The following is a 60,948-nucleotide window of genomic DNA, read 5'->3' on the forward strand; positions in this document are numbered from 1 at the left end:
GCAGTCAGGTCGGCAGTCTTGCTCATTAATGTAATGAACCAGGCTGGGAGTCTTTAAAATCCTCAGGAATCTTTCGCAGGGGTTTTGAGTTAATTCGTTGATTCAGATGATTAGGTGAGTAGCTTCTTTAGAGTACCTTTGAATGATATGCTATTTTTTTGGGATAGGGATTTTTCATTTTTCTTTACTTTTTTGCCAAAATCATCAATATTAAAACAATAAAAGGCTTGACCTACTTCAGTTGTAATGGATCTAAAATATATGAAAATCTAATGGTTATCAGTACATTACCAAAAATAATTAACTTTATGACAATATGCAATTTTTTTTTGGAAGGACCAGTATACAGCACAAATTACATGTGTGGAGATCCACGTGAGGAGTGACATCCTCAAACGGAATCAACATTCACTATTTAGACTTATTTTCGATTCAAAGCAAGTGATGTTTAAGTTCTTAGGATGACCAGGCAGTGAATGACAATTACTATAATATATTTAGTCAGCCTGCCTGTGGCAAATGTTACATTCATGGCTGTTTAATTTTTCTTATACGCGTTTTCTTAAACAGTTTGTTCAAGAAATGGACAACATTTCACTATAAATGCATTCCGTTCATCCTTCCAGTTCAAAAGAACTGGACATCTAGCAGTGTCAATGGCACTAAAACGTACATTCACACCCTGACCTCCCAGTTTAAATCTTTCAGTGCCATTGACGATAATAGACGTCCAATCGTGTGGATTTTTTTTTGGTCAACATTCTCCTGTGAATTGAAATGACTTTGTCACTAGTAGTTGTCCAATCTAGAGTTGTCCCATAATGACTTTTTGACCGATATCCCGACATTGTCCAACTCCAAAAATCCGATACCGATATCAAACCGATACCGATATATGCTTTCGGTGACATTATGGCAAATTGTATTGTGATGCTATACTGGATGATTTTTATAAAGATAACGCTCACATAACAAATCCCAAGCATCTTAGTATGGAGACATTTAATGGTCGATAAACATAACTGCCGTGCTAAGCTGTGACCAGCCCTTGAACAAAGGCAGAAGGCTTCTACATTCACTTTGAAGACAACATGCATATTAGCCCAAAACCGACAATGAAAAACCGACGTTGATATTATCTGATATCATTCTAAAATGCTTTTATCGGCTGACTTTATCGGAAGACTCTAGATCAGTGGTTCTTAACCTTGCTAAAGTTATCGAACCCATGAGTTTCACACGTGCATTAACCGAACCCTCTGGAATTAGAACTTTTTTTTTATTTTAAATTTCTCAAATTCAAAATTGATATATCTAAGCTAGCAAGCTAAAACCTAAGTGAATTTTCATTCAAATTTCTTCTCATTTAGACAGCATTTTTTAAATAGGCCAAAATGTGTGTTTTTATCTTTATACCTGCAGCATCATCAGACCACTGAACCAAGACTGGCCCAATGTACATATTTTAGAACTTTTCATTCAAATTTGGAAGGAATATGTCTTTTATTGTTCAACATTAAAGTTGCTGATTGCATTAATTTTGACCGTGCAATTTCTGTCATGTTTACATGTCAAATGATATCAAATTTAATGAAAAACCCTGCACAAAATGACCATCGCATTCGTACACAAAGTGAATATATTAAAAAAAAGTAAACATGAATCTTCTCACAAATCCAATAAACAGTGTGAATTTACAACAAATAATTTTGCCTTTTGATTTGCTTTTCACATTATAAAATGAAATTAAACTCGATTCATTTCACACTGTTTTTACTGTATTTTTGTTTTCATGCCGACATTCTTATTCTATCATATCGTTGCTTCACTTAGTATTTTCATTACGTAAAATCTGACGCAAATGTTTGTTTTTTTGTATGTAAACGCAGTGCGCGTTACCCATAGGTCTGTTGTACTTCCTCGTACCAAGTGAGAGTCAAGCTTCCACTGAGCAAACAAGTTTTTCCTCCCATCAGAAAGTGGACTAGCAGTTAAAAGAATTGGAATAAAGCCTGTAAATTGGGAGTTGCACAGGATGTAAGTGAACGTAGCTTACAAACACAAAACTTCACAAACAACTAACAAAGACTGAGCTCAGCTCCTGCACTCATCTATGCGTAAAGTGAGAAACACAGCTGATGCTCCAGAAGAAAGTCACCCCAAAGATAGCGGTAAAAAGAGTGCACACTTTACTCTACTAGAACCTTCACAATGCATTTCGGACTCATTAGCTAGCATCAGCTAAGTAGCAGCATTAGTTTAGAGTTGGGATGTAACTTTTGACCGCAAAACAGCAAAGGTAAGACGTGCGCAAATATTGTCTGTAGTGTGCAAGCCGGGTTTTTATTTGTCAGACACACAAGATTTGGTTTATTAATTACATGAGACTTTCTGCTGTTAGCTGGGGGCTGGAGCTAACTAACTGTAACAACCAGCAATGATAAATACTCACTTTCTTGAAGAACCTTGTTATATCCATCCTTCATCCATCTATTCACGCTCTGCTCTGTGTGCATCAAAGATACACACCCGTACTGACTGCGACAAGGTCACAGGGAAAACACAGACTGGATTTTCAGAGACGTGGGCGTTCTCTATATGAACAAGTGGAATGGACTGGATAATGATAAGAGGTGTGCGAAATTTCCGACTCTTAGGTTATCCGCGTTTCAGCCGTGGAAGATTCGAGAACGATTCACAAACATCCAAATTCCGATTATTGAAATATGTTAAGTAAACCGGAACTAAAACACAGTCAGCACGGTCTTCGGGACACAATGAGGAACGGACCGAGAGTAAACATCATGCTTGTCATCCCCGGGTAATGACAATGCTCAACTCACGCCGCTAGATAAAAAAAACAATATTACCCGACTGCTGCCGACAGCTGTTACAAACTACTCCCACATAATGCTACAGTAGATATCACATGTGTAAAGAACTAGATGCGAAATGACAGATTCGGCGGCGCTAGCAGCACATGTATAGAAAACTAGATGCGAAATGACAGACTTGTCGGCGTTAGTAAACAGCAGCCATCTTAAAGCAGTAGACTTCCCAGGAAGACTGTTGTCGCGAACCTTCCAAGCGAACCTAATCAACTTTTTATCTATGACACTCCAAATCGGCAAAATCTTGACTTGAATCTATTTTTAAATGATGAAACAGTTTTAAAACTTTCAAATGTCGAATGTCGACAGAAGGGAAATTATGGAATAATGGGAGCAATTTTAAAGTAATCCTCTAACTTAAATACATGTAGGCTCTAATAAACCACAATTGTTCTCTTGTACTAAAATATGTTGTTAGAAACACATAAAATGTTAAATCAATGGCAATATTTTATAATATTTAGTCCATATTTTGACCGTTAGTTGGCGCCATGGTTTGCGGGCTCGGAGTGATGACGTCATTGGTATCTTGCGTGTTCAACAATTGCTTATTGTTGCCTAAACTCGCGAAGTAAAATGCCACGATGTGCTGCTTTTAGGTGCAATTTCCAGCCAAATGGAAACAAGGGGAGTGAAGTGAGTGGTCAAGGTGGAATTATTATTTTTACTGAATAAATGTGCACAAGTGGAAGCTTCTCCCCCTTTTTGGTCTGTATGCAAGCATCCTACCCACCACGCGTTACAACTACCGCCCGAACATTTTTCCTGGATCCTCAGTCAAGTAAGGGATCCGTCTATTTTCTGGATCCGACGGTCCCACAGCGTCTGCAATATTGGTTTCTGATATGTCCATTTTTTTGATTCGTCGGTCCCACAGCGGCTTTTCGGATCAGTCTATTTTGTGGAATCGACGGCCTAATCGCGGCTGCGACATTGCCATGGTATCGGTCTAATTCCTGGATCATAGACTTCACTTAAACGAGTGAGTAAAAAAACGCAGATTTGGATTACTATTGCTATCTTTTTTGTTGACTATTCTCCGTGGGAGTTTTCCCCAAATCATACTAAATAATTAAAGCACTATGGCACGCTACAGTGACGACAGTGACTCTGACGTGGACCTTACAACAATGTTGGGAGTTCGTCAGGGAACGCGTGTTTGCGTACTGCTGAGCTCCCGAGTGAAAAGTGGTCAAGGTGGAAATATTATTTTTTTGTGAATAAATGTGCATAAGTGGAAGCTTCTCCCCTTTTTGGTACTTTTATACACGCATCCTAGCTACCACGCGTTACAATGTACAAGACATGGATTACACAAGGTGTGCTCTTTGGCCTGTACTGTAAGCACACGACAGCTCTGGATGCTAACAATTTACATAATTATATTGGGATAAGTTTGAAAATGCAATATGCTTACCTTGAATATCTGCTAATAAAACCGGACAGCATACACTCTCGCTCCCAACCGGACTTCCCAACAGGACTCTCTCGCATCACCAGTTTTGCCCAACTTTTGTCTTATCAGGTATTTGCTGCACGCATTTTTCCCCGAAGCTCGTCTTGTGAACGACTGACAGTGCTGTCCTGCTCTTCACTTTTCAGATGTGATTCAAATAGGAAGGGTAGAACTGACGATATGTTGGGAAAGCTAACGAGTAACGCGCTGGGATTTCCGCAACGGGACCAGTGACGTCACACACTGCGACGTAACAAGAATGGCAACCTATCACTTAAAATAATTTTACAAACTTTATTAAAACAAAAACTTTAAGAGGGGTTTTAATATCAAATTATTATAACTCATACTAACATGTATCTTTTAAGAATTACTTGTCTTAAAAACAGAGGATCCCTTTAACAACTTTAACGGGCGATTCACAACATGAAATTAATTGAATAGTTTAAAGCTGCTGATACAGAATGGGGACTTCAGTATTTTATTTACTGTTTTGAACTATTAACTTGATACTGAAATAGTTGTTTATTGAAGCCTGAGAGGATTTTGTACAATTTTATAAACTACTGTACGAAACATTAAAAGCAGTTAACAGTTTGGGGGGTGAATCAATAATCGATTTATAATCGAATCGTAGCCTCTGAATCGTAAGCGAATCGTTAGGTGCCCAAAGATTCCCACCGCTAATAACTGAAGGGGCTCTCTACCCTCCTCTATGAAGTGAGATGACCCTGACAGATTTATGATCATATTTAAGTTAATCATGAAAGGTTATATGATTCTTGATTTAAACCAAACGTGAAACAGGCAAGAATTTCTTGCAGGAACTCCCCGACGTGAAGGTTGCCACGGAGTCAGAAATTTTGTTGATTTATTTTTTTATTTTCTTTTTTTTTTGGGGGGGGGCAAACCTCCTAAAACTACTGAAATACAAAGAAAACTGTTTTCGCACACTTATTTCTATAACACATACAAAAACTGATTTTCATTCAAAATTGTATTTTTTCAATGATTTGCAAAATAAAAGTTAACAAAAACAGCAATACCCCAACTACCATCACCTAATTTTTATTTTCCCTTATTTCATCAGATACTAAATGCCAAATCTAATTTTTAACTACTTAAGAACACATGATATATATTAAAATTGAAGTTAATGTCAACATTTACTATTGCTTTTTAAAAAAATAATAAATATATAAGTAACATACATTCAGAAAAATACAGTTGACTTATATCATGCAGAGTGAGATGGAATATATTTTGAAGATCGCGCAAACACTGAGTGTCCTTAGTGTACATTGACAGCTAAGATATTCTGAACCTCCCCATCAGAGCAAATAAAACTAAATATGATAAATAAGCCTCCTCAACTCTTTCCTTGCTCTTAAAGATTTGATCCATTTTTTGTTGCATCGCCCTTGTTTTGTCGCATCAATTCAAAAAACTTTTTGTTGTTGTTGTTTCTGTTCCAGGAAACATGCACTAGCTAGCTAACTATCTCTGCTGATCACATGTCAGTATGTCAGCCAATTGAACGGATAAATGAGTCCAGGCGTTTTGCTTTGCTGTGTGCATTCGCACAGTGACGTGACTCATCATCGTCAGACTCGGATAACTGCAGCAGCTAGGGAAACCTCCATGCCGTCCGTGGAATAAAATAAATAATAAATATCGGTGGAAACGGATTACGCTACACAAGCACTTTATTATGCTTGTTTTTAACACTCGTGCATGTAAATCTGATGTTGGTAGATTGTTTTTTTCTTGGAGATGAAATGCATATGTGGCAGCTCAGCATTTAAAAAAATTTTTTTTACATAACGTTTTGACAGTTGCTGTCATATTTTTGGAATCGAAGCACCGTGTATCGGAACAGCATTCGGGCCCTGAATCTTATACCGGAACTGCGTTCCTGCCCTGAACCTTATACCGGAACTGCGTTCCTGACCGTTCTGGCCCACTTTCACCCCTGATTTAAACTAATATTCCGACAACTTCATAGTGAATATGTAAGCATTATTATTATTATTTTTTTTTTAAATAAAACAACAAATTTTTAGGGGGGGCTTAAGAATATTTTTGGGGGCTGAAGTTAAAATAGGCCTAATGAGGCTGCCAGTCCTCCCAGTTCCAATAGATTGGACATCTATCGCTATTAATGGCAAGAAGTAGGTTAAGATAAATTACAGTAAACATGTTTTCTCTAACATACTGCATAATTATGATTATAAATATTATTACTGATTAATAATAATGGACACTAGATGTAGATATTTTTTATATGCATTAATGGCTGTACGTAGTTTCCTTTCTTTATTTATTTTTGCAGGGGATAGTGTGACCTCCAGTCCAGGCCAGTGCCTGCTTATATTTCATTACATCCTGATTCTCTGACATGTTGTGTGTGGGATGGGGGGAAGGGTAGGAAGAGGAAGTGTGTGTGCGTATGTGCGCGCGCGTGTGTATGTGTGTGTGTGTGGTTGGGGGAGGAGGGGGTGAAGAATGCTTGGTATGTACGGACGACACCAACACGATAGGCGACGAGTTTTCTACGCGCCAACAAATAAACCTCTCAAATTTCCGCCCTCTCGGTTGGCGAATTCATTTAGACGACTTTACTCGTCGGCCCGCGTCACGTCACGCGGGGAAACGTCAAATTGGGGTGTTTTACGGCGAGGCAGCGCAGACGGGGTTACGTCAAACACCCCCCGGATACGAGAGATGGTTTGGTCCGTAGTAGGTGGGACTGGCGAGCGGTCTGCACCAGGACGTCGTAGATCAATGAACCGAACCGGAGGCTCGCTCGATAAACTGGCGTACAACAAACTGAGCAAACTGGATAAATGTGTCACTACTTAAGCGAAAGAGAGGGCACACGCGCTTTGTCGAACTTAACCAAGCCACTCAGTATGCCGATATTTTAACCAGACGGGTTATTTTCGAGCCTCACACGCCGCTTCCGACCGTTTTCATTGGATCTGCGATTTTTTTTTAAAGGGGGGAGATCTTGTCAAGAAATCGAATATCTCTAACCTCCAGGATGATCTTTGCTAACACGGGCAACCCTCTGAAAGCTGCCACTCGCAAGCAGGTAGGCCATTGTGTTTTGCTTTCTACTTTTGCTGTCACTTTTCAAATAATCCCTATCTTGAAATGACATTGGGAAGCCCTTCCCCTGTATGCTGGATTTGAATGAGTCCCAGCTAAAAAGCCTTCAATATCAAGTGATTAACTATAAGAAGCGAGTTGTTAAAACGAGGATGAAAACATCTGCTGGAGGCTTTAATTGTTGTGTCCGTATAACCTTGTTTGGACAGCCACTCTGCTCAACGTGCACCATGGTTATTGTAGTCCTCTTTTTACGGCTTCATGTATTCTGCTTGAATTCAGTAAAGGGAGGGAGGGCTCATGTCACTGTGCACCCTTCATTCTGACCTCTCAGGTGAACAAAAATGAGGGAATCGGAAGGCCTCCTGGCTTCCAGTCACGCCTTCTGATTGAGATGAAAGATTGATGCAGGGTGCAGGAGTTTTTATGGCCTCTCTTGATTGAAATATGAGCGGAGCCGAGCCAGTGAATTATTCCAGCCCGTTGATATCCCACCTTTTAGGTTCCATCCATATCAATCCATGAAATGATTGCCATTTGCTTCAGTCAAGGTGAGTCAGTGTGGGAGTTTTTTTTTTTTTTTTGCTCCCCCTCTTTGATGCTGCCAAAAATCAGTGTGGTAGTACAGTAATTGCATATCAAGATAAAATAGGGCCTTTACTTGAAGGCTGAACAGATGTTCCTGCCACAGCTAAGCGTTCTGTAAAAGTAACCTCCATGAACATCCAGGCGTCACATGACCTGGTAAGAATATCTCTGTGTTTGGTCTTGGCATGATTGTGGTGGTATCCATGGCTGTGGGTCTTGAAGTGGATTGTCCTTTGGTTACGGACAGATGGCACAATGCTGCCATGCTTTTGTGTTTCAACTGAGGCTTTGGGCTGGCTGGGAGCTATTTTAAAGGATGAGTAAGGGGAAGGAAATGCTTTGCCGATTTGTCGCACAAGAATGAAAAAAAAAAAAAAAGTGCTCGGTTTGTTACTGTACAGCAGGGGTGTGACTGTGTTAAACTCATTTTTGCAAGGGGCTACACTTTAGTCATGGTTTTATTCAGGGGGCTGCTGGGAAGGTAAAAGTATAGAAATGTATAATCTCATTATAAATGGAAAATCGGAAGTCAATGGCAGGTAAGGCATTTGCACAGCAGTCGCCAAATTGCCTACTCAAGAATTACCATATCAAATGTACGATTATGTCTTTTGTGGCATCCTAGTATCAGCAGCTTGTTGGACTTGGCCTCATTAAGCTAAGGGGTTTACAATAGAACAGTGGTTCTTAACCTTGCTAAAGGTACCGTACCCCACAAGTTTCACGTGTGCATCGGGATTTTCCCCGTTTAAATGTATCCAAATTTCAAATTTACTACAAATAAATGTGATGTTTTGCAGTTCATGTTCACGTCGGAAAATGAAATGTCATGTCTACTTCCTTTTATTGTTTATTTATTTTACTTTTAATCTGTCCTGTTCAGCTACTTGGACACGGAGAATAAGAGAATCTGGGTGTCCTTATGGTCTGAACAGCATTAATGTATCACATAGAGTTTGACATACTCCCATTGTGGTTGTTCATCATGTGTACATTCTCATTTTATGGTCGCATCCTTGCATCATATACAATTTTCATGGTGTAGAATGTGATGCAAAGGTTTTTTTTAATTATCAGCGCAGTGCACGCTGTCCGTAGGTCTGTTATACTTCTTCGTCATTAGTCAACCTTCCACTGAGCAAACCAGTTTCTCTTCTCGTTAAATAGAGGGCTAGGACTTGAAAGAAATGGAATAAAGCCTGTAAACTGGAGGCAACCCAGTCCAAAACCTATTCAAAAACAATACTTGGCATTTAGACAGATTATGAAAATAGGACCCTGTATGTCTTAACCTTCACCGAACCCCTTAGACTTCCCCTGGGGTTCAATCAAACCCAGGTTAAGAACTACTGCAATAGAACAATATGAATAGATAAATTGATTGGTCAAGCAACAATCGAATCAAATTGACTGAAACGCAAATTATCGTTTGACATCTTCTAGATATGCTGTTCTGTTTAAAAAAAAAAATGCTGTTTTTCATTCAAATATCTGAAATATTCCAGTAAAATTAGAGTTGTCCTGGTCACATTTGCACTGGGGTTTGAGTCAGAGTCACCTGATTTTATAGATCTGCCGATACAGAGTGCCAATCCGATACCTAGGCAATTTATTCATTTATAATTTTATTACAAAACATTTTTTCTAATTTCTTTTGACAATATGCTTGTCCATCATTTGTTGTTTTGTAGCCATCAAATGTTAAAACAATCTTTTACCACCCAGTTTCGATCTTCTAATATTGATGTGCTCGTGCCCGATTTCCGATCACATGACCGGATCGGCGAAATCTTTACGCGAAATTGCAAAGTTGCTTTTCATTTTGGATTTATTTAGGTAAAACGTAAGTGATTTGTTAAAGTGATCGTATTAAATAAATGAAAAGCCAGTAAATCGAATCGAATGTTGTATCGTTTTCCAAAGAATCAGTATTGCGTCGTCATAGAAAAAGTTTTTTTATTCCCTTAGCGTGTCGAATTAAACAAAAAGTACTTTTGTGCCATCTTGTGGCATCTATAAGCAATTACAAAACTTGTCGGTTCATCTGCAGATTTGTACTACTCTGTGAGGTTACTGTTAATGCATGTACAGTTACTTGTATTTTTGAATTGGAAGTCAACTAAAAGAATTTGTTTAATTTTTTTGTTTTATGACATCGTTATAAAAATGTTTGCACAGCTCAATGCTATTCAAACTTGAGACAATTTTTCAGTTTTAATGCAGATTTTATAGAGAAAAATCAAATACCGTATTGGCCCGAATATAAGACGTTGTTTTTTGCATTGAAATAAGACTGAAAAAGTGGGTGTCGTCCAGAGGTTGCGCTAGACTTTTTCGTTGTCTGTCATTTTGACTGACAGGGTCATAAAAATCCGGTCATAATCCGTTTTTACCCGTCACTTAAATTTTTTAAATGATGATGACATTGTGGTGACCCTTTGTTTGGCATAATTCACCTTCAGAACTTGTGTGTCCATTTGGCCGAGCGCGTTAGCGGCTACGACACAGTCACGTGACAGAGACACTTAAGAGCCGCGCGCGTTCCGGCTTGAATAGAGAGTTCACAGAGAGCAGCAGAGCTAAAGCGGCTGGACACAGCAATTCAAGCTAACAAGACTCGTAACATTGCATACCGCTTCAACATATTCAATAGTATTTAGTTTTCATTCATTTTAAATTAATATTCTGTCTGAACAAGCTTAACAGAGAATCCACACCGTGCCATCACACATCAAGCAGATGAATATGTAACTTTTTCTCCGCAGTGACAAAAACAGCTGACTGTGGCCCCAGTAGGTAGGTAGCCTACCATATGTAGCATATGGAACAATGAAATTAACAGTTCACCTGCTGTGGCCTGAACGTAGTTTCACACCTTCCTCCTGGTGCGCATGGACTTGAATTGCGTGCCCGCTTGTGCAGTCCCAGTTTTTTCACCTGTTTTATCAACACCATCGTTGTTTTGGGGCTTTTTGAAGAAACTTCGGACACTCAGTTGCCTTGACATTTTTCAGAGTGAGGCCAACGACGTCATGCATCAAGAGAGACAATAGCTAATAAATATCCTCACTCGCCACCCTGTGGTCTGGGGTGTGAATTGCAACCTGTCAAAATGACGGGTGGACTTCAGTTTTTTCCGTCACCGTTTTAAAAAATCGGTCAACGACGGAAAATATTCGGTTAACACGACCCCTGGTGTCGTCTTTTATTCGCGGTCTAGACATTATACCCATTTATGACACTAGATGGCGCCAGATATCATTGAAGTGATGTTCTGTCATGACAGATCTCAGCTACTCTCAAGTTTAACCGGTTTGCATTATTTTATTGCAATGTTTTTCCTTATTCAGATTTGTTTCAAGACTACAGTTACAGTTAGACTTCACTTTGATGGTTAATGCGGTTATCACAATTTTGTTGTTTTATCACAATAGTTTGGTTTATTTACATTTCAAAAACCAGAAGCCATTCATTTACAAATGTTATTGCACTTTAGTTTACATATTTAAATGTTCAGATATTAAGATTTAAATGAGGCAAAATAACATGCTTTTTCTCTCAAATATATTGTTATAATCATTTGTTTCAGATGTACTGTAATTATTTTCTGTATAAAAATTAATTTGGTGTTCAAATTTTTTTTCAAACTAGAGTCTTGAAAAAGAGGGGGTCGTCTTATAATCAGGGCCGTCTTATATTCGGGCCAATACGGTAAATACTCATAATTCAATAAATACTCATAACTTACTAATTTTTGACCATCGATCACGTGATTGTAACAAAAATGACATACCAATAGTGTACCATTTATACAATACTGTACATTATACTGTACATTGCACTAAACTGACACAGTGCAAGTAAATTTTCATCTACTCGACTGACCAGTAAATTTGCAGTTTTAAGGGCCACTGTGGTCTGAGTAAAAAAGTCAGCTGCTGAAACATCTGTAATAAATATTAGACAAAAGAAATAACTTAAAAAACAATGTTTTTTTGTTCCGTGCTTTTTAAAAGACTTAAAAAGAAGTACGGTACCAAGTCTATTCTTGCTGTGGTGCGTTGCTCTGTTTAAGAAATGTTCATACCACAACTCATAAATTTGTCTCCTGCTGAAAACCAACAAACAAAAACATGAAACTCACAATTTTTTTCTGTATCAATGTGCGTGCATCGTTGTTTGACGATTGATGCTTCACTACACATTCGATTGGTAATGTGTCAAACCCAGCATTTTTATTGTGACTTAAATGTCAAACCTCATTGGTATTTAAGACCGCAACATTCTCCCCAGCCCATAAGAAAATAATGCCAAAAAGTTATTGAGAGGCAGTTAAGACTGATGAAAAACATGAGGCATTCATGTGGAATGCATGCACAATTTGATCCTTCTTTCTGTACTCTTGGATGTTTTTAATCCCTCACAGAAGAGAGTTCCTTGTGATAACAGTTGACCAGGGTTTAAATGTGATTATGTGACTCTGGTAAAACCTCTGGATAACAGTGGTCCTCCTGTGCGCAGTCGTACCCCATGACTCCGTCCAGTCCCAGCAGCAGCAGCAACAGCAGCAGCACGGGTCTGGAGCAGCTCAGCAAGACCAACCTGTACATTCGAGGCCTGCCTCCCGCGACCACTGACTTGGACTTGGTCAAACTCTGTCACCAGTAAGTACAAAGTGCAAAGCGAGGCTACTGTATGTTTCCCCATGTGAAGTTTTTTAAAATTGTTATCTCGCCTAATTTTTCCTGACAAAAAAGTACCAAACCTGGCAGAATCCCACAACTAATGCGTCTTAGTTCAATGTAAATATACCGTAATTTTCGGACTATAAGTCGCTACTTTTCCCCCTCATTTTGAATCTTGCGGCTTATTTTTTGATTTATTTGGGTTAATAGCAGAGGTTGCGCTAGACTTTTTCGTTGTCTGTCATTTTGACTGACAGTGTCATAAAAATCCGGTCATAATCTATTTTTACCCGTCGCTTACATTTTTAAAATGATAATAATGACATATTCAATAGTATTTAGTTTTCATTCATTTTTAATTAATATTCTCTCCGAACAAGCTTAACAAGAGGCAAACAGACAGCGGAGTGCACCAATCAGCGACGGGCAGACGTGCCGTTAGCAAAGCGACGAAGGCAGGACGAGGGACTTGCGCGCGGAAGTAAACATACGAGGAGAACGGAGTTTATTCAACATGGCTAGCGCGAGACAGACTGTTGTCAATGTCTCGTGTCGATGTGTTTTAGCTCATTTAAAACTGAATTTACCGCGGATTGGAACATATTCTCGGCTCTCCCTCCATCCGTGTTGTTGTAGAGACGACTTTCGGCGCGCAAGAGTGACGTTGCTCGTGAAGAACACGTCACGCAAATAAACAAATCTGATTTGTCGACTGATTTTGTACCTACTCGAGAGGCTGTGTCCCAGACTTTTCTCTCAGTGTTTGAAAAATACAGGGAGAACAGTCTGGCAGTGCCAGGGAAACACACAGTTGCCTTGACATTTTTCCGAGTAAGGCCAACGACGTCATGCATCAAGAGAGACAATAGCTAATTAATATGCTCACTCGCTACCCTGTGGTCTGGGGTGTGAATTGCAACCTGTCAAAATGACGGATGGACTTCAGTTTTTTCCGTCACCGTTTTTAAAAACCGGTCAACGACGGAAAATATTCGGTTAACACGACCCCTGGTTAATAGATAACTTCATTTGACAGGAGGATCATAAGACCGTCATAATTATGACATGACACTAGAGCTGAAACGAATACTCGAGCAACTTGAATAACTCGAGTTTAAAAACTGATCCGAGTAATTTTATTCACCTCAAGGAATCGTTTAATTTTGCCAGCTCTAAGCATCACGTTTTGCCCGGACTACTTTTCATGCGGGACAACGCGCTGACGTCATGTGCGTAGAGGAAGAAGCAATAAAAAAAAAAAAAAACCTTACTGCAGCCGACAGCCGTTACAAACTGCGCCGACGTTGCTAAAAACTACGCCCGCATATTGCTACGATGGTAGCATGTACCGTCGGATGCGTGTACGAAGAATTAGATGCGAAATGACTTACTCGGCAGCGTTAATAAAAAAGCCGCCATCTTAAAGCAGTACACTTCTCAGTGCTCATAAATAACATTAACGTTACTGTCATTTGCTCACGTAACGTTATCCCTGCGGAGGGCTGGGTTTCTATTCATTATGACCAGGGGTGAAAGTGGGCGGGAACGGTCAGGAACCCTATAAGATTCAGTGCTGGAACGCAGTTCCGGTATATGGTGCTTTGATTCCGAAAGTATGACGGCAACTGTCATAGCGCTATGTAAAAAAAAAAAAAAAAAAAAAAACACAAAGTTGCCACACATGCATTTCATCTCCATGGAGAAAACGATCTACCAACATCAGATTTACATACACAAGTGTTAACAACAAGCATAATAAAGTGCTTGTGTAGCGTAATCCGTTTCCACCGATATTTATTATTTATTTTATTCCACGGATAGCATGGAGGTTTCACCAGCTGCTGCAGTTATCAGAGTCTGATGATGACGAGTCACGTCAATGTGCGAATGCACCCAGCAAAGCAAAATGCCTGGACTCATTTATCCGTTCAATTGGCTGACATACTGACATGTGATCACCAGGGATAGCTCTGAATGGTTCAAATGTGCATGTTTTCTGAAACGGTTAAAAAAAAAAAAAAAAAAAAAGGCAATGCAACAGAAAATGGATCAAAGCTTTAAGAGCAAGGAAAGACTACAGGCGGCTTATTTATCATATTTAGTTTTATTTGCTCTGATGGAAAGGTTCAGAACATCTTAGCTGTCAATGTGCACTTTGGACTTATATTAGTTCATTTATGTTTGGCTACTTATTCATTTTCTTATGATTTTAAAAAAGTCAATGTTTGCGCGATCTTCAAAATATATTCCATTTCACTCTGCATAATATGAGTCATTTGTACTTATTTTTCTGAATGTATGTTACTTTTTTCTTTATTATTAAAAAACACAAAAAAAGTAAATGTTTACGTTATCTTCAATTTTAATATACATCCTATGATATTAAGTAGTTAAAATTGAGATTTGGCATTTAGTATGTGAGGAAATGAGGGAAAATAAAAATTAAAAGATGGAGGTTGGGGCTATAGCCGTTTTTGTTAACTTTTATTTAGCAAATCATCGAATTAATACAATTTTGAATGAAAATCAGTTTTGTATGTGTTATAGAAATAACTGACCAAAAACAGTTTTCTTTGCACCCCCCACCCCAAAAAACAAACAACAACAACAACAAAAAAAACAGTTTTGGCTCCGTGGCGACCTTCACGTCGGGGAGTTCCGGCAAGAAATTCTAACCACTTTCACCCCTGATTATGACCACTGTCGATGCGTGGCCAACTCTTACATACAGGCTTTATTTAATCTGTGAAAACAGCGATGTAGAGTGATTAGGGTGTAAAATAAAAACTTAATAATGCTAACTGTCAATTTTAGCTCAGTAGTCATTGCTGGAAAAAATACCAAGTAGCACTGGTGCCTAATGTGCTCCAATACAGCACAGCATTTACGTATTTTGAACACTGCAAAAACTCAAAATCCTATCAGGACTTACAGTTTAGACTTAAGTTTTAAGTTTAACTAGAACTTACAGCTTGACACAAGGGGAAATTCAATTGAAACACGTGGGAAAAACACCTAACTTTTAAGTGAAGTGTGTTATCAAGCGTAATGACATTTTAGGAATTTTTTTATAAGATCTAAAAGTTTTTGAGTGAAAGAAGCGAATTATTTTTGTTTTATTATTATTTTTTTAGTCACATTTGAGATGCAATTGTTGGCTGTTTTCAATAATGTACATCGAAAATAAAGACATTGATTGACTGAAAATGGTTCAATATTAGATGAAAAGTCTTGTTTTCTCATCTATATTTGTAATTGCTCTTTACCTAAAAAAATGTTTTATCCGATTACTCGATTAATCGATAGAATTTTCAGTCGATTACTCGATTACTAAAATATTCGATAGCTGCAGCCCTACATGACACTATAATGGGCATTAATGAATGCTTATGACAGATGTCATTAAGTGTCATCTGGCAAATTATGTCACTCACTCCATTTATGTCCAGCTCGGCTATATTACATCCATTCAAAAATGACATAATTTGCCGAATGACACAAAATGACATCCGTCATAAGCATTCATTAAAGAGCATATGACAGGAGAAAAAAAGTCTTAAATAGCATTATTATGTGAATTAGAATCATATTTTGAGACGATTCGACTATATACAAAAATTTAGCAAAGCGCAGATGACGAGAAATTAGTCTTTTAATCTGCCGGTTAGCCACGCCTACCATTATAGGGCTCTAACGTCCCCAACAGGTGGATGACGTCAGCGGGTGACTGGGCTCATCTGTTTTACTATTCAGCCCATTGAGGGGGAATTATTCACAATGAGGAAAACGCGACAAAGAGAGCCGCAAAATATCATTGTTTCAGTCTCTCTACTCCAATATTTTTACAGGAGATTCTTTTTATCCAAGTATTTTTCCCCAATAGCTAAATAAATGGCTTGAGAAGGACCAGTCAGCCCGTCGAGGGGGAACTATTCACAACAAGGAAAACGCGACGAAGAGAGCTGCAAAATGTCATTGTTTCTGTCTCTGTACTTCAATATTGTTACAGGATATCCTTTTTATCAAAGTATTTTCCCCAATTGCTAAATAAATGGCACGGTCATGACAAATAACAGTCTTGTGCTAAATGGAATATGAAATAATAAAAATGCACTTATTCAGGACGACATGGCAAAATTACTCCATAATGGTCAAAACTGTCGACTTCACCTTTACTGTCGCACCTCCCGAACGATATTTTATGACACTTAAATCGGACGTAGGTTATTTTCCTTCCCCGGCTTCGGAGAATGTAAACAAACCAAGAGGCGTGACAGCTAGCCGACATGCTAACCCGAACCGAGTGATGTTTCAAAGTCTTCGAAGTGGAAAGTCACACATAACTAGCCCGGATTATTTGACATGACGACTGGGTTGTCGATTGTCTTCGCGGATCGGCAAACCACCCGGCGGAGAGCAATTTACAGTTCGTTCCCCGGAGGAGGGCGGCTGCAGTTGTTGTGCAGCTAACGTGCAGCTAATGTGCACGAGGAGAGCTTTTTACATGCCTATCAATGATCAAACGTACGTAGTCCTTTATTTTAAAAAAGTTTGTAGTGTTTACTTTGTAATCGCTGTATTAATATTTGACATAATACCAAACAAGATGTTTACTCACTTCCTCGTAAGTCCAATGGTCCCACAGTAGTAGGGCTTGGCCAATATCCACAGTGAATGGGAACCTTTTGAAACTCCAAAAAGGCGCACACGCCTCTCCCTCATAAAGCAAGATTTTTCTGCAGCTGTTTGGCTGGCGTGGTGCGAAAAATAAACGCATTAATCCGCAAAATCAGCTGAATCCTTAGTCCTCATACACAACAGTACGGCTGTTTAGTGAAGAGGACGCCTTCACCCGTACATGTCACAGCACCCTCCTCCTCAATGCAAGACCGAAGCCGGAAGTCACTCATTTTCATGGCGCGGGATTCAAAAAACTAAATAAATATAGCGATCGCTTCGACACACATCCAAGCGGTCCATATCATTCAGGAGCATAAAATACCGCGTGTATTATGAAATAAACATGCTTTTTCGTGTCACATGCACTTTGATGCTCATGGCAGTGTCATCATAACTATGATTATCTTTTGACCATATCTTCTGGAGCCACTGTGAAATGTGTTACCAAAATACCATAAGTAGCAATTAATGAAACAATTGGGACAGTAACTGAAGAAATAATTAGTACATAAACTGAATTTTGATTGTTATTTACATCTTTAGCACTGCAATGCATGCTAGGAGGCATGCTCGACAACAAGAGCTGACAGCAGAGGTTGACTGTCTCCCCTAAGAGAGCAGTGATGGCCAAATGAAGCTTCTTGAAGCAATGAAGCTTTGCAGCCAATTTATTCAAAGCTTCATGGTGTTCATTTGGTCCTATGATGCCGCTGTCAAATAAAGTGTTATCGGTTATTATCTTTTGGTTTAAATATACCATAATACAGTGAGGACAGCTGCGGCTTATAGTCCAGTGGTGGTTTATTTGTTGATTTATTTGGGTTAATAGATAACTTTATTAGGCATAAGAGCCATATTATTATGCCATAAGACAGTCATAATTATGACATAACACTATCATGGGCATTAATGAATGCTTATAATAGATGTCATTAAGTGTCATCCAGCCAATTATGTCACTAACTCGAATTGAACTGAATGTACGTCATGCTCGGATATTTTACAACCATTCAACAGTGAGATAATTTGCTGGATGACACAAAATGACATCTGTCATAAACATTCATTAATGCTCATGGCAGTGTCGTGTCATTATTATAATTGTCTTATGACAGTCTTATGTCGCCAATGTCAAATGTGTTACTAAAATACCATAACAAGCAATTAATGAAACTACTGGAACAGTAACTGAAGAAATAATTAGCACAGAACATGAATTTTGATTGTCACTTACACCTGTAGCGCTGCAATGCATGCTAGGAGGCATGCTGGACGACAAGAGTTGACAGAAGAGGTTGACTGTCTCCCCTAAGAGATCAGTGATGGCCAAATGAAGCTTCTTGAAGCAATGAAGCATTGCAGCCAATTGATTCAAAGCTTCATGGTGGTTCATTTGGTCCTATGATGCCGCTGTCAAATACAGTGTTATAGGTTATTATCTTTTGGTGTAAATATCCCAAAATACAGAGAGGACAGCTGCGGCTTATAGTCCAGTGCGGCTTATCTATGAGCAAATGCCGTTTTCGGGTTTTTGTAAATATAAATAAATTTGATTGATTGTAGTCCAAAAATTATGGTAGCCTAAACAGCAGAATGCAGGCTTGTACAGTGTGCGATATAGAAAAAAAAAACTCCCATCACGATAACAATACACCTCAATATAATACATTTATATTTATACAATTATTTGTTGAAAAATAGTTCAATTATGACAGCTTCTGCACCATTCACTTTATTTTTTAATTGACTTTAAACTGACCTGCTACAAAGTTAAATGCATAAAGTAGTGCTGCAACCTAAAACAATCAAATGTATACGGAAGCAACACAACAGAATACATATTTTTGGTCAAATTTAAAGATATCGACTTGTCTACTAAAACTTATTCTCCTTGGTTTGGAGTTTTAAGACTGAGCGTATTAACCCTTTCAGGGACAGTGGTCACTACAGCAGACAGCTATTCAAAAGTTGAAATTTAAGATATTTAACCCTTTATAGGGCAAGTGACTATCTATGCTCATTACAAAAAAATTTTTTTTTTAAATAATGAAGGATTATTGTAATTCTTATTTCATTGGTCATCTGTCTTCCGACCCGCTTATCCTCAATTCAATTCAATAAACTTTGTTTATCAGAGTCGAGGGGATGCTGTAGCCTATTCCAGCTAACTGTGGCCACTCGGCAGGTACACCCTGAATCGGTTGCTAGCCAATCGCAGGGCACAAGGAAACGAACAATTAATCACGCACACACTCATACCTAGGGACAATTTGGAATGATAAATTAGCCTACCATGCATGTTTTTTGGGAAGTGGGATGAAATCAGATTACCTGGTGAAAACCCACACAAGCAGGTGGAGAACATGCAAACTCCAGACAGGAGGGCCTGGGATTGAACCCTTAATCTCAGAACTGTGAGGTGAACGTGCTAACTACTCGGCCACCATGCCGCCCCTTATATTATTATATCATTAGTTATTATTATTATCATTAAAATGATAAATCAATACAATGTTAATTAAAGACAGATTAATTAAATTTAAAATGAAAAAAAGACAGAAATACACTATTTGTTATGGCCCTCAATAACACTCTAAAGGAGGGATGTCCCAATCGCTTATTTTTGCACCTGAGTCAGAGTCACCTGATTTTGAGAGTCTGCCGATACCAAGTTCCGATCGGATACAAGAAAAAAAAGTGTTTTTAAAATTAAAAAAAAAATTTTTTTTTTGTTTTAATGTTTTATTTGAACAAAAATTCCAAACATGTTACAGCGCTGTCCTTCTTCTTCCGCTTTTTTCAGGAGTGTTGCAAAGTATAAAACGGATATATTTTTGTTTCTTTTGGCAATGCCATTGTATTCCTGGATTGTTTTGTTACTTATTAGCCTTTAAAAAATACGAAAAATATAAAAATAAAAAATATTAAAACCCGCTCCTTTTCACCTAATTCCGATCCTCTGAAAAATGGCCCGATTTCTGATAACGTGATCGGATTGGGGCCATCCCTACTGTAAAGTACTGTTTTTCTCCACAGTACAGTATTTAGCTCATTGCTTGCAATTAACTGCAATAGATGTCCAATTAATTGATAAACTAGGAGGACACTGAATGCTCATCTTTTAGTGCCGTTGTCGGTGGTAGATGCCTAATCCCTTTCGAATGGGAGGTTCAAATAAATGAATGAATGTTCATTCGCTAACGCCCCCTCAAAAGAGATTGGACGTATGGGGCTGTCAATGGCAGCTAGTGACTTAACTGTGCAGGTAAGGGTAAAAAAAAAGTCATAATTCCGGCACGAAAAGGTTAAATTAGCATACTATCATTAATAATGATGTAGATTGTGTAGATTATACGTGTTGCTATTTTCAATTGTCTTGCATGCATTACTCACGTAATGTTGGCAGAGGGAGCCAATTGGTTAACATTGAGTGGCGATCGGGACATTTTCATGTGATTGTTGGTATTACTATGGCATATGCAATTAGAGAATGTAGCAAATTGTGCGTCATCTGCTGTCCAAAATGTGCAGTGCAGGACCAGGTCTATGGCAATAGTTACGATAGACATGTAAAATGTCAATAGATTTCAAATTTTGGCGCTGTGATGATATAAATATCATCATATCGTACAGCATTAGAGATGTGTAGAAAGCAATGACACTACATGATAAAGCAACTTTTTACAAGGTTGTGCCATTTTCTAAATGTGACAAAAATGTCACTTTAACCACTTTCACTCTTCAAATGAGATTTGTTCATTCATTCTGAAGATCAATTGTAAGGTCAGAGGTCACTGATCTCAATCTCAGAATGGTTAGTTTGAAGTCTCTGTTCCATGAAATTCTTATCATACACTGAAACTTGGAAGCAACACTAAAATACATTATTTTCCTAAACAGTCTTGGAAAGAAAACAACATAAATTCATTTGGAATTAATAAACCTACTCACAACTGGAGGTTAATTTATTTCCTAACAGACGACACTTGATCACGAGTATTTTTAAACCATAAATTTAGAATGTTGGCTACGCCTGTCAACCTGGAGCCCCCCCCCCCCCCCCCCAAAGATTGATCAATACAATGGATTTATAACTCAACGCACTTTAAAGGAAACTTCGGACTTAAAGACTTGTAGGCAATAATAAGCCACAATTGTTCTCTTTTACTAAAATATATTATTAGAAACACATAAAATATTGCCATTGATTTAAAAATCTATAATATTTAGTACATGTTTTGACCTATGGAGGGTGCCATGTTTTATGCGCACAATGGAGGCTCGGGGTGATGATGTAGATTGTCACCGTCACTAGACGAACACTACCGGGTTACTCCAATTCCCTCTTCGTGGCGAGACGTCCAAGTACCGAGTACCGAGTACTTACTATTTGTGTTTTATTGAGTCTTTCATTATTTTTTCATTGCCTCAAAATACTTTTTGCATGTGTTTCCCTCTCATACTTTTAAGCATTGTGTTTTCTTGTGGTAGCTTTAAAGCAGATTGTTGATCTGTTGACCACATTCGTCACGTAGCATATTTAAACCACACTTATTTGATATTACTACATTTGTTATTTTTTTTAAGGCATCTTTAGTATGTTCTGTCTGTATGCATCTAAACAAAACAAGCTGAAAGCGCACGGTGGTACTTTGGGTGTCAAAATCGCCTCTTGTAGGACGTTTCACCGGTGTAGCACATTTTGGCAGAAGTTTTTTTTTTTCTTACTGTCGTCTCGTCTTTCCTGTTCATTTTGCTTTTGCTGCTCGTTTTGTGAAATATCGACGGTGCTGTCATGCTCATTAATGTTCCTCTCGGGTTCATATTAAAAGGGTTAAACAGATTAAATGTTTATGTTGCAACAGTCATATTCCGGAAGCCCGGCAGCGTAACAATGTGACGTCACTGCCCTGCGACGTTAACAACAATGGCGACCTACTAGTTAACTAATTTTACAAATGGTATAAAAACGAAAACATCAAGAGGGGTTTCAATTAGAGATGTGCGAAATTTCCAATTTTTAGATTATTCGCGATTCGGCCACGGAAGATTCGAGAACGATTCACAAACATCCAAATTCCGATTATTGAAATATGCCAAGTAAAGCGGAACTAAAACACAGTCAGCGCTGTCTTCGGGACGCAATGAGGAGCGGACCAAGAGTAAACATCATGCTCAACTCACGGCTCTGGCTCAACTCATGCCGCTAGATAAAAAAACAATAATACCTGACTGTGGTTGACAGTCGCTACAAATTACGCCCACATAATGCTACGGCAGATATCACATGTATAAGGAAATAGATGCGAAATGACAGACTCTGCTGCGTTAGTAGCACATGTATAGAAAACTAGATGTGAAATGACAGACTCCCTGGCGTTAGTAAACAGCAGCCATCTTAAAGCAGTAAACTTCTCTGGAAGTTTGTTGTAGCGAACCTTCTGAGCAAACCGAATTAACTTTTTATCGAAAATACTCCTAAATGGCCAAAATCTTGACTTGAATGAATCTATAAATGATGAACCATTTTAAAACTTTCACATGTGAAAAGTAGACAGAAGGGAAATTATGGAATAATGGGAGCAATTTTAACAACTTTCGCAGTCGATTCACAACATTAAATTAATTTAATGTAGTTTAAAGCTGCGAATACAGAATGGGTCTTGAGTATTTTATTTACTGTTTTGAACTGTTAACTTGATAATGAAATAGTCGTTTAGTTAAGCCTGAGAGGATTTTTGTACAATTTTTGTAACTTATGAACAAAACATTAAAAGCAGCTAATAGCTGGTTGGAGCGGGGTGCATCAATAATCAATTTATTATCGAATCGTAGCCTCTGAATCTTAATCGAATCGTTAGGTGCCCCAAGATTCCCACCCCTAGTTTCAATATCAAATTATTTGAACTCATAATAAAGTTGATCTTTTAAGAACTATAAGCCTTTCTATCCGTATATGAGACGGCCACGATAATAAGACGACCCCCTCTATATCAAGACTCAAGTTTGAAAAAAGACTTTTTGAACACCAAATTAATTTTTTATACAGAAAATAATTACAGTACATCTGAAACAAATGATTACAACAATATATATGAGAGAAAAAGCATGTTATTTTGCCTCATTCAAATCTGAATATCTGAACATTTAAATATGTAAACTCAAGCAATCATTCGTAAATGAATGGCTTTTGGGTTTGAAATGTAAATAAACCAATATATTGTAATAAAACAACAAAATTGCAAAAACTGTATCAACCATCAAAGTGAGGTCTAACTGTAACTGTAGTCTTGAAACAAATCTGAATAAGGAAAAACATTGCAATAAAATAATGCAAACTGGTTAAACTTGAGAGTAGCTGAGATCTGTCATGACAGAACATCGCTTCAATGATATCTGACGCCATCTAGCGTCGTGAATGGGTATCATGTCTAGACCTCTAGTCTTATTTCAATGCAAAAAAACACCGTTTTATATTCGGGCCAATATGGTATTTGTAGCAATATGCAAAAACTGAGGCCCACGTACCAAATCTGGCCTCCGATGTAATCTGGCCCATGAGTATTAGAACGAGCCTGCTAGCACAGTGCAATGCATCACTAATACTACAAATCCCAAAAAGTTTTTTGAATTGCATGTCCCACTTTCTCATATCTTCAAGGCCAAAGCAACAAATGTTAACTCATTGGCTGCCAGTGACGGAGATTGACGTCCAGTCCATTTGGACTAGGAGGGGTTGGCATAGCAGTGATCCTTAGATTGATCAATTTGTAGTGAAGTGTACATTATTTCTTAGTGTTCAGCAAAAACCTGTATTTTATTGCTATATCGGGGCCTCTTCCGATACTAGTATCTGTATTGCTCCAACTCTAGTTTTACCATTACTAAAGAGGGAAATGTCTAGAAACTAGAAAGAAACAAAAGGTTTCTTAAAGATATTGAGTTTGACACACGTTTTTGTCCCAGGTTTTAATTATGGCCCAATTTTGAGTTAGACACGCCTGACGCCCATACTTGATCCTGTCGGTCACTGTCCATTGAGTTAGTGTGGTAAATGCCATAATTAGGCAAGTTTTGTCTCCTCTCGTTCCCCGCAAGAGTGATGCATTCAGCCATGTAACCAGCAGCAGCTGTTTGTGTCCTTTTGGCTTGTTTTGTTCCTGCTCCCAATGTTGTTTGCCAGCACAAAGCAGAAATGAAAGCGCTTTTTTTTTTTTTTTTGTAGCAACAAGGTCTGAATGGTGATGTCAGCTCGCCATTCAGTCTCTTTGCGCACGTCTGTGTGTGTGTCTGAACAAGCAATTTGTTCCACATTTTAGGTTAAGGTTTGTGATCCAGCAAAGGCTGAACAGTGTACAATCATTTCATCCACTTTAATTCGCGCTAATTAGCGTTCAATTGGTTTACTCTGTTGGAAATAAAAGGTCGTGTTTTTGGAAAGTGCTTCTGCCAAGAGATACAAAGGCTTTCAATGCATTGCTGATTGGATACAAGGACTAACGCGGGTAAAAGCAGTTCATTTACAAAATTGTCTGCATTTTGTGTGCGTAGGTATGGCAAGATTCAGTCAGCGAAGGCCATCTTGGACAAGACAACCAACAAATGTAAAGGTTAGTAAAGAATTATTAACCCTCACAGGTCACATTTAACTCATTGGCTGCCATTGACGGCGCTTAGACTTCCAATCCATTTTGACTGCCCGCCTAACGCTGTAAGTTAGTATGTTTACATGGACAAAATTTCTGCAGTCCGATCAGCGTTCGGATTAGAATTCTGATCGGGTGCTCTGTGTTCCTGGACATTCAAAATATTGATCAGGTTAGGTCTTGCCATAGATTTCACTATCAGTTGACGAGACCCTGGGCTCGGGGATGATCCGTAGGGGGCCTATTTTCAAAAACCTGAAATTCAAATATTTTCAAATACAAAGCCGCTAGCGACTTAAAACCAAAACAGGCACCTCCCTTAGGTTTATATGGGTCTCCATGAGCAGCGACATAAAAAAATTCAAAGTCGTTCCCTAAAAAATATAGATTTTTTTTTTTATACAAGTATAACAAAACTTAAAATGGCTATAAAGCTGTCAAATCTGATGCTAGATGCACAACAATCACCAAATGTAGAGATAATCACCTATATTTTCAGGATCAATAGCAATATTTAACATATTATAAGTAATATAAGTAATATCATAAATTTTTGCCCAAAATAGCAACTTAATTTTTTAAAATTTAGTTTTAGTTTTCAGCAGCTAATAAATCACTCAGTTTTCACACAAGAAACTTAATCATAGCAGAGAATCATCTTAATTTTCTCAACAAAAGCAAAATTGGCATTTTTCTACATACAATTACAACTTATTTAGGCTGAATTCCGATGTTACAATCGCCTCAGCACGGAGACACGTCTTCACGGCTATCTGGCCGTCGTTGTTTTTGGCTTGAAAATGTTACATAAAAAAAAAAAAAAAAAGAGAGAACACTTAAAAGGTGATTTTTTTTTTATGGATGCAAAAATGTCTAAATTACTACTTTTTTGCCAAAAACGGGCAGTTGGCCAAAAATTACCTGATCATTTCCATGTAAACTTATGCAACTGTGTATGGATACAACATGGCGGCCTCGAGTAATTCGATTAGAAAAAAGCTTCGAATGAAATTTTGCTGCTTCCAGTATTTGTTTAATTAAAGTGCCGTTGTAAAGGTTTGTTTTAAAAGTGTTTGCATTTATTTCTTTTGATTTGGGTGGATACATTGCCCTCTAGTGGCAACAGTGAATGTGACTTAACTCATTTAACATGGCTGAATCCAGCTGCTCCCTGTTAAGACTAACATGAGGTACGTTTTTGTTTGAGATGTTTTTTTTAATGCATTCAAAATTTAGTTTATAGGTATATTAAACTGTTTTTTTTTTTGGTGGGAATATGTGTTTGAACGATTTGTTAACAGCATTGTCGAAAAACGTTAGCATTTTATAGCATTTAAGCTAGCGTACTTTTGCTATGCAAGTTCGCCAACTGTTCTTTTGTTGTACTTAGATGCTCATTTATTAATTTTTTATACAGTTTGAGGCTAAGATCAGGTATTTGATTTTTTTATGTTCCTAATCTGATTACTCAATTATTTGAACGAACTAGTTTATAGATTAATCGACTACTAAAATAATCGCCAGCTGCAGCCCGACAATACACATTAACGTTATTTTGTGTATTTTTCCCGTTTTTCTACCATCAAGTCTTTCAACTTTTTAAAAATTGTCACCAGCAAGCAACGTGTTCGTCTCATATACAGACTAGTTTAGTCATGCGCAAGTTGCGCCTACCTTGTCTTCCACTCACTTGGCTTCTACTAGCCTCCGAGAATAAATCAAAAAATGTATATACTGACATCACAGGGAAGGACGGTTTTTCAAAATTTTGGAAATAAAGTGTTTTCATGCACGCCGATCAGATTATCAATCGGCATAAACCACCCATTTCATTTGGAATCTTGATTGGAATGGGTTGGATCGGGTTAGAGTATTCCAAATGAGGTGTGTACATGAAGCATTTTTATTCAGACCTGGTTTTTAATCCGAATAAAAGTGCCCATGTAAAATTACCTACTGGCACTGAAAAATGACATTTACAGCCAGTTCAAATGAATTGGACGGCTATCCTTATCAATGACAACGAGTTGCCCTATAAAGGTGAAGCAATATAATATCCACATGCTTATATTCTAAAAAAAAACACAACTCTTGACTGCATCTTTCAGATTTTTGTATAAGACTTTCTTCATTATGAATGTGCGTATTGTACTGGAAAATGTCAATGAAGCGTGAAATCCTCTTGCACAATCTGGTTAATTCTTTAAATTGGGCTAAATGATATTATGACTTCCTATTAAAGATTAATCTTGTTGATTTTTATGCCGTTGGAATTAAAGATGATTTGAGTTCCGAGTGGGATTGCCACTTACACACGTACAGATGGTTCTATTTCTGCTGGCGCTTGTCTTCTATTGGCTGATCACGTAAACCAGAACCGCTCTGCCAACTACAGGTTACGGTTTTGTGGACTTTGACAGCCCGGCGGCCGCTTTGAAGGCCGTCCACGCTCTGAAAACCAGCGGCATTCAAGCCCAGATGGCCAAGGTGAGGAGTTGCTATGCGTTTGTCCGTAGTTCCTTCTCTGAATGTGTGTGTTGTGCACTACTGAATGACATGAGACTGGTCACATGACCTCAGCTGACAAGCTGTTCTTCCCGTGACCTCATTTACTTTCACTGTATAACCAGATGTCATGTCTCCCTCTGCCAAGTAACCTGCCAGTTATGTTGCATAGCCGACCACCAGCTTGCACACAGACACACAGCTTCACAATGTCATATCAACTCACAAATATTGTGACTATGAATATTGTTCATTAGTTATTCCAATCTTGTCTTCTCATTTAAGCCTTTCGGGGACAATGGTCACTAGGAGTGGGAACCTCTTGTTAACTCACGATACGATTTGCGATACAAAGCTCACGATAACGATGATCTGACAATATGGCGATACAACGATTATCGATACATTGGTCAGCAAATCATTCTAGGATATTCTACAAACAACTAATAAACAGAAAGACAAGCTTCTGCTGTGAATTGGAATGAGTTTATCACTAGTAGACGTCCAATCCATTTGAACTGGGAGGGTGGCAGCGAATGAACATTCGTTCATTCGCTGCCATCCCTCCCACTTCAAACGGATTGAACGTCTATGGCAGTCATTGGCAGCCAATGCCAGGCAATGAGGTTATTTTGTGCCATTTAAGGTCATTTACCTATTGATTATCAGTTACTTCCTACTGATTTGGGTGTATTTTATGGGTCACTTCCTGTTTATTTTGAGTTACAGAACAGGAAGTGACCTGGGAATCAACCAAATGATTTGGTAGTGACTGAAACTCAACAGAAAATGACCTGTAAATGCCCCGAAAAATCGGGACAGAATGACTGCGAATGCTCTGGTGTCGAATTACTGCTGCAACGATTAATCGATTTACTCGAGTATTCAGTTAGAAAAAAAGATTCAAATTAAATTTTGCTGCTTCGAGTATTCGTTTAATTAAAGTGGCGTTATAATGGTTTGTTTTGAAGGTATTTGCATTTATTTTCATTGATTTGGGTGGATACACGGCCCTCTAGTCTACCTCATTTCACATGGCTGAATCCATCTGCTCCCTCTTAAGACCAACATAAACTAAGTTTTTGTTTGATCAAATTTTTTTTGAATGCATTTGTAATTTAGTTTAAAGATATATATAGCCATTTTTTGTGGGAATATGTGTATGAGCCATTTGTTAAGATCATTGTAAAAAAGTTAGCATTTTATAGCATTTAAGCTAGCAGACTTTTGCTATGTAAATTAGCCAACTATATAGATCCTTTTTTTTAAATATATATATACCATGTGAGGCTCAGCTCAGGTATTTTAATTTTTTATGTCCCTTATTCGATTACTCGATTATTCAAAATAAATAGTTCATTGATTAATCGGCTACTAAAATAATCGATCGTTGCAGCCCTATTTCGAATGAACGAACGTTCCCAGTCAAAATGGATTGGGCGTCAAGCACTATCAATGGCAGGCTTAGAGTTACCTGAGACACTATTATGGTGGAAGATTTTGGAAGCAACTTGTTGGTCCCTTTTTTTAAACACTGACACCTTTTTAAAACGATATCTCGATTTTTGGCAGGAGCATATCGATAATCTTTTGAGATACGAAGTATCACGATATATCACCATTTCGATATTTTGTCACACCCCTAGTGGTCACTACAGTGGACATCTATTTAAAAGATGTCTTTAGCTTAACTCATTCACTGCCAGCCCCGGTCGGAGTTGGGGCACTTGCTAAAAGAGGGAAATTGATTTTGAAAACATCTTATTAAGGCAATAGACGTCCAATCCATTTCAACTGGGAGGGGCTGGAAAAATGATCGCTTCCAACCCCTCCCAGTTAAAATGTATTGGTCGTCTATTGCTGTCACCAAAAGATTTCTATAACAAAACAAAATATAGAAATAAAATTCCCAGTCAAAATACAAAACGCCCCACTCTTATTTGAATTTATGCCTTATTTGCCATTTATTTTGAATTATATATTTATTTTTATTTATTAAAATTGATGCAAAATTACCCTTTGCTGTTTTTAAATTTAATTTATATTTTTTTTATTTACTACTATTTAAAAAAAATCTCCCCAAAATCGATCATTCAACTAATTCATTTTATTTAAAATTATTATTATTATTATTATTATTATTTTTTTTTATATTGCATGATGTAAAACAATGTGGGCAACACTAATGCTACAATGGGATGTCAAATTAGGGCCGCAAAATATTGTCCTGCTGGCCACAATTGGCCCCTGGGCCGCAGGTTTGAGACCACTGTCCTATATGAATGTAGTCTTGTAAGAGAAAAAAAAACATGTTTGTGCACGAAACGGCTAATCACTAATAGCTAAACCGCTGTTTGCGAAATAGAAAAATAAAGGCTTGATTAACGGTACTATTATTAATATTACTGAGAGATTCACACTCTCGTGCATCGAAGTGTTGTCACATCTGCACGATAGCGGCAAGGCTGCATAATTAACTCTGTGACTCATCCTCGCTTCTCTTTCTGTCTTCTAAGTACTTTTCTCACCGTTTCTTTCCACCGCTTCCGCAGCCCAGACTGTGTTGATATGCTTGAATCCGCAGATAAGAGTTAATTAGCGAAAGGTTGCTCTCTATAGATTTGGATGTAGCAAAGCTGATGGGAACAAAAACAAGACTTGAAATGATTAACTCATTGGCTGCCATTGACGACCTATCTCTTTGGACTGGGAGGGTTGGCAACGAATGATCGATACGGCGAAATTTTTTTGAGAAGGACTAGTACATATAGTATGAAATGTACTATGCATATCTATCATATATATTTATTTATTTATAGAGTGGTCAAAAGTTTACATACACTTGTGAAGAACATAATGTCATGGCTCTCTTGAGTTTCCAGTTATTTGTACAACTCTGATTTTTCTCCGATAGAGTGATTGGAACAGATACTTCTTTGTCACAAAAAACATTCATGAAGTTTGGTTCTTTTATGACTTTTATGGGTTAACAGAAAAAGTGATCAAATCTGCTGGGTCAAAAATATACATACAGCAACACGAATTAGCAATTTCTTGTGAGTGATTACTGACTTGAACAATCATTGACTTGAACAAGTCAGGAAAGTCACTTGGAGCCATTTCAAAGCAGCTGCAGGTCCCAAGAGCAACAGTGCAAACAATTGTTTGTAAGTATAAAGTGCATGGCACTGTTTTGTCACTGCCACGATCAGGAAGAAAACGCAAGCTATCACCTGCTGCTGAGAGAAAATTGGTCAGGAGGGTGAAGATTCAACCAAGAATCACCAAAAAGCAGGTCTGCCAAGAATTAGAAGCTGCTGGAACACAGCTGTCAGTGTCCACAGTCAAGCGTGTTTTGCGTCTCCATAGACTGAGAGGCTGCCGTGCAAGAAGGAAGCCCTTGCTCCAAAAGCGGCACCTAAAGGCTCGACTCAAGTTTGCTGCTGATCACATGGACAAAGATAAGACCTTCTGGAGGAAAGTTCTGTGGTCAGATGAAACAAAAATCGAGCTCTTTGGCCACAATGCCCAGCAGTATGTTTGGAGGAGAAAAGGTGAGGCCTTTAACCCCAAGTACACCATGCCTACTGTCAAGCACGGTGGTGGTAGTATTATGCTGTGGGGCTGTTTTTCTACCAATGGAACAGGTGCTTTACAGAGAGTAAATGGGATAATGAAGGAGGATTACCTTCAAATTCTTCAAATAACCTAACGTCATCAGCCCAAAGATTGGGTCTTGGGCGCAGTTTGGTGTTCCAACAGCACAATGACCCCAAACACACATCAAAAGTGGTCATGGAATGGCTAAATCAGGCTAGAATTAAGGTTTTCGAATGGCCTTCCCAAAGTCCTGACTTAAACGCCATTGAGAACTTGTGGACAATGCTGAAGAAACAAGTCCATGTCAGAAAGCCATCAAATTTAACTGAACTGCACCGATTCTGTCAAGAGGAGTGGTCAAAGATTCAACCAGAAGCTTGCCAGAAGCTTGTGGATGGCTACCAAAAGCGCCTAACTGAAGTGAAAATGGCCAAGGGACATGTTACCAAATATTAGCGCTGCTGTATGTATATTTTTGACCCAGCAGATTTGATCACTTTTTTCTGTTCACCCATAATAAAGTCATAAAAGAACCAAACTTCATGAATGTTTTTTGTGACAAAGAAGTATCTGTTCCAATCACTCTATCAGAGAAAAATCAGAGTTGTAGAAATAACTGGAAACTCAAGCGAGCCATGACATTATGTTCTTCACAAGTGTATGTAAACCTTTGACCACAAATGTATATATATATATATATATTATAATTTTTTTCTTCTTTTTCTTCAATATCCTTATAGTTCCGGATTGTTTTGTTGCGTGTGGCCCCAAACTGTCATTGACAGTTAAAATATGTCCACTCCAAGTTGACTAGGTGTTAGGGTTAGACAGACATCCCTATTAATAATTAAAGGCAAGGCAAGGCAAGGCAAATTTATTTATACAGCACAATTCAACACAAGGCAATTCAAAGTGCTTTACATCACATGAAGACCATAAAAATCACATTTAAATCAACACAATGTAAAAACCAAGACAAATGATCGCATTTAATCACAGAATAAAAATAAATAAATAAAAATAAAACAAAAATAAAAATAAAGCAAAAACTACTACTACTAATAATCATTGAAATCAACAATGGAGATGAGCACAAGAGGAATAGAAGGCAGGTAGGTTGAAATATATAGACAGTTATGGATATGCAGTGCCAAACAAAAGCGTTTTTAGCCCTGATTTAAAGGAGCTAACAGTTTGAGCATACTTCAGACGTTCGGGTAACTTGTTCCAGAGGTGAGGAGCATAATAACTAAATGCTGCCTCACCCTGCTTGGTTCTTGTTCTTGGAACATGCAGAAGACCCGTTCCAGACGACCTTAGGTGTACCAATCGATCGGTTGGCCTATCAATACGGGCTGATTACATGATTTTTTTTTTCAAATCAGTCAATCGCGTCTAGAGTCAGTTAGCCACATTAGCCCGCTAGCATTTGGTCGTGGACATTCGTGGTTTATAAAGAGCATATAAATGCACTTATTGGGCGCATTTGCGACCCCAACATAATGTTTACGATTGTAGTGTCTGCCGAGCTTTGCTGTGTTGATGTTGGAAGGAGTAAAATTTTGTATCGGCGTTCTATATAATCACTGTGTGGTAATTGTTTTATGGCCGCTAAATGGCCCCATTACTGTCTTTTCCTCGTGAGTGAATACATTCAGATAATTCCAGTTTAGTTAAAATTCATATTCACGCTGTTCCAGCACTAGAAGGTATTAAGATGCAGATGTAGTTAAAAGAAAAAACTTGTTTCACACGTGACGTTCAATGTTTTACAATAAAGATCGATTGGAAAGTAAAGGTTCATGCTGTTGTTGATGAAAAGAAAAAGTTAGGATCAGAAAACGATTGAGATCTGGAGGTCAGCATTTTTTTTCCTGAAATGATAGGTAATCGACAGTTTTTTGTTTTACTTACTGATACACTTAATAATTTTTACTAATATACATTGTGTATAAAAGTTCCAAGATTGTGGTTTTTTTTTTTTTTGGGAGCAAACAAGACAGGCTCCAGCACCTCCGCGACCCTTGTGAGGAAAAGCGGCATGGAAAATGAATGAATGAATGAAAGTCCGGAATGAATGAATCCCTTTTTTGTCATTATACAATTGTACGATGAAATTGAGGAGCTCTTCTGATTACAGTGCAAAATAAAGTGCAAAATCGCGTAAATACAGTGGTACCTCCATACGATCGCTTCGACATCCGACGTAAAATTTGACTCGCCACTTGTTTCTACATCCGACGACCTGCTGGAAATACGACGATTTATGACCGTTTATTTGTCTTCCCGCAAGACGGGCGCACGGCGGATTTTCTTGTGAGAGAAATCAACATGGGTTCCAAGAATGTTAGTGCACATGGTGAAAAAAGGAAAATGTAATGAAGATGGAAATGATAGAAAAATATGAGCGTGGTGTGCACGTCCGTGATCTGGCTCAACAATACGGCTGTAGAATGTCTACGATCTCGACGGTCCTCCTCGACTTCCGTTCGCCAGTCTTTATAAGTTAAGATGACAATTATTATTGTGGTTACATCGCCCAAAAAATCGAACATCGCCAAAAAAATTGCCAGCTTCGTCAGGTTTTTAATCATTTATTTCAGCACTTGTGCAACACAACATGCCTACTGTCCGCCGCAGCTGAACAAAGTGAAAGTAAAAAGTCCTCCCTCTGTCAATTCAGCTGCGTGGTGCGTTCAGGTACACCACGCAAAACACATCCGCCCCATTAGAACCTGATTTTCTACATTACTACTGGTATTATTACTATTATTATATTTTTATTCTGATTTTTATTCATAATTTATTTGTTTTGCTCTGTGTAATTGCTATTTGCAATAATGCCAGCAGCATTTATTAAGGATTTAGTGTAGGTTTTCAGGCTGTGGAACGAATTAATGGAATTATAATTAGTGATGCACGATAATACATTTTTCAACCGATACCGATAACCGATAATTTCCTCCTCATTCCTACCGATAACCGATAATGTCAAGCCGATAATTCTATTAAAAGATTTATGTAAAATTTTAAACAAAAGAAAATATTACTGTGCAAAAATATAATTTATTGTTTTTTTTTTTCCAACATAAAATATGAACAAGTCGTCAATTCCAACATCTAAATAATGACATTGTCTGACATTGTGTAATGGTAAACTTTTGGCAACAATTACTTACAGAGTAAATACCTAAGTTGCACAAAAATGCCTTTAAAAGTAAGCCATTCCTAACGTAACATGAATACACTGCAAAACACACTTCCTTAAAACTAGTCAGTTTTAAGTGTAAATCTATTGGAAATAAGTGAAATTATCTGCCAGCACTTCATGTATATTTCTCTCAGATTTCTTGGAAGAAAAATAGCTAGCTGAAAATAATCTCAACAGCCTTATTTTAAGCAATACATTATTATACTTAATCCTAAAAAAAACTTGGAAGAAGAAAAGAGTTTGAATATTTGTGGCTACAGAATATTATTGTTATTTCATTACAACAGGAATGTGCATATTTAAATTAATAAGTGTTAATAAGTGCCAATAAGTTTAGATTATCTACTGTGACTGTAATTGAGCAGACAAATAAGTTAAATTAATTTGAAAAGTGATTGCTAATGTTATATGCTTTGTTGCACACTGTGAAAATGATTAACTCAAAAGAGCGAGATGTCATGTACCCATTCTGCAGCGCTTTGTTTACATTTGCGGCACTCACGAGTCGCGACATTCGCTTTACAGCAGCTAAACTGATAAACGGCAGTACTATTTGGATGCAGTTGGAGCTCGCATCTCCGTGCGTGTTGTTTTGTGCCTGAGTTTTGTTAAGCCGAAAATAAAGGCGGCATTACAAAGTCATCTGACCGCTCGTCATTTTACATACTGAATGTATTATTGACGGGCTGACTTCGTTTTCTCCATGTTTAAATTATCATCTAAACACTGTGCCGTCATGATAAGCTTGCTTACTGGACATCACTTTTCCAAATGTAGTGGTGAAAATGTGATTGGCATGTTTTTCATGAAGAATGGTGGTCGTATAAACTGCATTATTTTTTTATCCAGGGCTTTGGCTCTCGGGTCATTTCGGTAAAAAAAAAAATCGTGTCTCGTCTCAGCGGCGGCTACGTTCGTACCGGATAATCCGCCCGCACCGGCCGGTTTGCCGCGGCGTATTCGGGGCCTGGCTCTGCTCACACGCCGTGAGGGAACGCTCGAGAAACCGGGGTGTTCGCCGGAGGTCCTGAAGCCGGGGAACCGGGCTCTGCCCGCCCCGCCAATGGCGAGGCGGCGGCGGCCTGCCGGACCGGCCAGAGCGGCGGGCTCCGTCGGAAGACTGCTACTTGCCGACTATCGGTCTCCAGTCGTGCCGGTGTTTAGCCTTAGATGCGAGTTTACCACCCGCCTTGGGCTGCTTTCCCAAACAACCCGACTCTGAATCGTCACAAGCCCCTAGGTTAACTTAGTGTTTACAATAGCTTTAGCATTCCCGCTAGCAGCAGCAGCCTGGCATTCGTTCCAAAAATCTTTGTGATGCAGTTTTAAATGGATGCTGGGTTAGTGATTTTGAATGAGGACGCTTTCTTTCGGCCTCTTGGAACTTCTGCGGTACATGTTTCGCAAATGGCGAGAGCGTCGTTTTTTTAGTAACAGCCGCCATAATATTCCACTATTTCTTGGCATGTAACTCCGCCTCCTCAACCCCTCCTCCCTCAGGGGCTTCAGAGAGGGGAGAGGTTGAGGAGGCGGCGTGCTGAATTCTTCGGTTGTGCACATTTGGAGGCTAAATTAAGTATATAATTATCGGATTACATTATCGGTTGAAATATTTATTATCTGGATTATCTGTGTGACGTCATAATTGCCATTATCGGCCGATAATTATCGGCCACCGATATTATCGTGTGTCTTTAATTATAATGTATTCTTATGGGAAAATCCTGCTCGACAAACGACCATTTTGACTTACAAACAAGGTCCTGGAATGAATTAACTTAGTAAGTAGAGGTACCACTGTACAGAAATCTTAAAATTTTTACAAATTTGAAAATGGAAATACAGTTGTACCTCGATATACGATCGCTTCGACACATGATCTTTTCGAGATCTGATATAAAATTTGACTTGACATTTGTTTCTACATCCGACGACATGCTCTAAATACGATGATTTATGACGGCACCACAGTATGTTTTACCGCAAGACGGACGCATGGCAGATTTTCTTGTGAGAGAAATCAACATTGGTTCCTACAATGTGAGTGCAGGTGGTGAAAAAAAGGGGAAAAGGTGATGCTTACCGTTACCATTGACATGAAGATAGATATGATAGAAAAATATGAGTGTGGGGAGCGCAGCCGTGATATGGCTCGCTCAACAATACAGCCGTTAGACAGTCTATGACGGTCCTCCTCCGTTCACCAGTGTTCTTGTTCATAAGTTAAGATGGCAATCAGTATTGTGGTAACATCGCCAAGGAAATTGCCAGCCTCATCAGGTTTCTAATCATTTATTGTGTATAGTATAGTATAGTATTGTAGTATAGTGTATATGTATACAGTATATATAATATATATACTGTATATACAGTGGGGAGAACAAGTATTGGATACACTGCCAATGGGTTTTCCCATTGTCAGTGTATCAAATACTTGTTCTCCCCATTGTATATATAATATACAGTGGGGAGAACAAGTATTTGATACACTGCCAATGGGAAATACTTGTTCTCCCCACTGTATATTAGTATAGTGAAAGTGAAACTAACTCAGCCTTAAAAAGGCTCACTATCAAGTCAGCCACGCCATGCGTTCAGGTAAACTACGCAAACACATTCACCACATTAGAACCCGGTTTGTTTCCTTATTTTAGGTAATATTATTATTCTGGCTATTATTATTCCAATTTTTTATTCACAATGTATTTGTTTTGCTCTTTGTAATTGATATTTGCAATAGTAACATCAGTATTTTTTGAGAATTTAGTGTAGGTTTTCAGGCTGTGGAACGAATTAATGGAATTATAATGTATTCTTATGGGAAAACCCTGCTCGACATACGACCATTTCGACTTACAAACAAGGTCCTGGAACGAATTAACTTCGTATGTAGAGGTACGACTGTATTGAAATGGCAGCAAAAATAATGGTTCACAGCCCAAAAGGAACTATGGACTAGGGCTGCAGCTATCGAATATTTTAGTAATCGAGTAATCGACTGAAAATTCTATCGAGTAATCGGATTAAAAAAAAAAAAAAAAATTTCGGTAAAGAGCATTTATAAATATACATGAGAAAAAAAAGACATTTAATCCAATATTGAACTGTTTTCAATCAATCAATGTCTTTATTTTCAATGTACATTGTTGAAAACAGCCAACAATTGCATCTCAGATGTGACTAGAAAAAAAATTCACTGCTTTCACTGAAAAAACTTCTAGATCTTATTAAAAAAAAAAAAAAAACATATTTCTTACCTAAAAATGTAATTACGCTTGATAACACACATCACTTGAAAGCTACGTGTTTTCCCCACGTGTTTCAATTGAATTTCCATTTGTGTCAAGCTATTTTTAAGTTCTAGTTAAGTTTAAGTTAGTCTAAACTGTAAGTGCTGATAGGATTTTGAGTTTTTGCAGTGTTCAAAATAAATGTATGATACCTGCTGTATTGGACCACATTAGTGGCCAGTGCCACTTGGTGTTTTATTCAGCAATGACTACTGAGCTAAAACTGACAGTTAGCTTTATTATGTTTTAATTTTACACCCTCATCACTCTACAGCGCTGTGTTTTTACAGATTAAATAAAGCCGGTATGTAAGACAGGTTAGCCACGCATCGACAGTGGTCATAATCAATAGAAACCTAGCCCTCCGAAGGGCTAACGTTACATGAGCGAGTGACAGTAAAGTTATATTTATTAACGCTGAGTAGTCTACTGCTGAAAGATGGCGGCTGTTTACTAACGCTGCCCAGACGCGGCCGAGTCTGTCATTTCGCTTCTAGTCCTACATACATGCGATATATATGAGACGCATCGGACACTACCTGCGACCACACTAGCATCATATGGGCGTAGTTTTTAGCAACGTCGGCGTAGTTTGTAGCGGCTGTCGGCTACAGTAAGTTTTTTTTTTTTTTGCTTCTTTCTTCACGCATGTGACGTCAGTGCGTTGTCCCGCATTAAAAGTAGTCCAGGCAAAATGTGATGCTTAGAGCTGGCAAAATTAAACGATTCCTCGAGGTGAATAAAATTACTCAGATCAGTTTTTAAACTCGAGTTGCTCGAGTATTAGTTTCAGCTCTACTATGGACTAGTTCAATTTTGGAACAATGATGTTGAAATTTGTCATTAACAATTTGTGAACTGAACTTTCAACTAGTTCACATACAACATGGTACTACTCAGATGGTGTGCAAAATAAAATTCAGACTTGCCTGAATGCTGTCAAAAGCCATTACAGTCAACCCTCGCTGAAATTTTTGGTTGATGCCGACCCTCAGTCCAGAAATATGACTACGCTTCCTCTCCTGTGTTTTCCTCTGTAAGCAGCAACAAGAACAAGACCCCACAAATCTGTACATTTCCAACCTGCCTCTGTCTGTGGACGAGAAAGAGTTGGAGAACATGCTACATCCCTTCGGCCAAGTCGTTTCCACACGCATCCTCCGCGACTATGGCGGCAACAGCCGAGGCGTAGGCTTTGCCAGGTCAGTCGCTGGAGAACCAACGATAAAGCAGAGCGTGTAATCTGTAACGCAGTTGTTGTTGCACCTTCCCATCTCCCACCAGGATGGACACCACTGAGCAGTGTAACGCGGTGATCTCGCACTTCAATGGGAAATTCATCAAGATCGCCTCCGGAGCTCTGGGTAGGAAAGCGTTGGCCTTTGTGGAGGCGGTGATGAAAATGGTTCTTCTCAAAGCATATTCCTCTTGCTTTTCCCTCAGCTCCCTCTCAGCCCTTGTTGTGCAAGTTTGCAGACAGTCAAAGAAAGAAACACGCTCACGGTGGATTTGTTCCCAATGGACAGACGGGAGATCTCAGACTAGTACGTATCGACTTTAATACTTTCCATGTACGCACCGTCCAATTCTATAGTTAAACGGACTTACAGGTACTCATTGGCTGTCATTGATGACACTAGATGTCAGTCATCGGCGGAGTTTGACTTTTGGGTCTGGGGGCACAACATGTTGATGACCCCGAAACGCAGTGTCCGCAATAAAACTTACAAGAATATTTATAATAATAAGTTGACAACAAGCGTTTTTTGTTTCCCATCATTCTAAAGTGGAATTCTAAATCAGGCTGCTTAGGCAATACTTTTCGCCAAGATCGTCATCCATTGAGTATGGTACGCCCGCCGGTGTCGTGCCAATGTAGTTACCCCAGTCAAAAATTGTATCCCCTGGGCGGAACTATATGGAGGTTGATTTGTGACTTTATTATTCAATCCAAAAAAAAGTTGCTTCGATCAAAATATATATTTTCAATGTATAAAAAAAGTCACTTCAATCAAAAAAAATATATTTGAAACTCAAAAAAATGCATGTGTACGGAGTTTAATAAAATGTGAGTACAGTTTAGTAAACTGTGGGTACAGTTTAGTAATCTATGGGTACAGTTTGGTAAACTGTGGGTTAGAGCTGGGCGGTAAACCGAAAATTTACCGTCACCGAAATTCTTCACGATGACCGACGTAATTTTGACCATGTCGGTAAATTCGGTAAATTAATAAAACAAGAAAATAGTCTTTTCATCGCGCTTTGACTCTGTGTTGTTCGTCTATGCTCATTCCCCTTTAAGAAAGCAGTGAATGTACTTACGTAGGGAGTCACGTGATCATCAGGAAGCCAATCAAACAGAAGCCCGGTAAGCTAACGCTAGCAGCTAATGCTACAAGCAAAACGTGATGGAGTGTGGCTTAAGGGAGGTTCGCCAAACTTTCACCCGACATTTAATAGACTCTTGGTGGCATCCAGACGGGCTTTCACCAGCTGTCTTCCCTTGTTCTCACAATTTCCGGAGATGGTGCTTTCAGTGCTTTCTACCGGTAGCCAGGCCACAGGCTAACGCTAGCCGCTAACGCTAGCGGCCGCTAGCGGCTAACGCTACAAATGAACGTGATGGAGTCGGATAGCGGCTCTAACCTTGTCGAAACGGCTGAATTTAATGAGTGGATTGGGCATGGACTGCATCTAGCAATTACTATGTCGCGTTATTTTGTATCTGACTGTGTGTGATTTCTCTGATAGCTTTTGTGATGGTAAAGCATTCAGCATAAAGCACAAATGGCCCCAGCTATTTTTCTGTATGTGTTTAATTCTGTGTCATTATTGCTATCATAAAATCTTAAGTGTTTCATTTGCAGAAGATCAATATAGCTTTAATGTGTGTCTGTCTGTCTGTCTGTCTGTTTGGGGGTTCATGTATGTGTGCATTTATTAAAAAATGCACTGGGGGGGGGGGGGGGGGACCCTGAAACCATAAAGTAAACACTTGTATTGAATAATTATGTCACAGCAGCCATTAACAATAAATTGTCTTTTTGAAGTGTACTGTTCGAGCTGCAAGTCATTTGTGTTACAATGACATGTTTGCACAGGCATATCGATTTTGACAATGTACATTGTTCAAGCCATACACTCTGTTATAAATGCTCATACTTGAATTCTTATTGTTTACAATTCATTTGTATAAACCTAATGTCTAGACTGCATGTACATTTGTTAAATATATCAAATTGAATGCTGGTAACTAAATCAACAAGAAACTGTTAATCTGTATTTCATGCATTGATTCAGATTTTCAAATTATATAACAGTCCGCTTGGACGACTTTATCGTCATTTATCGTTATCGAGATAAATCTGCTCCATTTATCGTGATACATGTTTAAGGCCATATCGCCCACCCCTACTGTGGGTACAGTTTGGTAAACTGTGGGTACAGTTTGGTAAACTGTGGGTACAGTTTAGTAATCTGTGGGTACAGATTAGCTATGATTTTTTTATTTTTTCTACCCTGGCACCCGGGGGGCTCCGTACATGTGAAAGCTATTTTTCTTTGATTTTTTTGGGAGGGGGATTGTAGTCAAGTTTTTTTTTTTTTTTTTTTTTTGAAGCAACTTTTTTGATTGCAGTAATGTTGGTTTGTGTTTGGGCCACATTTTGGCTAGGACGTTGTTGTCTTTATTATTCAATCAAAAAAGTTGCTTCAACAAAATATATATTTTCAAAAAGAAAAATCACTTCAATCAAAAAAAAAAAAACATTTCAATCAGAGAAAACGTTTTTGAATGCGAAAAAATATCTGAGATTGAAAAATTTGCATTTGAACACTTAATTTTTCATTGAAAAAGTTTTCTTTCTTTTTGTGTTTGGGCCATAGGACATTTGTGACTAAATCATTCAATCTCCCCAAAAGTTGCTTCAATCAAAAAAAAAAAAATAAAAAATAAAAAATAAAAAAAAAATCAAAGAAAAAAAATCATTTGGAAAAACAAAATTGCCCTCCCCTAATTTTTTTTTTAATTTGGGGAAAATTATATGCAAATCAAATGACCGTCTAAGGTGCTAGTCACATGATCTGTTCGAAAAATTTTTTTTGTTCATTTAATTCGTTTTTGGCGCAGTTTTATTGCTTTACAACTTATGTATACATATAGGAAAGTCAATTTCATTTCAATGACACTTTTCGGTCACCGAGGTGGGGGGCTGCCCCACCTTAAAATCCGCTTATGATGTCAGTGGTACTGAAGTATTAGCATTCACGGCCAGTCGTCACAGAATAATGTAATAGACAACATCTAGTATAAATGAACTTCATGCGAAAGATGGTAGCAGAAAGTACATCAATATGCAAACATTTTTGGAACTCTGATAATGGAGATAATAATGTTTAAACTAGTGCTGCAACGATTACTCGATTAATTCGAGTAATTGGATAAGAAAAAATGCTTCAAATCAAATTTTGCTGCTTTGAGTATACGTTTAATTAGTGACGTAATGGTTTGTAATTCGTTTTTTAAATTTGGGTGGATACACTGCCTCTAGTGGCAGCAGTGAATAAGCCATAACTCATCTAACATGGCTGAATCCAGCTGCTCCCTGTTTAGACCAACATAAGGTATGTTTTTGTTTTAGCTAATATCTTTGTTTATGCATTCCGTATTTAATTTAGTTGTATATTTTGCAGTTTTTTGTGGTGATACGTGTTTCAATGATTTGTTAAGAGCTTTGTGTAAAAAAAAAAAAAAAAGTTAGCATTTTATAGCATTAAAGCTAGCGCACTTAGCCAATTGTTCTTTTGCTGTACTAAGATCCTCTGTTTATTTTTTAATATAGTTTGAGGCTAAGCTCAGTTATTTTAGTTTAGTTTTAGATGCATTTATTGCTCTTACGAAATTAAATTGCAATTCTTCATTGTTTGAAGAAACACTCAAGAATTTTGTGTTCGCATTTAGTGCTCTTTCGAAAGTGCAACTTAGCAAGCCTTTGTTTTGCATCTCCGAAAATTTGTTCTGCAACGCATTTAATTTTCCTAATTAGGGCTGCAGCCATCGATTATTTTAGTAGTCGATTAATCGATGAACTATTTAGTTCGAATAATCGAGTATTCGGATTAGGAACATAAAAAATGCAAATACCTGAGCTGAGCCTCAAACGGTATAAAAAAATTAATAAATGAGGATCTATGTACAGCAAAAGAACAATTGGCTAACTTGCATTGCAAAAGTCCGCTAGCTTAAATGCTATAAAATGCTAACTTTTTTTTTTTTTTTTTAAACAATGCTCTTAACAAATGGTTCAGACACATATTCCCACAAAAAACTGCTAAATATACCTATAAACTAAATTACGATTGAATTAAAAAAAAAAAAACTTTTGTTTGAGCCAATGTTGGACTTAACAGGGGGCCACTGGATTCAGCCATGTGAAATTAGGCAGACTAGAGGCAGTGTATCCACCCAAATCAATAAAGCTAAATCAAACACTTTCAAAACAAACCATTACAATGCCACTTTAATTAAACGAATACTCGAAGTAGCAAAATTTAATTCAAATCTTTTTTTTTTTTTACAATCGAATACTCGAGTAAATCGATTAACCGTCCCAGCGATATTCCTTATCCGATTACTCGATTATTCAAATTATTTGATAGATTAATCGATTACTTAATCGATAGCTGTAGCCCTAGTTTAAACACAAAAAAAAGATTTACTAGCGCAGCCATTGTGTGATGATCCTGACATGATACTCATGAAACGGGTAAAAAGTAGCTAAGAAAATAGGCACACACTCTTTATAGTTTCTGTACCTGTGCAGTCTGTCGCCGTCCTCCGTCTGAGACTTGGGATAAACTCGAGGAGAATAATAAAGGGTTAATATGGAGCCGCTGTCTGACATTGCTGTCTATCCAGTTTACCATCTTAATCCTGTCTGTTCTGCTTACTGCTTGTCAAAAGTTGTTATTCTTAGTTGAGGTGAAGAATAAGCAATTGACATTGAGTATCTATGTCATCAACCTGTGCGTCTGAAGCTGAACATTACTGCTTTAATTCACACAACATCTAACGCAAATGATCCAGAATTGTGACTCGGTCACTAGGCTGTAATTTACCGTGTAATGCCAGAGTTAAATGAAGCGACAGATTCTGTTAACGCCTAAGCGTGAACCACATAAATACTGTCACATTGTCGGACGCCAAGGCATGACTTGACAATGTTGGCTAATTCTGACTTGCTAGAAAATGTAACGTGTAAAATATAGTTGGTTCAGCTTGAAATTTTATCAGGGTTTCCCCAGTGCTTTATAAACCTGGCGGGGTGCCAGACTGTGCAATTGACAAAACTCTAGGATGAAGCATTGTTAATAAATGACTTATAATAATACAGTATAGTCATAATTTTGGTGGTGGGTTTCTCTATCACTAGAATTTACAAGTTTTAACCTTGTCTATGATTTATCAATTTATTAAAGTAATCTCTGATATTTTCCATTGTGAATTTCTCCTATATAGGGTCCAATGACTCTTACCTATGATCCCTCCTCAGCAGCTATGCAGAATGGGTAAATACATGTCCAAAAAAATGGATATTTTATGACTTTTTCCATTTAATAACTTGAAAATGTTCTCGGTTACTCAGGTACTATCCGTCTCCATATCCGGTAACCAACCGGATAATGGCCGTGCAGCCTGCTATGTCCCCCTACATGTCTCCCGTCTCTGCGTACCAGGTATGACCAACATTTGCAAATGTTAATCAGCGTTTAAAAAACATTTCTAAAGAACTTTTGTATGAATGTTAATTTATACTTGTCTCTCTGACTGGGCCTGTCCTGTCATTTCAAAGGTTCAGAGTCACTCCTGGGTGGCACATCAGCCGTATATCATGCAGCACCCGGTAAGGCAACATACATTTACCAAATGTGCGTGCAGGAAGTGGGTGTGGTGTGTGCCTCGTCCGCAACTACACGACAGTAACTCATTATTTTAATTCGACCTGTTCTGCTGACACAGTTAAAACAGCAACTTCACCCAAACACAACTCCACTTCAGCGGTTGGAACATGTTTTTCCAATATCCAGCTTAACTCTTTCAGGGACAGTGGTCACTATAGTGGGCAGCTATTCAAAAGTTGTTTGAAGGGGAATTGACTCTTAGTCATTTAAAAATAATATTATTACTGTAATTTTTGGACTGTAAGACGCCAATTTTTCCACACTTTGAAGCCTGCGTCTTCTAGTCCAGTGTGGCGTATTCATGGATTATTATTTTTTTACAGGCCAATGAGCTGCGTGTCTTCTTGTGTAAATATCCCATAACATAACGCGTGACGCATGTGCTTTATAGTCCCGTGCGGGTTATGTATGAGAAAAAAATGTACCGTAATTTTTGGACTATAAGCTGGTGGTGGTTAGAAAAACATAAATTGTCAATGAAAGAGATAAGGCTGCCTTTATATGGCGTCGTAATTAAAGTTAATACCACTTGTTGAGTCGAAAATTCCTTCTCAAATTGTATTTTCTACTGAAGAACTAAGCTTTCAAAATGGCGACGTGCAAATAAGAATTTATGAATGGTAAGAAACAATACGTTTTGAAAGAAGATTTTCAATTTTTACGTAGTGTACACATTTATAAAACTTTCTTTTAATCAAGTGTTTGCTAAACTGTTCAGTTACAAACAAAAACATACCACTTGGATTTTTATTCCCTACATTCTTTTCTTGTTGTGGTAGATGAATGAATAGGTCCAAAGCACCTTTGCCCACACAACAAACTAATAGTAAAAGTCGGTGTTTGATTTATTTATTTTTTTGCTACAACAACAAGAGCGCTTGAAAATGACGTACATGTAGTCCCTGGGTTACGACGTACTCTGCTTACGCTATTTCAACTTTGCGACGCCAGCGTCTCTTCCACTATTTTGTCTCCATTTTTTTTTTTTTTTTAGTTGCAAAAACTGTACCGTATTGTACCTCACATTATCTTATTTTTTACTTTTTATTAATTATTAACTAGTGCTGTCAAATTTATCGCGTTAACGGGCGGTAATTAATTTTTTAAATTAATCACGTAAAATATTTGACTCAATTAACGCATGCACGGAATGACTCGTTCATGCGCTGCCTCAAACAGTTTACAATGACGCCATTATAGCACATTGAGAGCGAAAAGGCAGAGAAATGCGAGTGGACATAGGCGTTCATTGGACCGCGCCTTTTATTGGCTTAAGCTTTGGCAAATCTTTCACACCAAATATAAGTATTGTGGCGAACGAAGTGGGAAAGAATGAAAGGAGACTATCGTTTTGACGCTTAATTGAACACAACGCAGAACATACTGTATACCATTTGCAGCCACTACTAACAGTCATGGTTGCCCAACTTCCCATCATGCATTTGGGTAGAGCAGGCGACAATCTTTTTCTTCACACGCTTAATTGAACACAACGCAGAACATTTTGTATACCATTTGCAGCCACTACTGACAGTCATGGTTGCCCAACTTCCCATCATGCATTTGGGCGAAGCAGTAGACGATCTTAACATCTTAATTGAACACAACACAGAACATACTGTATACCATTTGCAGCCACCACTGACAGTCATGGTTGCCCAACTTCCCATCATGCATTTGGGCGGAACAGTTAAGTCGCTACAGTATCATTTAGTGAAAGCACAACAAAAATAATATTCTTATCTCTCAAAAAAAATAATGTTCACAAAAAGAAAAGTGCCCAATGCAAAGAGAACTGGCATTCCCAATCAAAATAGCTATGCAAAATACTCATAAAACTTACTCAGACTTTGCCTTGGCTAGATCTCTAATTCAGGGGTTTTCAACCCAGTCCTCAAGGCACACTGTGGGTCCTGGTTTTTGTTCCAGCCGATCCAGCAGAGACAGTTGAACCAATGAGGCTTCTGCTAAAACAAGCCACACCTGACTGCAATCAACTGATTGCACTTGTAAAACACCAGATTGGGGAAAAAGTGTTGTCATCTTGTTTGGTAAGAATGAAATCCTGCACCCACAGTGTGCCTTAGTGGAATAGGTTGGGAACCCCTGCTCTAATTAATATAAAACTAGCCATAAACACCTTGTGGTGTACTTCAAACACTACCTTACGTAGTTAAAGACACTTTGGAAGAATGGCAGTGAGCCCATGTGACGTCCCGCTCGGCGACGTCAACAATGGCGAGCTATTAGTTTATTTTTTTGATTGAAAATTTTACAAGTTTTGTTAAAACAAAAACATTAAGAGGGGTTTTAATATAAAATTACTATAACTTGTACTCAAATTATCTCTTAAGAACTACAAGTCTTTCTATCCGTGGATCCATTTAACAGAAAGAATGTTAATAATGTTAATGCCATCTTGTGGATTTATTGTTATAATAAACAAATGCAGTACTTATGTACAGTATGTTGGATGTTTATGTCCGTCTTATCTTTCCATTCCAACAATAATTTACAGAAAAATATGGCACATTTTAGAGATGGTTTGAATTGCGATTAATTAAGATTAATTAATTTTTAAGCTGTGATTAACGCGATTAAAAATTTTAATCGTTTGTCAGCCCTATTATTAACGTGAAGTTGTTCAGCTCTACAGACATCAAACAAGGCAATTGTGCTTTTTGAAGCTTTTTACTTTCTTCACTTTTGACAATTTGTAAAGCTGTAACAGTATGTACACTTATGTTCAAAACGACACGAATTTTAACAATAAAACACTTGACACAAAACAATTGGAGTTGAGACGTCCATCTAGTCTGCTCAAGTTGTGAATTTAGTAAATTAAATTAGCCTAATTTGCCTGACAAAAGTCTGCTAGTTTAAATGCTACGAATGCTAACGTATTTACAATTTTCATAGCAAATTGCTCACACATATCTCCACAAACTGTAGCTATGAACTTAATTACAAATGCATACACGAACATATATTCGCTGAAACAACTTACAGCCTTATGTGGGCAAAACCAGAGCGCAGCTGTCCTTTATTCATGTCAGACATCTGAGTCTGCTCTTCAGTAATAAGGTCGATAGTCCAGCCAGACCCAACGCTGCCACCAGAGGGCAGTGTGTCTTCCATCATCACACAAAATACAATACTTCTGGACTTTTTCGGTAGTTAAATTTTGGGGTACTTAAAGCAACACTAGCTAACTTTTCAGCCTTTATAAAATCTTTTCATAACATTTGTGATGATACGTCGACTGACAGCTAGTTGAATGACACCTCTTTTGTATCTTGAGGGGGGTCTGTATCGCTTTCACCGGAACTAACTAACTTTGAGGAGGGTGGCAGGAACCCTGATCCACAATAAAACTACATATATGCTGACTGCTTTACGGCATACGTCACTTCCCATTTTCCCCCATTCGTTATAAAGACTGAGGTCGATGTGAATGCGTTCACGCGAATTCTGCAGAGATGACAGGGCAACAAAAGCGACAAAAAGTGTTGTCCGAGGAAGGGAAAAAAGGCTGCCAGGAAAAAAGGATACTAAAGAATGGTGTGCAGTGTTGTTAATCTTACTGAAAAAAAGTAATTAATTATAGTTACAAATTACTTCTCCCAAAAAGTAATTGCGTTAGTAACTCAATTACCTGAATGTAAGAGTAATTAGTTACTTGGCAAAGTAATTGGTGATAATTACTTTTTTTTTTTTTTCCCTCAAAAAAAAAAACAAACAAACAAACAAACAAAAAAAAACATTGGCCACACTATGTGAAGTTTTTTGGTACAATTGGCCCGAGCCCAATTCTTTACCCTAATTTACTCTTTACCCTGAATCAACTGTTAAAAGTTGTTAGAATTGCTCCCATTATTGCATTAGTTCCCTTCTCTCTACTTTCGACATATGAAAGTTTTAAAACTGTTTCATCATTTAAAGATAGATTCAAGTCAAGATTTTGCCGATTTAGAAGTATTTTATATAAAAAGTTACTTAGGTTCGCTAGGAAGGTTCTCTACAACAGAGCCGTCCTAAAAAGTCTACTGCTTCAAGATGGCGGCTGTCTACTAACGCATTTAGTGCCATATCTGTCATTTTGCATCTAGTTGTATCTATATACAGTACATGTGATATCTACCATGTCTACTATATCTACCATAACATGCGGGCGTAGTTTGTAGGCTATCGGCTACAACATGTATTATTGGAGCTACCTAGCATCGCGTTTGCTCGGCGTCACAACTTTCTTGCCTCCTCCCAACTCCTGCTCTGCTCTGTCGTCTCGGTGAGTCCGTCTCCCTCAGACTTTTCGACCAATATAGTAACGCATAGTAACGCATGCCTTTCCGTCCGCAGTAACGGTAACGGCGTTGCCAAGATGAGAAAAGTAATTAATTAGATTACCCACTACTGAAAAAAATAACGCCGTTAGTACCGCCGTTATATTGTAACGCCGTTATTAACAACACTGATGGTGTGACCCCTACCCCCAACCGAACTCGTGGTGGGGGAGCGGGGTAGTCACACAGTTGCTAATCGTCATATGGTATTGTTTAGCCACAACTGGATTCATTACCTTATTGCTATTCATCCTTCACACAGCCGCTGGAAACAAATGTCGTTTAACCCATCTGCAGGCCACCAGGAGATCATGATTTTACGACACTGTGCGGGTGTGCACTGGTCCTCATGGGAAACGCAGTCTTTCTTAAGGCCAAAACTGAAAAGTTACCTAGTGTTACGTTAAGGGGTTAATTCAGACTTGCGCGGAAATGTGGTTTATGTCGCTAGCATGGGAGCGGAAATCAGTCATAACCTGGGGACTACCTGTACTCGTAATACAAATTAGCTGGTGGTAAGATTCATCTTTCCCACAGCATGTGAAGGCAGCATTAGATCCACGTACTAATCTTCAATTCTCAGTCTGTCTTGCTAGTAATGTGCAAGGATAGACTTGGTGTGGTAAAATTAAAGCCCTAACATGTATTTATTTCAAGTTCCAAGTGTGCATGCGTGTGCATGTGATAACGAAATGGAACAAGTGGAGAGAGAGATTGTCAAGCCCTCCAGCAGCCTTCCCTCTCTCTGGATCCAGCAGGAAATGCCTGAAGCAGCAACCGTCTTGTGACTCTTTGACTCGTCCAACAGATGGTTTCCAATGGAGCAAGTGTCTCTGCTGAGCTGCCCCTCCCCCGACGCGTTACCGGGAAATGCTCGATTCCCCAATGACTAGGCGACGGAAAACTAAGGATTTATTCAATATCCTCGATTACCGAAACAAAAACTAGCGCTTTATTAGTCGTAGCTAATTCACAAATTTTGCTTTGTTTGCTGACAAACAGCATAGGCTAGATATGAACTAAATGCTCAATTGGATTTCCATGTGATTGTTAGTAAACGCCAGCTGCTTTCTGTGTATTGCAGGCTCCTGTGATGTCTCCCTCTGTGGATCCATCAATGTCACTGCACCCTACGACTATGATAACTCAGCAGATGGGTCAGCTGTCCCTAGGAAACACTGGAGCAGTGAGTGGACTTGTACAAATCCACATTTGTAGTTTGTTACTTCCTGTCACTGATTCTGAAATATTCTTTAACCTCTTATCCTGTTTTGTTTTGTTTGACAGTACATTGCAGCCAACCCGGGGGTCCAAGGTGCTTACATGCCGCAGTATCCGCCTCTGCCGGCAGCACCGGTAGGTTTACACTACATTTTTTAAAAGTATAGCACCTGATCTCATTCTTTTCCATGTACACTTGCTACATTAATGCATGTCCTTTTTTATATATTTATAAAGGAAAACGGCACGCCACAACAAGTGGATTCTTCCAACAACTCGTCCCCTTACAGTCAACTGAGCAAGTAACCACAGGTACATGTCATGATTTATTCTTTCATTAATGTAATGACTTCTTGTCTTGTTACTGTAATGTCTAGTTAAGACTAGGGTTGTTCCGATCATGTTTTTTTGCTCCCGATCCGATCCCGATCGTTTCAGTTTGAGTATCTGCCGATCCCGATATTTCCCGATCCGATTGCTTTTTTTTTGCTCCCGATTCAATTCCAATCATTCCCGATAATTTTTCCCGATCATACATTTTGGCAATGCATTAAGAAAAAAATGAATAAAACTCGGACGAATATATACATTCAACATACAGTACATAAGTACTGTATTTGTTTATTATGACAATAAATCCTCAAGATGGCATTTACATTATTAACATTCTTTCTGTGAGAGGGATCCACGGATAGAAAGACTTGTAATTCTTAAAGGATAATGTGACTTTGTATATTGTGATTAAATATTCCCATCTAGTGGATTTTTATGAGCTTTCTGTAAAGGATACTGCAGCCATTTAACTTCTGCCCAAATGCATGATGGGAAGTGCAACCTTGTCTGTGCGTAATGGTACCAATTGATATATCTTCTCAGCGTTGGGAAATAAAATAGGGTGTTAAGAAAAAGATCAACTACTACCTTTCTTCCCCACATTGCTTCCCACGATATTTCTAATCGTTGAAAGAGGGATTGTAAAGGCTTCAGCCAATTAAAAAAAGGCTTCAAAGGCTGCCAAAATTCTCTCTACTTATTTTACGTTGCCTTTTAGCTCTATGTATACGTAATACGGTGCCATTATACATTGAACGCGACAATGCGTGAATGGGTAGTGCAGCGCATGCTTTAATTGCGTTAAATATTTTAATGTTATTACCGCCATTGACGCGATAAATTTGACAGCCCTACTTTAAGCCAAAACTAAAGACTCTGGATTAGTGTAAGACATTTTGTCTGTAACGTTAAGTACAATTAGAAAACGATGTAATTTATATATATATATATATATATGTATATATTAAAAAAGGCATGTCCGATATTTTTTTGCCGATACCGATACTTTGAAAATGACGTGATCCCGATCGATCGGGACATCTTTAGTTAAGACTAAACAAAATGTTTATATTCATGCTGGATTTATGCTTTTTTTAACACAGGTTGTTACACTATTTTGTGCTTTGACCACTAAATGGCGGCAGACTATTAGCTTGACACTAAATTTGACCAAAGAAGAACAATGAAAACAGCTAGTTTTTCCAAAATCCCCCAAAAACGATTATTTGAATAGTTTATTAAATACAGATTATTTTTTGCTGTTTTTAATTAGTCTCTTATTCTGCTCATGTCTAAATCAATTGTTATTTACTGTTATATTGCTTAGTGCTGTCAAATTTATCGCATTAACGGGCGGTAATTAATTTTTAAAATTAATCAAAATCAAAAATATTTGATGCATTTAACGTATGCGCAGAATGACCCGCTCATGCATAACCTCAAACAGATTACAATGACGCCGTTTTTCGCACATTTGAGAGCTAAGAGGCTGAGAAAGGCAGTGGACACAGGCGTTCAATGTCCCGCGCTGTTTATTAGCATAAGCTTCGGCAACTCCTTCACAACAAACATAGGTATCATTTAGTGAAAGCACAACAAAAATAATATTCCTATCTCTCAAAAAATAATGTTCACAAAAAGAAAAGCTAGCATTCCCGATCAAAATAACAATGCAAAATACGCATAAAACTTACTCAGACTTTGATCAAACTCTATTCAAAAATTTTGTTTAGCTCAACAAATACACTGGATGGCAATATTTAGTCACAATATACAAACTATCAGTGGTCTCGTACAGTAGAGCAAATAAGTATTTAGTCAACCACTAAGTTACCTTCCACCCATCTCTCAGGGTGCAGACAATTTAAAAAACGTGTGGCATTTGCCAAGGCCCACAGCCTGTCTAAAGGATGGACGCTGGAAGAGTGGTAAAAGGTGGATTTTTCAGATGAATCTTCCATTTAAATACACAAGTTGCCGCAAATATTGCAGGAGACCTACTGGAGCCCGTATGGATCTGAGATTCACTCAGAAAACAGTGAAGTTTGGTGGTGGCAAATGGAAGGCAACATAAATAGTCTGAAATATCAACAAATCTTAGCTGACTCTTACATTCTTAACCATAAAAAGGGACAAATTCTGCAGCAGGATGGTGCTCCATCGCATACTTCAATCTCTACCTCAAAGTTCCTCAAGGCAAAGAAATCAAGATCCTCCAGGCCTGGCCAGCCCAGTCACCAGACATGAACATCATTGAGCATGTCTGGGGAAGGATGAAAGAGGAAGCATGGAAGACGAAACCCAAGAATGTTGATTAACTCTGGGAGGCATGCAAGACTGCTTTCTTTGATGTTCCTGATGACTTCATCAATAAATTGTATGAATCCTTGCCGAAGCCCATGGAAGTCGTACAAAATATTAAATTTGGATCTCACAGCACCACTACTTAATTCCCTTATGTAACATGTTTTGTATTTGAAGTACATTTTTTTGCTCAATTTTCACACTACTTTCTGTAGGCGACAAAATTTTTGTCTTGCCAAAATTTGACCTTTGTCTTCAATAAATGATAAATCTTTTTTCAGTAAAACAAATATATTTTTGTACATTGAACATCATTTGGGAGGGTCTTAGCTTTCATATGAGCCATTTCTGAAACCAATTGAATCATTAAAAGTCAGGTTATTAGCAATTGTTTCTACAAACTGGATAAGCGACAAGACTTATGTCAGGGACTGTATATTAACTTATTGGCTGCCATTTACGACTCTAGACTTCCAATCCATTTTAACTGGGAGGGGACGAATGAAGGAACTATAAACGGTTAACATTTTTGTTTCTTTTTCTATGTTTGTTCTTTTAGGCTCAGCGATCCCTCAGCGAGCCAGAGGGTTGGTGGGCGTGGTCTAATGACATCACCGTTCTAGCAGCCCTCTCTGATTGGACCAGACACAAACTTTTTTGCACAGCCCTTATGCTTGTGTTGGAAAACGAGGACCGTGAAAATGCACTCAAGCAGTCGGCTAATCACAAAAAAAAGATTTATTTTGATAAGAAACAACAAGCTCTTCAAGATTTTCTCTTTTTTCAAGAAGGATTCTCCAATTCCAGAGGACACCCCTCTAGCTCCGCCCCCATTCTCCACAGTATGATGTGATCCGACATGCATGAGATTGCCATGTTTTTCCCCTCCACCGTTCTAGGTTTTTATGATTTTTTTAGCCACCCCCCCTGCAAAACCTGCTTTGCACTGACTTTTAAAGTTAAAAAAAAATGTAGGGTTCCACAGTTGTCACAGAAATCACATGCTCGAAAGAAGTGACCACATCATCGGAAAAGGTGCCTTCCTTAACACCATCTTCCAGCGTTTCTCATTGAACTTATCAGGTGTCATATTTGCCATTTCCATCTGATTGATCCCACACGGAAAAGTGTGTCGCTATCTAGTCTTCTGGTAGCAATAAAGACAATGAGAGTCCCACGGCAATACTGAAAAGGGGTAAAAGAATAGTGACAAACTCACCAAGCGTAATCCTTACTCTTCTCCTCTGTCTTTTTTATTTTTATTTTTATTCCTGCCGAAATGACATCTGTTCGACGTGTTTTATCCTTTTTTTTTTTTTTTTCCCTCTCATGGTCAGTTTGACCGGTGATCTACCTCATGGTTCTGAGTCCACCGGTGTCGTTGGGTTTGCAGGTAAAGCCCTATTTTTTGCACCGGGGTGGATGAAGCAGAACAAAAGCCACGCTCGGGGAGCTGGCCAACTCGGACTTCAAGCGTTACGTCTTTTTCTTGCTCGCCCGCGCTTTGGAAATGTTGTCACTTTGCTTCACCTTGATTTGTCAAGTGTTTTGTGTTTTTTTTTCTCGACAATGTGAGAGTAGTTTTCATGCTCCTTTTGGAGCACGGGTGTCAAACTCACTTAGCAAATAGTTGGTTTTCATACAGATATATGCTTATTCACTGCCATTGACGGCGATAGACGTCCAATACGTTTGAACTGGGTGTGCTGACAGCCCTCTCAATTCAAATGGACGTCAACTAGTGACAAACTAATGTATATTCTAATAATAAAATATGAATTCAACGTCTAGCAATGCGTACAAGGTGTCCCAAATGTTATGGTTTAAATTATGATTTGGGCAGATTTGATATCAATTTCAGGATGAACCTAAAATACAGTGTAACATAGACCTCACTATCAGTTGACGGGAAGCGGGGCCTATTTTCAAAAACTTAAAATTCAAATATTTTCAAAACCAAAGCCGCTAGCAACTTCAAACCAAAACATACACCTCCCTTAGGCATATATGAGCCTTCATGAGAAGTGGCATCCAAAAATTCAAAATCGTTCCCTAATAAAAGCTCGATTATTATTTTTATATAAGTATGACAAAACTTAAAATGGCCATAAAATTTGCAGATTTTTACGCTAGATGCACAAAAATAACCAAATGCAGAGATAATCACCTATATTTTCAGGATGAATAGCAATATTTACCATACCATATAAGTTTTTGCCCAAAATAAGGACATAAATGTATTAGTGCAATTTGGACACAAGTTTTCAACAGCTAATAAATCACTCAATTTTCACTTCAGAAACGTATACTTGAGAAAAGCATGCAGAATCATCTTAATTTTACTCAACAAAAGCAAATTTTTGATTTTTTTTTTTTTATATACAATCACAACTTACTTAGGTTGAATTCCGATGTCACTGTTGCCTCACCACGTTTTGTCGTCTATCTGGCCCTTCTCGTTTTTAGATTGAAATGTTACATAGAACACGTAAAAGCCATTTTTTTTTGTATGGATGCAGAAATGTCTAAATTACAAGTTTTTTTTTTTTTTTTTGCCCAAAAACTGGCAGTTGGCCAAAAATTACCTGATTATTTGAATGTTAAAGTTACACTATTGTGTATGGATACAAAATCCAACATGTCGGCCATTACAAAACAAAGAACTTTCAAATTGAAAATTCTTGTAAATAAATGCGTAAATCCCAGCATTTCTATGAATATGAACGTAAAACAGCTTAGATTGGGCAGTTATAATTCATTTCACGTGAATATTTCGAGCTAAAGTTAAGCTAATTTTTTCCCGCAAAATTTCAAAGTGCAACCTGGTGCTATTTCATATAATAATTACTTTGAATCCTCGACCAAATCACTCTTGAGACACTCGTGCCTGCTTGTATGCACTAAAACTTTCGTCCTGTTTCCACCTAAATCCGGCGTTTTGTTTGAGTTTATCGCAGTGAAAGCTTCCAAGTCGCTCTGCCTGGCCCGGCCCCCTACGGGAAGCCGTGACGCAGTGTCTGTAGGAGCACTCTCGTCAACTGATAGTGAAGTCTATGAGTGGAAATACAGTTTCCGTGCAAGGTTATTGTCATAATGGACAAAATGACAAAAATTAGACTTACAGAAACTAGAAGAGCATTCTGAGAGAACAGATTTCTGCCTAAGCAGCCAAATTCTAAGTGTCTCAATCGCTGACCTTTAACCTTTGACCCATTCTATAAAGTCACCTACTTTAATTGAAATAGGATAATCTGTTATCAAGTTATTGTGAAATTCCTTTCTGACCTTTGTGACCTATGACCTCATTACCCTTAAATTTATCTCATGGACTGCCATTGATCATTTGATCGCTGCGATTAATTTTGCAATTCATATATACGTGAATTGTAACGTAACAAGCGATAATGGATTAAGTATATATCACCGTCATTGGACCTGAAACATCATTGGCAGTGAATGAATTAATGATCTGTCAAATGATTTTTTTAATTTATCAATTTGATTAATTTGTTGAGTAATTTTGGAAATCTTCGAATTCTAACATTACCGGTTCAAATGATTGAGCATCTTTGGCACCGTAACATGATCATTGGCAGTGAACGAGTTAATCGCCCCTTGTATTCATATTACAAACATATCCTGCAAGTTTGATAATCCCCTTATTTGTTCTTGGACTTTCTTGAACAAAAACAACTACTGGAAGTTGTAAAGTACTGAATTATGAAGAGTTGGACATACATTAAAATTTGTGCATTGAAAATTTGGACAAAAGTTGATATTTCACCCCCCAAAAAGCTAGAAATACCAAGAACTCAAGTATTTTCCAGGACTTTTGATTTGAAATTGGTAAGACCTGATTTGACTATTAACTATTTTTATAGTTTTGTCACAAAATCTCTGATGGAAACCAAAACGAGAACATGAGTTTGACACCTGATTTAATGAATTAGTTGAGTTTAGCTCCGTCAGTCTTTTTCAGCAAATAAATGCAGACTTCCATGCGTTTGTTTGATGAACCTTAACATACCACTCAACTACCACTATCTGTTTTAAAGGTCACTACAGGTCAAACCCTTACTACAGCGGCAGAGTTGCTGTCATTTACTCTTGGCTGCCATTGACGACAATAGACGTCCAATTCATTGGAACTAGAAGCTTCCAATGGATTGGACGTCTACTCGTGACAAACTTGTTTAAAATCCAAAGGGCCACGTGATTGGATCGTCAATGGCATTGAAAAGGTTGATGCAAAAAAAAGTTAATAATCAATTGCAATGAGTGGCACATCTATTTTTTTAATGCGGGATTAGATTCCAAACTGCAATTCGAAGTCACAAGGAAAGTAATGCTTGCTGGCCAGTGCTAGATCGGGTGTTTTGATATAAATTGTCGGCCAAATGTTTGCTTCACTTTAAGTTGTCTCGAGATGAACTTTTCACTATGACACATGAAAAAGAAAAGTCATAGCTACCAAGGTCAGGTTGTACTACTCAAGTACACAATATAATAAGTGATTTCACATTGTGAAATACTTATTGCTGGGGGGGGAGGATTCTTGTACATTTGAACCCCAATGTTCACCCTGTCACCCTCAACTGATTCAATCATCTCCTTGCTCCCTCCTTTTAAAACATTTGAAACCGTGCTGAATAAAAGAATGGTCTTTCTCTGACGATGTAATGTATGCTTTTTGAAACGTCTCTACCAGAAGAGGACGCTGTTCACTCCCACACTGAGAAACCGCATTGAAGACTGATCTAATTTAATCAGCTGTATCCCTTCAGTCAGAAGTACATTAGGTGTGTGTGTATGTGTGTGAGTTTATTTCCCCCCAAACCTTTCCTGCCGCACTATTTGTGGCACACAGCCCCCCCGATAGATTTATGACTCTTAGGCCGGATCTCCCCAACTTAAGCTCCGACTTAGACGCAGTTGATCCCTGAGACATAAAGGCACCAAGCGGTCAAAAGGGATCACAAGGATCGGACTGACAGATTAGCAATTGCACACTCAAAGTTGATGAAATCTAGTGCATGCTGAATATGAAAACGCAAAATCATAAAACCTCTCTTACCACTTCCGCCCAAATTAACAGAACAGATGGAAATCAGAACCCACCAATTACTAGGGTTGTTCCGATCATGTTTTTTTGCTCCCGATCCGATCCAGATCGTTTTAGTTTGAGTATCTGCCGATCCCGATATTTCCCAATCCGATTGCTTTTTTTTTTTTTTTGCTCCCGATTCAATTCCAATCATTCCCGATAATTTTTTCCGATCATATACATTTTGGCAATGCATTAAGAAAAAAATGAATAAAACTCGGACGAATATATACATTCAACATACAGTACATAAGTACTGTATTTATTATGACAATAAATCCTTAAGATGGCATTTACATTATTAACATTCTTTCTGTGAGAGGAATCCACAGATAGAAAGACTTGTAATTCTTAAAGGATAAATGTGACTTTGTATATTGTGACTAAATATTGCCATCTAGTGTATTTGTTGAGCTTTCAGTAAATGATACTGTAGCCATTTAACTTCTGCCCAAATGCATGATGGGAAGTGCAACCATGACTGTGCGTAGTGGTACCAATTTATATATCTTCTTTGCGTTGGGAAATAAAAGGGTGTTAAGAAAAAGATCAATTATTACCTTTCTTCCCCACATTGCTTCCCACGATATTTCCAATCGTAGGGAGAGGGAATGTAAGGCTTTAGCCAATTTAAAAAGGCTCTAAAGGCTGCCAAAATTCACTCTACTCATTTGACGCTGCCTTTTAGCCCTATATATAGGTAAAACGGCGCCATTACAGATTGAACGCGACAATGCGTGAGTGGGTCGTGCAACACATGCGTTAATTGCGTTAAATATTTTAACGTGATAAATTTGATAACCCTACCTTAAGCCTAAACTAAAGACTCTGGATGAGTGTAACATATTATGTCTGTAACGTTAAATACAATTAGAAAACGATTTTAATTAAAATATATGTATATTAGGGCTGTCAAACGATTAAAAATTTTTAATCGAGTTAATTACAGCTTAAAAATTAATTAATCGTAATTAATCGCAATTAATCGCAATTCAAACCATCTATAAAATATGCCATATTTTTCTGTAAATTATATATATATTCTGTAAAATAAATTGTTGGAATGGAAAGATAAGACACAAGATGGATATATACATTCAACATACGGTACAAAAGGACTGTGGTGGGCATTTCACTCTACTGTCATTTATATCTGTCTATGCTGTCCTCGCTCCGAAGCGTCTTTTTCCAAAGCTAGACAGCTAGTGAACGACGCCTTAATAATTAGACTTCTTCCTTTTTCATCTGATTTATTAATAAAATGGCCTCAAACCATTGTCCTCTTTAGACCGTCGTAAAACTACAAAAAAAAAGTACACAAGCATTGCATTAGCAACAACGTTAGCTTAGCAGGTTCACTAAACATAAACAAAAAGCGTCTCATACAAAAAATATAACATTTCACTTACTAACATAATATGTACATTCTTTACAACAACCATACTTACGGACAAATCTTGTCCAAGGATCATATAAGCACAACATTATCAGCCCGAGACGTCGTGCAGCCATAATGAACTGGAAAGAAAACAATAAACCATGTCGCAAAGCGACCACAAGAGTTCGCTGTTGGACAGCACAAAAAGTCTTGCTGTAAAACTTACCAAAAGGCAGAATACTTTCTGAGCGGGACATGTGCGTTAATTGCGTCAAATATTTTAACGTGATTAATTTAAAAAATTAATTACCGCGCATTAACGCGATAATTTTGACAGCCCTAATGTAAAAAAGGCATGTCCGGTATTTTTTTGCCGATTCCGATACTTTGAAAATGACGTGATCGGACATCTCTACCAATTACCAAAAACCTATCATGACTAGAGTTGGCCGATAATGGCTTTTTAAAGAGTATTACAACATCTGGGGAAATGCATATTTTCCATCATTTATCCATAAACGCATGCCTTTTGGATTCATATCATGCCACTTCGTGTAATTACACACATCGCAACACCAAGAAAATGATAGAAATTCGGATCGATTTCCTAGCTAAAACGATTGGCGGCCGAGATCCCCGAAACTAGCATATTGTGTGCGAGACGTCACAACTAGGAAACACCCAGCTCAGTGCTTGGATCTTGACGAAGTACTGAATGGCGGCGATGATGGCGGACAGTTTTGTTTCTAGTTGCAGACACGAATCCGACGTAACGAACGTTCTTCTAATAGTGATGAGGAGAGTTATGAACCTTTTGTTTTGGGTTATCAATTTGGGCCCAAACGAAAGCCAGTGCAGCCTAATGAAACTATCATTGAGCAATCACACTGATGAAACACCGGCAACGGATCGTGTGGGAAACACCAAATGGTTTGTTTTGCACTTCTCTTTGTGAAGCTGATACACCGTGACCGCAAAATAAAGTAATACATAGAATAATTATCATTTATTGTGCTATCATAGGTTTTTGCTCTGTCAACAGACACAAATATGAATGGGATTAAAGGATTTGTTGTGTATATTTCCCGAGCGGTAATTTATACATGTGTCCAGTCCTGTATCCAATGCGTGATGTTTTTTATTATAAAAGAGTACTCACTCTGGCCATTTCGAGCTTGGCTGCTCCCCTCCTTTGCTGGGGTAGTGGGGTGGTCTCATCAGTGCCAGTCATCGTCCTCTTTCTCGGGACATTGAGGTGGGTGCGCGTGTATGGTGGGCACCGCATCAGCTTTCAGCAGCAATTTCTTAGCAAAACCTGATTTAAATTTAATTTTTAATTTTAATTTAAATTTGTCCATAGTTCGAATAGCTCTCAGGTGTCAAATTCACACCACACAAGGCTGGGTCTGCAAAATTAGCCCTCTTTGCACGGACGAACTTTACCCATTGTCTGCGTAGTCCAGATCTTTTTCTCGCGTTTGGGAACTCATGGGTACTACATTGCGACAAATGGCTATTTGTACACCACGTAGCATGACAGGTTTGAACCATTTTAGCATTTGTTTGACAAAACACGAACGCAACTCTCTCGTCGATAAACAACGATGGCACCTTCCTTGACCTTTTGTTTCCTGGCTGTGAC

At 38.2% G+C, this 60,948-nt stretch overlaps 1 protein-coding gene across 4 annotated transcripts; it reads left to right on the forward strand.

Annotated features, from left to right (window-relative positions):
- Positions 1 to 6,874: 6,874 nt before the first annotated feature.
- Positions 6,875 to 57,496, forward strand: rbms1a (RNA binding motif, single stranded interacting protein 1a). Of its 4 annotated transcripts, none has more exons than XM_057838151.1 (14): positions 6,875 to 7,441; positions 12,550 to 12,710; positions 24,963 to 25,021; positions 27,453 to 27,544; positions 38,705 to 38,865; positions 38,948 to 39,027; positions 39,107 to 39,207; positions 44,181 to 44,230; positions 44,308 to 44,398; positions 44,515 to 44,565; positions 50,051 to 50,152; positions 50,254 to 50,322; positions 50,425 to 50,499; positions 53,384 to 57,496. In XM_057838151.1, exons 1-13 carry the CDS (start codon positions 7,391 to 7,393, stop codon positions 50,491 to 50,493), a joined length of 1,137 nt encoding a protein of 378 aa, XP_057694134.1. In that variant the 5' UTR covers positions 6,875 to 7,390; the 3' UTR covers positions 50,494 to 50,499; positions 53,384 to 57,496. The 4 variants fall into 4 exon arrangements, with proteins under 4 accessions (XP_057694134.1, XP_057694141.1, XP_057694145.1 ...); XM_057838158.1 differs by having other exon boundaries at positions 6,878 to 7,441; positions 38,708 to 38,865; XM_057838162.1 differs by having other exon boundaries at positions 6,878 to 7,441; positions 12,568 to 12,710.
- Positions 57,497 to 60,948: the final 3,452 nt, after the last annotated feature.

The sequence above is a fragment of the Corythoichthys intestinalis genome, chromosome 1 (assembly GCF_030265065.1).
Source record: "Corythoichthys intestinalis isolate RoL2023-P3 chromosome 1, ASM3026506v1, whole genome shotgun sequence".
Taxonomy (NCBI): Eukaryota; Metazoa; Chordata; class Actinopteri; order Syngnathiformes; family Syngnathidae; genus Corythoichthys; species Corythoichthys intestinalis.

Bases quoted from the DNA above. Each gene is read 5' to 3' on its own strand.
- rbms1a (XM_057838151.1), top strand. From the start codon at position 7,391: ATGATCTTTGCTAACACGGGCAACCCTCTGAAAGCTGCCACTCGCAAG. The intron at 39,208-44,180 runs GTACGTATCGAC...TCTCCTATATAG, and splicing joins AGACGGGAGATCTCAGACTA to GGTCCAATGACTCTTACCTA. The intron at 50,153-50,253 runs GTGAGTGGACTT...TTTGTTTGACAG, and splicing joins CCCTAGGAAACACTGGAGCA to TACATTGCAGCCAACCCGGG.